At 32.3% G+C, this 63,222-nt stretch overlaps 1 protein-coding gene, 1 long non-coding RNA gene and 1 pseudogene across 12 annotated transcripts; all 3 read left to right on the plus strand.

The window, feature by feature from the left end:
• The first annotated feature begins 23,061 nt into the window (after positions 1 to 23,061).
• Positions 23,062 to 27,579, plus strand: LOC106794644 (uncharacterized). The gene is made up of 3 exons (XR_005891290.1): positions 23,062 to 23,353; positions 23,440 to 23,699; positions 26,588 to 27,579. It is a non-coding gene; the product is annotated as an uncharacterized lncRNA (long non-coding RNA).
• Positions 27,580 to 38,717: 11,138 nt separating this feature from the next.
• ALDH18B1 (delta-1-pyrroline-5-carboxylate synthase) lies at positions 38,718 to 51,857 on the plus strand. Of its 11 annotated transcripts, none has more exons than XM_003516842.4 (20): positions 38,718 to 39,084; positions 44,197 to 44,268; positions 44,571 to 44,674; positions 45,035 to 45,137; positions 45,277 to 45,438; positions 45,718 to 45,995; positions 46,626 to 46,776; positions 47,220 to 47,384; positions 47,557 to 47,634; positions 47,983 to 48,072; positions 48,317 to 48,403; positions 48,540 to 48,626; positions 48,706 to 48,802; positions 48,885 to 48,988; positions 49,143 to 49,218; positions 49,827 to 49,977; positions 50,070 to 50,138; positions 50,863 to 50,929; positions 51,017 to 51,087; positions 51,426 to 51,857. In XM_003516842.4, the coding sequence occupies exons 1-20, from the start codon at positions 38,911 to 38,913 to the stop codon at positions 51,505 to 51,507; spliced, it is 2,268 nt and encodes a 755-aa protein (XP_003516890.1). In that variant the 5' UTR covers positions 38,718 to 38,910; the 3' UTR covers positions 51,508 to 51,857. The 11 variants fall into 11 exon arrangements, with proteins under 11 accessions (XP_003516890.1, XP_014629869.1, XP_006573308.1 ...); XM_014774383.2 differs by having other exon boundaries at positions 38,842 to 39,084; positions 45,706 to 45,995; XM_006573245.3 differs by lacking the exon at positions 38,718 to 39,084 and adding an exon at positions 43,459 to 43,543.
• A 1,133-nt stretch (positions 51,858 to 52,990) lies between these two features.
• Positions 52,991 to 60,170, plus strand: LOC100790843 (L-type lectin-domain containing receptor kinase S.4-like; annotated as a pseudogene).
• Positions 60,171 to 63,222: the final 3,052 nt, after the last annotated feature.

Here is a 63,222-nt window from a genome sequence, read left to right on the forward strand (position 1 = left end):
TCCACCACACACCCCTCAGGTTGAGTCATATATATCTCTTCCTCTAAATCACCAATCAAGACAGTTTTCTTAACATCTATCAGATGAATCACTAACTTATGGACTGCAGCTAAGGCTATCAAAATCCTAATGGAGCAAATCCTTGTAACAGGTGCAAAGACATCAAAAAAATCTATGTTAGGTTTATGAGTAAACCCTTTAGCAACCAACCTTGCCTTTTACTTATCTATAGATCCATTAGGGTTATACTTCCTCTTAAAGATCCATTTACATCCAATAGGATTTGCACCCTCAAGTATATCTACTAAAGTCCATGAATTATTCTTTTTAATAGAATCAATTTCAATCCTAATGGCTTGCTCCCAAAGGTTTGCATCTAAAGAATTAATAGCTTCTAAAAAAATTAAGGGATCATCCTCAATAAGATATGTATAAAAGTCATCTACAAAAGATTTCTTTGTCCAATGTCTTTTACTTCTCCTCAAATCCTCGCTTATAGATTCACTATAGGTTTCAACTAGTTGTTCAAGACTAGAAACGATACTGGAACTAGCACTAGACCTCAAAGGGAAAACGTCCTCAAAGGGAAAACGTCCTCAAAGAATTCGACATTTTTAGTCTCCCCGATGGTGTCACACTCAATCATATCACTCTTAAGAACTAGAAACCTATAGGCAGTACTATGTTCAGCATAACCAATAAACAAGCAATCATAAGTCTTAGATCCTATTTTCCTTTTCTTTGGATTGGGTAACATCACTTTGGCTAGGCACCCTCACACTCTCAGATATTTCAGGTTTGGTTTATATCCTTTCCATAACTCATAAGGGATCAAACCTGTTTTCTTATGTGGAATTCTATTTTGTAAAAAACAAGCATTCAAAAAGGCTTCTCCCTAAAGGTTGTTAGGAGAAGATGAACTAACAAGTAAAGCATTCATCATTTCCTTAAGGGTTTTATTTTTCCTTTTAGCTACTTCATTTGACTCGGGTGAATAAGGTGGGGTTACTTCATGAATTATACATTCATTTTCACAAAAGTCATTAAACAAAGTGTACTCACCACCCATATCGGGTTTTAGCCTTTTGATTTTTCTATTCAATTGATTTTCAACTTTGGCTTTATAAGATAAAAACATATCAAATGCTTTATCTTTGTGTCTAATTAGATAAACTTTAGTATATCTAGAGTAATCATCTATAAAGGTTACAAAATAACTCTTACCTCCTATTTTCATAGTTTGTTTTAAATCAACAAGATCAGAATGAATTAAGCATGACAGTTCAGTTTCACGTTGTACAGAAGGACATGATTTCTTAGTTAATTTTGATTCAACACATATTTCACATTTCTTACTTTATTTATCATGCACATTAATTAAACCTAGTCGTTGCAATTTCATAACATATGTTGGATTAACATGTCCTAATCTAGCTTGCCATATATCATAAGAATCAATCAAGTAAGCAGAAGAAGATGCATTCTCATTAATCACTTTAGAAACATTAAGTACAAAGAGACCCTGATCACAATAACCTATTCCCCACAAATATATTATTCTTAGTCATAACTACCTTATCAAAATCAAAGGATATCTTTACCCTAACCTTTCCCAAAAATGCAAGGTTAATTCTGATAGAGGGAACATGTAGCACATCATTCAAAGCTAGTGTTTTTCTAGACGTGAGCTTGAGAAGAACTTTTCCCTTTTCTTGAACCGGAGTAGTTCTCGAATTACCAAGATAAACTTGTTCTTCCCCATCCCCCATAGCAGTGTAGGAGGTAAACATACTCTTATTAGCACAACTGTGCCTAGTAGCCTTAGAGGCTACCCCCCATTTGTTCACATTGGTGACAAGATTCACTTAAGAAATGACCACAACAATATTGTCATACCCTTCAACCAGGTTATCCCTAGGCTTAGGAGGATTGTCATTTCTCACAACTCTGTACCTACACTGAGGAGAAAAATGTCCTGGCTTCCCATAAACAAAACATGCTACTTTTTTCTTGAAAAAAGGATTAGAAGCAAGAGCACGTGGGATGGGATTAGAAGGAGAAACATGTGGGTTATTATGTTTGTACTTTTTCTTGTTATTGTGATCAGTTTTGTTGACATGCCTCTTATGAAACTGTTTGTCTTGTTCCATGTTTGCCTTGGCAGACATTGCTTTGGTCCTTGCTGCAACACTTTCCTTCCTATTTGTATCTTCAATGATAATGTGGGTGATAAGGTCTAGCAGTGACATCTGTTTGTGCCTGTGCTTTAACTATTGTTTATAGTTTGTCCAGGACTCCAACATCTTCTCAATCAAGAGTTCAGAAACGAACTCGTCAGACAAAGAGATGCTTTCAGTCTTCAGGTCTTCTAGTAGCTTATGGTATTTGATGATTTGTACCTTAGTTCATGATCCAACAATAGTAGTTGGCGATGATGAATCTCTATTTGACCATGTCCTCGACAATGTATTTGAGTATGATAGAGTCCCATATCTCTTTGGATTTCTTGTAAGAGCAGTAGACATCGAAAAGATCATTAGACAAGACACTTAACAAAGTGTGATGACATACCTTATTGGCTTGAACCCATTGTTGAAGTTGACTGGCATCAGCAGCGGCATCAGGTTTGGGAGTGGAAAGAACGAAGACAACTCTATGCATGTCCAACAAGGTATGAGCGTGTTCCTGCCAACGACAAAATTTTTGGCCAGCGAAGACCTCAATTTTTGAGATGTCAGGCAGCGGCTTGGCAAAGGTTGTTTGGGGTTGGAAGCGTCGGCATTGTTGACAAGTTTTGTGGCTTCAACCATGATATAAGCCTTTTAGATTGTTGTTGCTGAAGTCAAAAATCATGAATGCGGCTGAACTTCCTGAGTTGTGGCAGTCATTGACCTAAAAGGTTTATCTACGGTATCCCACGCAAACCTCCTAGGATACAACATGAAAGTCTTAGCGGAGCTAAGGTTACAAAACTCGCAAAGATAAACAACCCAGGAATAAAGAGGGAGAAAATTAATTGAAGCAAAAAGGAGGAGCAAATAATAATAATATAAAAAAATATGATTAGACCAATTTGCTCAAGTATACACCCATATTTTGTTCAGAAACAAAAAATGCCAAAGGAATTATAATTATGTGTATGTAGGAAAGACATATGTATGGTCGGTATATATGTGATCCTTGGCTTTTTGGCAATTAATTCCCTGGAGCATTCACATGCACCTGCATTTATAATCTTTCTTTGTGGAGTACGTGGTGCAATACGTGGCCCAGGTTGTTGTGCTTGGTTGGTGAGTGTTAGTTAGTGAAACAAAAATATATGGTAACATCACAATTAAAAGATATTATCAATTAATTGTTTTAAATGGTCAAAGCAAATATTGTTGGTTAATAAAATTTCCAACGATAAAAAATAAATTATGTTAACTATCAAAATCTCCAACGTTTGAAACAAATTATGTTAGTTATAAATAATTTATAATATTCTTTAATTAAATCTTTTTTTAAAAAAATCTTTTGAAATAAACATTAAAATTACAACTGATCTTTGGGCATGAGAAGAAACAATGTCTTAATGATTGTCTTTGGTTGGCAATTTATATCTTACAAATGACACATTTGCTCTCCTCTTTATCAAGCTTATATTTCTTATTCTAAGATTGTCTTTAGTTGGCAATTTATTGAGCATCATTCTCCACATTAGAAAAACAGCCTTTGGTTGAACTTTCAACCACCAAATATCCTGCATCAAATTTGAATTTTGTGACCCCACCAAATCCAAATGGATTTCTTTGTAAGCCGAGCTAACTGAAAAAAATTCCGGATACCTCCACCTTCCAAATCCAATTGTCTTTATGATTCTTGTATAAGCTAATGTTACCAAATAAAGTACTTAGCTCTTCTAATTGATTTCTCTCCCACTCAAACATACCTCGTCTCCATACAAGACCCTATTCCTAAATCCCTTCCCTCCAATGACCCATTCTCTCAACAAGCTCATTTTGTTGTGTGAAAATATTGTACAATCTAGGGAATTTTTCTACCAAGCCATCTTCCTCACCCAAATTATCTAAGCCAAAACCTTGCTTGGTTTCCCATTCCAATTTTCCAAGTGAGTCTCCTATCAAACCTTCTATTTTGGAAAATTTTTCCCTAATATACAAAAAAATTACCAAAATATATAACTCCCCCCATTATTTACCAAAATATACAACTTTACTATTCACAGTGTAAATTCGGGTTGGGGGACCTGAATTTACATTGTGTCTTTCAAAAAAATTTGCAATTTGGTGTTGAGAATTCAGGTCCCCCAAACCCGAATTCTCAATATGGTTTTCATTTTTTTTAACTTTTTTTAAATTTTTATAGATAAAGGAAATTAATAAAATTTGAGAAAATTATAATATAATTTTTTAGTTACGCTGTAGGTATTTTTTTAAGCTAAATTTATGTGTTGTTGATGATTTTGTTTTGTTATATATGTTAATTAAAAAATGAAAAAATTAGTTAGTGTGGAAGCAATGACTTCCAAGATTATTTTGATGATGCCAAAGAATCAAGAGTTAAGCAAGTTCCAAAGAATCAGGCTTCAAGAATCAAGTCTCAAAGAATCAAGATTCAAGAACAATTAAGTTTCAAGATTCAAGATTCAATAACAATCAAGATCAAGATTCAAGACTCAAGATTCAAGAGAAGTTGATTTCAAGATTCAAGAGAAGAAATCAAGAAGCAACAATCAAGACTTCACAAGGGAAGTATTCTTCAAAAATCCAAACATAGCACAATTTTGTTTTACAAAGAAGTTTTCTAAAAAATTTTCTAAGTTCCCAGAGTATTTACTCTCTGGTAATCGATTACCTGTGACCAAATTTGATTTCAAATTTTTTTAACTAATTTACAACGTTCCAAAATATTTTTCAAATAGTGTAATCGATTACACTATATTGGTAATCGATTACCAGTGTATCTGAACGTTGGAATTCAAATCCAATTGTGAAGAGTCACAACTTTTCATAAAATGCATTGTGTAATCGATTACATGATTACGGTAATCGATTACCAGTGATAACTTTTGAATAAAAGGTCAAAAGTTGTAACTCTTGACATGATTTTCTCAAGGTTATAACTCTTCCAATGGTTTTCTTGACCAGACATGAAGAGTCTATAAAAGTAAGACCTTGACTTGCATTCAATAAGAATTTTTTACAACTCTTTAACAATTTTTGAGAACTTCTAAGAATTCCTTTCTACTCATCTCTCTTCTTGTTCTTCTTTTGCCAAAAATCTTTCTAAGTTTTGTTTTTCCAAACCTTGTTTTTTTGCAAGTGAAAATTCTGCAGAAAACAAAAGTGTGCTATCTTTTCTTCTCTTCTCCCTTTGCCAAATGAATAAAAGGACTAACCGTCATAATTCTTTTGTGTCTCCCTTCTATCTTTCCAAGAGAATTCAAAGGACTAACCGCCTGAGAATTCTTTTGATTCTTCCTTTCCCCTTAAACAAAAGATTTCAAAGGACTAACCGCCTGAGATATCTTTTGTTTTCCCTTACAAAGATTCAAAGGACTAACCGCCTGAGAATTCTTTGTCCTAACACATTGGAGGGTACAACCTTTGTGGCACAAGTAGAGGATACATCTACTTGGGTTGTTATACTGAGAACAAGAGAGGGTACATCTCTTGTGGATCAGTTCAAGTGGAGGGTACATCCAGTTGGTTGTTCAAAGAGAACAAGGGAGGGTACATCCCTTGTTGATCTTTGGCTTGTAAAGGATTTTACAAGGTTGAAAGAAATCTCAAGAACCGTTGGTTCCTTGGGAACTGGATGTAGGCATGGGTTGTTGTCGAACCAGTATAAATCTTGTGTTTGTCTTCTTCTTCCCTACACTCTTTAATTTTCGCTGTGTACTTTTAATTGCCGCTTTTACTTTTGGTTAAATTTATGTTTTTGTTCTTTACTTTCTTAACTTTGTAGTAAAAGCCTAATTAAAACTAGTAACATTAAGAAGGATAAGTTTTTAATTAGTCAAGGCACATTAATAATTAATTCAACCCCCCTTTTTAATTTCGAGGCCACTTGATCCAACAGTTAGTAGTATTAAAACAAATTAAAAAACACTGTGAATAAATAATTGATACATCTTTGTTATATAATAGACATAAAATTAAACAGTGTGGTGACTGAGATGATAGACAACAATAACGAAACATACTAAAAAAATACAATTGCAATGCAAATATGACGAAACTAATGATAGTCTGAAAGATGTTGTGCAGGAGACATGTCTTGTTCCATTTCGGTTACTAGTTTGTTAAAAATAGCTAAAATTTCTATTGGATAGGATCGTTTCTAGTAGTTGGATTCGACTAACACCTTTAGCACGTCTTCATCGTTTTTCAATTATGTTATTTCATATTCAATTAAATTTTCTGAATACTTAACATGACCTGGTTGTCGAAAGAACAATCGTCTGACTACCTGTGATTTATGAATTCCATAAGGGAGAAGCCCCACAAGTGCATCTTGCTTGATTAAATCCTTGAGTTTGTCCATGCTACATCTCGAAGGAATGTCAAATCTTATTGGATTTTTTCCAGTGAAGGAGTAACCCAAAAAGCCACTTTGGCATGGTTAGCCGAAGGGTGTTGTACATTCTACTCTTGAGTGTCTCAAAAGAATAGTCATAAGGAACTCGCATTGGTGTTGGAGTGGGACTTTGAAAATAAACACCAGTTTGGTTGTGAGTGATTGATCCATTTGGAAAAATGAAAGCTAATCTCGAGTTAGCAATGGTCTGACTTCTTATTTCTCCCAAGAATACGAACAAATATGGATGAAAGAGAAAAGGGTCAACCAAAATGGTATTGAATCTACAGGCTAGTTGGTCATTCGAAAAATAGGTGCCCCTACCGTCCCAGAAGTTCAAGTCAAACAATTTTTTTTTTACTATCAATGTATTTCATTTCACATCATTCATAAATTAATAAAACATTTTTCGACTGTACAATTTAATACTAATGTAGATCTTCAAAACAAATTTACACTGTAGTATTTTTAACTAATTTTGTTTAACTTCATAATTTTCTCAAATTTTATTAATTTCCTTTATCTATAAATATTTTTAAAAAATTTTAAAAAAATGAAAACCATGTTGAGAATTTGGGTTTAGGGGATCCGAATTCACAACACCAAATTGCAATTTTTTTTTGAAAAAAAAAGTGTAAATTTGGATCCCTCTAACCCGAATTTACACTGTAAATAGTAAAATTGTATATTTTGGTAAATAATGGGGAGAGTTGTATATTTTGATAATTTTTTGTTACATTATGGAAATTTTTTCTCTATTTTGACATCTCTCTCCACATACCAACTTTAAATCTCGCTACCAAGGTGATGAATGAGATTGAGTGCCTTCCTTCAAAAGACCTCTTCATCCCTCCTAATTAGACTCAAGAACCTCCACCCAAAGAGCTCCTTCCTCTCTATACAAAGCCCATCTCCACTTGTCATCAAAGCAACATCAAATAAATTAGATAATTGTTATATTCACTCCCCTTCTTTGCTTACACACTCCCCTTTTTAATTTGTTTTTCAAACATGTCATTTCTCAAAAAATACACTCCCTATTGACAGTTCCAGAATAATTATCTGGCCCCCAAGAAAACTTCAGTGTTTTGTTACTATAAATCACCATTCTCTCTTTTCTAAACCTTAAGGGACAAACATCAAGTGCTTCAAAATATTTCAACAAAGCCTCTTCCACCTTTCCCAACCTATGTGATTCGCTTGTCGCGAGAGACTCTTTTAACAACACTTTGAGGCAAGTTAAGTAGCTCCATCCAATGGTCAGTATCAAGAAGTCTTTTTGCAGTCCCCTTTGTGAAATTGTTGATAGAGAATTCTACATGTGGGATAATGGTGAGCTTCGTCTGACTCATCCTAGGGCCCCTGGTACTATAAATCAAGATTTTATTTCTTAGGAGATTGACAATTTGGGAACTCCTAATGATGTAATGGTTGATGGGTTTATCAAAACCCTGGAAACTAATGTTGAATAAAGGTTCATTGGAGCTTCCAATGTCAATGTTGGTCTTGAAGGACCTTGAAGAATTGGTGTCTGCCAGTTTTACTTGTACTTGAATACTACTTTTGCTTTGAATATTGGTTTATTTTTATTTCTCGTGAACAATTGTCTTTGTTTATTCTATGATTTTTCTGCTCTCGATCTCTGACCATATATTTTTTGATGATGTTTGTTATTATTCACTATGAAACTACCTCCTGAATTGTAGTTGTCACTCATTAATGGCGCTTTAATTCTCCTTATTTCTGATTGGTTGTTGCAATCATGCCCATCGATTTTTGTTGCGAATTGGCCTATAAATAATTGTCTTTGCTTTATTATTTGTTCGAGCTTTTTCTTGATTCTTTTTCTTCATCAACTATCCAAAATATCTTGAATCATTGTTCTAAAATTCTACCTTTTGTTCTTAATGGTTGAAGATGTTTTGATAGTTGATGAGGCCTTTGAGTCTATCCAAGAATATTTTTTTAGCCTTTTTATTTTGCATTTTTTATCAAGATATTTTACATAGTTGTAAGATATAGGCTTTGTCCCAAATGTTTTTGATTAGTGATTGGAGCATTTCCTTGAGGTTAGTCTTCTAAAGGTACAAGCCCACGACACCTCCGAATGGATTTGGTGATGTGTTGATTTTTGTGGTGTGTGTCCTTCACTTGTGTTCCAACTTGAATGTTGTCTTCTTTAAGTCAGCTTTCCATGCCAAGTTACTTTTCTTCTTTGTTCTATCATCATCAAGATAAGAGTCTTCGCCTTATGTTGTGACTATTGTAACACCTATTCCTTTAAATGTAAACAATCATGAAGTAAAATGAAAATCTATTCATATATTTTAGTCATGTTTTTCGATTTTCTTTACAGGGGTTAATTGTATGTTATTCCTCGTTTGTATATTCTACATAAGTCATAAGCCTATGTGAAATATTTTCATACCTTCATTCTTTATTAACTTTTTACCTTTTTCCTTATGTTGATAGTTGATTCCTTAACTTGGCCCTTCCGTCGCTATAACTTGCATTTATGTTTCGGTTTTCGCTCTGTAGCTTTGCCCAACTTTATATTATTCTAGTTTGGGAACCCATTCCCGAGGTGCCTATAGATTTCGTAGGTCATATTGTTTTACCTTTTAAACTTCCATGTCATTTATTGCGCTAACGTGTTGTTTTGTATTTACCCACACTCTCTCTTTGTTTTCATAACTGGTACGTTTCTTGGTGCCTTTTTTTCATTATTTTCACTCTTTTATTCTTCTATAAATACCATATTCCTTTTGCTTTCTTCATATCAATATTTTCTTCAGAGTTCATTTGGTCATAAACCTTTCTGGATATTTCTCTTTCTTTTTTACATCAGCCTCCCCTTCCATTAGTCACTCTAGCCATTTTGATGCACGTGTTTGTTGCTTTCAAAATGCAAGAGTGGCTAACGTGAGGTTGGAAGTTGTTTGCTTGATTCTTTTCAAAATGGCTTGAGTGACTAAAAATTCAAAAACTAGTAGGTCTCTTGCACTTCTTGGGGTTCTTCTGCACTCACTCCACCTAGATTGCGAAAGGGACAAAGGCATCAGAAGGCTTTCTTCTTCTAGCCCACCCAAATGATCTAGATGATGGCGTGCTTCTATTTTGGCTTACTCTCATCAGGAAAGTTCGTGTGGGCTGAAAGATGCTTTTGGGACATTTTTTCTTTTATAGTCTCTTTTCCCTTTGTGTATTTATTATGAATGCTACCTCTAAATAGGTGTTTTAGTCATCTTCACTGTAAATGTGTAATGATCCAATGTAAGGCTTGTTCTGAAACCATTGTAATTTTGTCAATTTTGAATGAACAAGAAATTTTCCATCATGCGTATTTGTTTTGCCAACTTTAAATATTGTTTTGACCTACACATTTTTCTTTTTTTGCCTTTCGCTTATAGGTGCTAATTCGTTTTATGAATCTCTTTAGAGTGATTTTTGCCAATTTATGAATGTGCTTACTATAGTGTTTTCAGATTTTGTAGGTCATTTTTGTACTTGCGATACTTATACTGGTTTAGCAACCCATTTCCCAGTGTACCAACAAATTTTTTAAAGTAGGACTTTTTAAGATTTTACCTACAGTTTTTGTAGGTTCTTTTTTAGATTTTATCTTAATTTGGGAACTCATTTCCCGGAGTGCCTACATATAGCTGAACAAGTAGGACTTTGTAAGATCTTACCCCGGTTTGGGAACCCGTTTCCCGATGTGCTTACATGTAGCTGAACAAGTAGGACTTTGTAAGATTTTACCCCAGTTTAGGAACCCATTTCCCGAGGTGCCTACATGTAGCTGAACAAGTAGGACTTTATCATGTCATAGCTTTTGAGATGATATTGTGGGAACTTTCTCATTTTATTGATGTCCTTTTTCAAAAGGACTACACGGGCATTGTATGTGTTTCTCGGCTTTCTTGCAAGAATTAGAATATATCTAGGAATATATGTCTTTATGACTTCTTATTCTTGTCAATTTCCTTGTTTAGCTATAGTAGTTACGTAGGTTGTATGTGTTCCAAGTACGTGGAATTCTTTCTCCCATGAGTGTCTCCAAAATATAAGCTTTTTTCTCAGTTTTTGCTCTTACTCTGTAAGGTCCTTTCCAATTTTTAGTGAGTTTTCCCTAGTGATTATTTTTTCCATTGACACCAGCTTTGCGCAAGACAAAGTCTCCTTCTTCAAAGGTGCGTGGGATGACCATTTTGTTATACTTGGCTGCTGTTTTTCTTTTCAATGTCACATCTATTATGCCAGATATTTCTCTTTCTTCAATGAGATCAAACTCAGTTTTGAGATTGCCTTCATTCTGGCTCATATTCAAGTTTGCAATTTTGAAGGTCGGTTCTCCTATTTCCACAACATTGATCGCTTTAGTCTCATACACCATCTTGAATGGTGTTTCTCGTGTGGCAAAATGGGGTGTTGTCTGGTATGCCCACAAGACATATGACAGTTGTTCTACTCAGGTTCCTTTGGTCTTTTCTGTAACGACCCGCCTTGTCACTGCGATATCACTACTCAAAACCGGTTAAATTTTATTTTTTGAATGAAAACCTGTTAATTTGCTTATAAAAAAATGAGAGTAAATTTTTCAAGAAATACATTCACCAAACAATGCACAATTACTTATATATATATATATATATATATATATATATATATATATATATATATATATATATATATATAAAAACTTAGTACACATCATTCACATAATGAAAAGTAAATTAGTTCATACATATAATTAAATTTGTGATTTACATCCTTAATTCAAAAAGAATTATAGAACCAGCTATGGAGGAGTTGACTAATAAAACACAACTCTCTCCCAAAATAATCCCAACCTCATCACGTTATCTTGGCGGCTCTACAAAAGAATCTCACTTCATGTACTCTACTGTTGTCCATCTGATCCCATGAACGAACGTTCGCGATCATCACAGGTACCAACCACACATTAAAAAAATTGAAAGGGTGAGTTTATTATAAAAGAAATCAACACAAAAATCAAATGATCGTGATTAGGAAAAAAAATATTAACAAATACCATAATCATACACAAACATCCATTGGTCCAACATACACTCAACAAGTAGTCATCAGCCTTTCACAAGTCCAATCAATCATGCTTAGTATGATGCATGCACTTGACCTCAACTGTCAAATGCAATGTGGTATCATTCATCAAGAAATAACCTAAGCATGTCCATGCAACACTGTTACTTATGAAAACTAGGCAGCAAGTGTCGAGGTCACCTTGTCGTGCACATGCAACTCCCCATGGTGATCAACCTGAGTCTCAAGGGAGTTTCAAATCGAGTGACATGCCCCTAAGTACAAGTATTCCCCCTTGTGAGAAACTACAAATACTTACTGACAAAGTTTATATTATTTCCATGCAGTATGGAGTATAAGCATGGACACCATCAATGCACTAACCGTGGATAATGAAATATTCTAAGTCATTCCCCTCCAGAGATACTTAAAACTCTTTAACCACTCTATTTCCCCTACTAGGGATATCCATCATGGTCACTACATCCCTCATGTACATACACAACATACATCATCATAATGACATTTTCAACATCAACAACATCTCATCTCAATGTCATTATCAACATCAACATCATCTTGTAGAAGCAAAGATTCATGGTGAATCAAAGGTGATTCAAAGGTGTTTTGATTATAACAATGATGATGACAAAGGTGATGACAAAAAAGCTCAAAGATCAATCAAGAACAGCTCAAGTGAATCTAGAACAATTCAAGAGTTCAAGATAAGAATCAAGAAGAATTCAAGACTCAAGAAGAAAGTCTAGAGACAAGAATCAAGATTCAAGGTTCAAGATCTCAAGAATCAAGATCAAGATTGAAGACTCAAGATTCAAGAATAAAGAGAAGACTCAATCAAGATAAGTATTAAAAAGTTTTTTAAAAAACTTTGAATAGCACATGAATTTTTTACAAAACCTTTTACCAAAGAGTTTTTACTCTCTGGTAATCGATTACCATATTGTTGTAATCGATTACCAGTAGCAAAATGAGTTTAAAAAAGTTTTCAAACTGAATTTACAACGTTCCAATTATTTTCAAAAAGCTATAATCGATTACAATGTTTTGGTAATCGATTACCAGTGCCCTTGAACGTTGAAATTCAAATTCAAATGTGAAGAGTCACATCTTTTCACTCAAAAGCTTTGTGTAATCGATTACACTTATTTGGTAATCGATTACTAGTGACTGTTTATGATAAATCAAAAGATGTAACTCATCAAAAAGGTTTTGACTTTTTCAAATTGGTTTTAAGTTTTTCTAAAAGTTATAACTCTTCTAAATGGTCTTCTTGACCAGACATGAAGAGTTTATAAAAGTAAGGCTTTGTTTTGCATTTCAAGCATCTTGAATACTTTTCCAATCATTTCATTGCAATCCTTTACAAGCCTTGAATCTCTTTGAACTTCTTCTTCTTCTTTGTACCAAAAGCTTTCTGAAGTTTTTTGGTTTTTCAAACCTTGAAAATTTGTGCTATTCATCTTTTCATTCTCTTCTCCCTTTGCCAAAAAGAATTCGCCAAGGACTAACCGCCTGAATTCTTTTTGTGTCTTTCTTCTCCCTTTTCCAAAAGAACAAAGGACTAACCACCTAAATTCTTTTGTGTCTCCCTTCTCCCTTGTCAAAGAATTCGATAAGACACAGTTTGAGAATTCTTTTGATTCTTCCCTTTCCCTAATATAAAAGTTTTCAAAGGACTAACCGCCTGAGAATTCTTTTGTATCCCCATTCACAAAGTATCAAAGGTTTAACAGCCTGAGATCTTTGTCTCAACACATTGGAGGGTACATCCTTTGTGGTACAAGTAGAGGGTACATCTACTTGGGTTTGACTGAGAACAAGAGAGGGTACATCTCTTGTGGATAAGTTCTAGTGGAGGGTACATCCACTAGGTTCAAAGAGAACAAGGGAGGTTACATCCCTTGTGGATCTTTGCTTGTAAAAGGATTTTTACAAGGTTGAAAGAAATCTCAAGGACCGCAGGTCGCTTGGGGACTGGATGTAGGCACGGGTTGTTGTCGAACCAGTATAAAAATTCTTGTGTGTTTGTTTCCTTCTTCCCTACTCTTTTACTTTCCGTTGTGCATTTAATTTCCGCTTTTACTTTCTGTTAAGTTTTCTCTTTTACTCCTCATTCTCTTAACAATTTAGTAAAAGCCTTAAAATAGTAATTTTTTAATTAGTAAAGGTTTAGGAATAATTAATTCAACCCCTCCTTCTTAATTATTTTGAGGCCACTCGATCCAACAAGTGGTATCAGAGCAGGTTTCTTGTAGAATGGCCTCTTTAGATTCTTTGTCTTTAAAAAGTGTTTTCAGGAACAGGTTACTCAAAGATCATGATGAAGACTAAGTCAACTTGTGTCTCATGACAAAATCTGATGAGAATAACAAAGAAGATTCTATATGGAAGAAATGGTACATAGACAGTGGATGTTCCAAGCACATGACCGGTGATGTATCCAAATTCACAACTATTTTCCCCAAGAAAAGTGGACATGTTACATACGACGACAACAACAAGGGCAAAATTATTGGAGTCGGTAAAATAGGTATGAGTTCTTCTACTCCTATTGAAAATGTGTTGCTTGTAGAAGGTTTGAAGCATAGTTTATTAAGTGTTAGTCAATTATGTGATAAAGGATATAAAGTATCTTTTGATTCTGAAAAATGTGTTATTAAGCATGAGCATGACAAAGATATTAAACATATAGGTTTTAGAGAAAATAATGTCTACATGATTGATCTAAAACAAAAATCTGTAAATGATAGATGTTTTTTAAGTAGAGATTGTGATCCATGGTTATGGCATAAAAGAATTGCTCATATTAACATGGATCATCTAAATAGGTTAATTTCAAAAGATCTAGTTATTGGATTGCCTAGATTAAAATTTGAAAAAGATAAGTTATGTGATGCATGCCAAAAAGGTAAACAAACAAAAGTATCCTTTAAATCTAAAAATATTGTTTCTACCACTCAACCATTGCAATTATTACACATGGATTTGTTTGGACCATCTAGGGTCATGAGTTTTGGTGGAAGTTACTATGCATTAGTAATTGTTGATGATTATTCTAGATATACTTGGACTTTATTTCTTACTCATAAGAATGATGTATTTCATGCATTTAGAAGACTTGCCAAAGTCATTCAAAACAAAAAGAATCTCAAAATCATCTCCATCAGAAGTTATCATCGAGGTGAATTTGAAAACAATGATTTTGAAATGTTTTGTGATGAGTATGGCATAGAACACAACTTTTCTGCACCAAGGACACCCCAACAAAATGGAATAGTAGAAAGGAAAAATAGAGCCCTAGAAGAAATTTCTAGAACTCTTTTAAATGACACACCTCTTCCAAAATACTTTTGGGCAGAAGCAGTTAACACCGCATGTTATATTATGAACAGAACCTTAATTAGACCTATTCTTTAGAAAACCCCATATGAACTTTTTAACAATAGAAAACCAAATATTGCACATTTACATGTTTTTGGATGTAAATGTTTTGTTCTAAACAATGGTAAAGAAAGTCTAGGAAAGTTTGATGCCAAGGCAGATGAGGGTATCTTCCTTGGGTATTCCTTACATAGTAAAGCATTTAGAATATACAACAAAAGAACTATGACAATTGAGGAATCAATACATGTTACTTTTGATGAAACTAACATTACCTCCCCGAGAAAGGAGTTTGTTGATGATATTGCAGATACTTTGGAAGATACTCAAAATGAAGAAAGAAATCTGAAAAGAAAGAGAGATGATGAAGACAAGGATGATCAAGATGACACATCACAAGAAAATGATAATCTTCCTAAAGAATGGAAAACTTCAAGAAATCATCCTCTTGATAACATCATCAGTGATATCTCAAAAGGGGTAACAACTAGACACTCTCTTAAAGATTTATGCAATAATATGGCATTTGTTTCATTAATAGAACCTAAAAAATTTAAAGAAGCTATTATAGGTGACCATTGGATAGTAGCTATGCAAGAAGAATTAAATCAATTTGAAAGAAATGATGTATGGGAATTAGTAGAAAAACCTTCAGATTATCCAATCATAGGAACTAAATGGGTATTTAGAAATAAATTGGATGAAAATGGTATAGTAATTAGGAATAAAGCTAGACTTGTAGCAAAAGGATATAACCAAGAAGAAGGTATAGACTATGAAGAAACTTTTGCACCTGTAGCTAGATTAGAAGCCATTAGGATGTTATTAGTATATGCATCTATTATGAATTTTAAACTATATCAAATGGATGTCAAAAATGCTTTCTTAAATGGTCTAATTCTGGAGGTATATGTGGAACAACCTCCTGGGTTTGAAGATTCACAAAAACTAGACCATGTCTATAGATTAAAGAAGGCACTTTATGGCCTAAAACAAGCACCTAGGGCTTGGTATGAAAGATTAAGTAAATTCCTATTAGAAAAGAATTTTACTAGAGAGAAAGTAGATACTACCTTATTCATAAAAAAGAAGGATAATGATATCTTGTTAGTACAAATTTATGTTGATGATATAATTTTTGGATCTACTAATGAATCTTTGTGCAAGGAGTTTTCTATTGATATGCAAAGTGAGTTTGAGATGTCCATGATGGGTGAGTTAAATTACTTTCTTGGACTACAAATCAAACAAACAAATGATGGGATCTTCGTCAATCAAGCAAAATATTACAAAGAACTCATTAAGAGATTTGGAATGGAAAACTCAAAACACTTGGCTACCCCTATGAATACAAGTTGTTATCTTGACAAAGATGAATCCGGTCAACCTGTTGATCCAAAGCAATATAGAGGTATGATTGGATCTCTACTTTACTTATCTGCAAGTAGGCCAGACATTATGTTTAGTGTATGCATGTGTGCAAGATTTCAATCAGATCCAAAGTTTTCACATTTTATGATAGTAAAAAGAATTATAAGATATTTATTAGGAACAGTTAGTTTAGGATTATGGTATCCTAAGAATTCTTTATGAAATCTAGTAGGATACTCAGATTCAGATTTTGCTGGATCAAAAACAGATAGGAAGAGCACTAGTGGTACATGTCAATTTATAGGATCTACACTTGTTTCTTGGAATAGCAAGAAACAAAATAGTGTAACAATATCCACAGCAGAAGCATAATATATTTCTGCTGGTAGTTGTTGCGCACAGATTTTGTGGATGAAGCAACAACTATCTGACTATGGAATAGTATTAGATCACATTCCCATAAAATGTGACAACACAAGTGCCATAAACATATCTAAAAATCCAGTTCTTCACTCTAGAACCAAGCATATAGAAATTACGCATCATTTTATTAGAGATCATGTTTTAAAAGGTGATGGTTTTTTATAGTTTGTAGATACTAAAAATCAACTTGCAGACATCTTTACAAAACCACCAAGTTAACATACCTTCTATAACATTAGAAGAGAATTAGGACTAATAGATGTTAGTGACTTATCAAAATAATTCTCTATATTATTATGGTATTTGAACAATTTACTATTTCCCTATTTGCATGGTATGTTTGAACAAATATTAAGTATGCTATTTGACTATGTGGAGTTTATAATTAATCTATTCATGGTTGTTTGCTTCATGGTTTTCATGGTTCTTTCTTCTTGCTTCATGATTTGGTTGATATTTTTTCATGAACATTGTATGGATGTTTAAATTAAATTTGTTTGATACACACTTTGGCTTTTTGTTGATGCCAAAGGGGGAGAGAAATGGGATTAAATCAAGAATTCACATGAGTAATCAACTTATTTTAAGATAAGCATAAATTCAAAAACAAAGGGGGAGAATTTATGAGAGTGATCGACTAGGAAAAAGTGTGTGTGTGTTTCTTGATTTCAGAAGTTGTCATCATAAAAAAAGGGGAGATTGTAGAAGCAAAGCTTCATGGTGAATCAAAGGTGATTCAAAGGTGTTTTGATGATAACAATAATGATGACAAAGGTGATGACAAAAAAGCTCAAAGATCAATCAAGAACAGCTCAAGTGAATCAAGAACAATTCAAGAGTTCAAGATAAGAATCAAGAAGAATTCAAGACTCAAGAAGAAAGTCTAGAGACAAGAATCAAGATTCAAGGTTCAAGATCTCAAGAATCAAGATCAAGATTGAAGACTCAAGATTCAAGAATAAAGAGAAGACTCAATCAAGATAAGTATTAAAAAGTTTTTTAAAAAACTTTGAATAGCACATGAATTTTTGACAAAACCTTTTACCAAAGAGTTTTTACTCTCTGGTAATCGATTACCATATTGTTGTAATCGATTACCAGTAGCAAAATGAGTTTAAAAATGTTTTCAAACTGAATTTACAACGTTCCAATTATTTTCAAAAAGCTATAATCGATTACAATGTTTTGGTAATCGATTACCAGTGCCCTTGAACGTTGAAATTCAAATTCAAATGTGAAGAGTCACATCCTTTCACTCAAAAGCTTTGTGTAATCGATTACACTTATTTGGTAATCGATTACCAGTGACTGTTTCTAATAAATCAAAAGATGTAACTCTTCAAAAAGGTTTTGACTTTTTCAAATTGGTTTTAAGTTTTTCTAAAAGTTATAACTCTTCTAAATGGTCTTCTTGACCAGACATGAAGAGTCTATAAAAGCAAGGCTTTGTTTTGCATTTCAAGCATCTTGAATACTTTTCCAATCATTTCATTACAATCCTTTACAAGCCTTGAATCTCTTTGAACTTCTTCTTCTTCTTTGTACCAAAAGCTTTCTGAAGTTTTCTGGTTTTTCAAACCTTGAAAACTTGTGCTATTCATCTTTTCATTCTCTTCTCCCTTTTCCAAAAAGAATTTGCTAAGGACTAACCGCCTGAATTCTTTTTGTGTCTCTCTTCTCCCTTTTCCAAAAGAACAAAGGACTAACCGCCTGAATTCTTTTGTGTCTCCCTTCTCCCTTGTCAAAGAATTCAATAAGACACAGTCTGAGAATTCTTTTGATTCTTCTCTTTCCTTAATACAAAAGTGTTCAAAGGACTAACCGCTTGAGAATTCTTTTGTATCCCCATTCACAAAGTATCAAAGGTTTAACAGCCTGAGATCTTTGTCTCAACACATTGGAGGGTACATCCTTTGTGGTACAAGTAGAGGATACATCTACTTGGGTTTGACTGAGAACAAGAGAGGGTACATCTCTTGTGGATCAGTTCTAGTGGAGAGTACATCCACTAGGTTCAAAGAGAACAAGGGAGGGTACATCCCTTGTGGATCTTTGCTTGTAAAATGATTTTTACAAGGTTGAAAGAAATCTCAAGGACCGCAGGTCGCTTGGGAACTGGATGTAGGCACAGGTTGTTGTCGAACCAGTATAAAAATTCTTGTGTGTTTGTTTTCTTCTTCCCTACTATTTTACTTTCCGCTGTGCATTTAATTTCCGCTTTTACTTTCTGTTAAGTTTTCTCTTCTACTCCTCATTCTCTTAACAATTTAGTAAAAGCTTTAAAATAGTAATTTTTTAATTAGTAAAGGTTTAGGAATAATTAATTCAACCCCCCCTTCTTAATTATTCTGAGGCCACTCGATCCAACACATCTCATCTCAATGTCATTCTCAACATCAACATCATCTCATCTCAATGACATTATCAACAACAACAACATCATCTTATATCAACATAATCATCAATAACAACATCATCTCATATCAATATTATCATAAACACTAACATCATCTTGTATCAATTATTATCAATATCTTCTTCAATAACAATGTCATTCTCTATCAACATTATCATAAACATCAACGTCACCTCATATAAATTAATATAATCAATAACAATATCATCAATAAATCACATTCTGCACATACATACATATATAGTTCAAGCTTGAGATTCACACTCTTCAGGTCTTCAGACAACACAAGGCTAACAAAAACAATAATGTCATTTATCAATAACAGACTATCGCATCCCATTAGTAAAAAACATTGTTTTTCTTGAAAACCAACATGCATAGGGACAAACACATTGCCATAATTGGGTTCCTTGACCCTTATGGTATCAAAGCCATACCATAAAATTATAATAAACTCCCATCACCTATTGTGAGCTATCTGTCATTTCCTCCTTGCATCGTTTAAAGACCTCTTTCGTTCACGTTCGTCGGTCCAAATGCAAGTTTCTATATACCAAATTGAAGGGAATTTAGTATAAATTTCAAAAACAAGGTTAATAATAACATTTAGGGTCAATTACCCTTGTCAAAACAAAAAGGGCTAAGGGGTGTTTCGGGTTCTACTACAAGGAGATGTCATTTGGAAATTCTAACCATGCCAATGTGACTAGGGTTCAACAAAGGTCACGAAAACAACATCAATTTTATAAATAGATAACTTTTATAGCATCTCATTTTCAGGGGTTTTTCAAAGGAAGTATAAAAACATCCTATTACAGTACTCAAAACACAAGAGACACTAAGAGAAGCTCAAACTAACTAAGAGAAAGACATAGAAGTCAAGATTACCTTCGAGAAACTATGAAAGAAAGGATTGAGAGCTTGTTCTCCATTGAATTCTTGAGATGGATTATAAGGATTCGGCTTCGATTAAAATGTTCCTCTCCATATGGTGGTTCGATAGCAAGCAATGACGACTCTTGGTGGCCACTGGTGGTCGTGAATGGTGGAGGAGGAGTTTCTAGGGTGATTTGGCAGAGTTTGGAGAGAGAGGGGTGTGAAAATCATTTTTTCATGTTGAAGAACGTATTTATATTCTGTAGATCTCACTTAGCGAACTTGTCTCGCTAAGCGAGAATCTACTTTTGGCGTTAAGCGCAACTTTTCGTGTTGAGCGCAAATCCCTCTCAGGTTGGGATTTGCATTGAGGGTGACAATTCACGCTGAGGGTGACAATTCACGTTGAGCACAATTCCTATTGCGCTGAGCACGACATTTCATGCTGAGCACAATTTTCTCTCAGGTTGAAATTGTGCTTATCGCGCTTCTCAGCCAAGCAAGATGTCAAAAATTGTTATTTTCTAAATCACAATGGTCAAAATAGGAAAGCTTTGGTTGTGAATCTACAATATAAATTTGAAGACGATCCAATGGTTAACGAATATGGGATTATGGTTTTACCAGAACAGGTTTAGGTAAAACTTGAAATCTCATAATTTCAACTTAAGTCAATAAACTCCACATAACTCGACATCTACATCAATCAAATCACACATGGTGTCGCAACCTACCCTTTTATGGGCGAGCGAGGCGAGGCTCACGGGTGTGTCTTCCAAAGGAGGAAAATGCGCGGAGTCGCCACTAACGTTTATTTGTGGAAAACGTTGGAAAAAACTGAAGGAAACCGGTCATGAAGAATATTCCAGATTCGGGAGTTGTATTTACATTTGAGGACGGTATTAGCACCTCTCACGTTTGTCCCAAAGGACAACAGCCATAATTTTAGAATTGTGTACCTAAACTTTTATTTCTTTTTTTATTTTTGAGGTCGACAAAAGCGGGGCTCTTGCTCCTACGTATCCTCCATCGAAGAAGAAATCAGACCTACGTAGTTCTTTCTTAAAGGTGAATCAAGCGATTCTTTTTACTTGGAAGGTGGTCCTTTTAAGGCGTTGGACCTTAAAATGATCCATTTTACTTGGTGAGAAAAACTGAGGTATTGAACCTTAAAATCCTTTTTAGTTGATTTTAGCCTTAGTTTCACTTTAGTTATTAGTCAATTCAATTAAGAAAGAGAAATCCCAAAGAGAAATGTCTGATTGCTTTTTTTTGGTTTATTTTACTCAAAGATATTTTTTTATTATTATATTATTATTTTACCTTTTTTTTTGTTTCCAACGTGGTTACGGTATGACCGAACGGTCGAATTTTATTTTAACAGAAATTAACGGATATTACAAATCAAATGATCGATGGAAATTTATTTTATTTTTTGATTAGGCGAGAAAATGACTTAAGTAAATGACTGAAGCACGTCAAAAAGGGGTACGAAAAGTAAATGAAATGAAAATAAAAGCACGCGAAACAAGTGGGGACCACCAAGGGTACATAGAATGAATTGAAAAGTTCGATTTTGGAAACTTACCGGTTGAAGACCGAAGAACGACGAAGAACGAACGACGAACGATGAAGAACGGTTGAAAATCTTTGTGAAATAACCCACGAAAACGTTACGGAAGCGCCTCAGCTTGGATTTTCTTCACGAAAACAATTTTCCTCACTAATTCTAAGTGATTACAAAATGCCAAGAAGGCTGAACCCTTTCCTTCTTCACTCCTCCCTTTATTTATAGGAAAATAGGGGAGGAGCTTACCACCCAGCTTGCCCAAGCGAGCTCAGCTCGCCCAGGCGAGCCAGGTTGCTTCCTCCAAAAGCAACCGCCTTCTGGAGGAAGAATCTGGAAGGCCCAAGTGGGCCTGGTTGCTATTTGCACCCTTTTTTACTAAATACACCCCCTTTGCTTTTTTTGGTGATTCTTTTTCCGTAACGTTATGAAACTTTACGAATTTCGTAACGATACTTGTTTTATTTTCGTAAGGTTATGGAACCTTACAGATCATGTAATTACTCTTTTTTTTAGCTTTCGAAATGTTACGGAAACTCACGAATTGTGTAACAATACTTCCTTTTGATTTCCGGCATGTCTCGGAACTTCACGTATGGTGTGACAAAGGGTGCCAAGTACCTCGAAGCGGTCAAACAAAGGTTGCATACCATCAAATAATAGTCCCCGGATGAAATTAGGGTATGACACATGGCTAATTCACACAATACCTCAACACATCAAAGTTAATCACATAATCAAATAACACAAGAAATACATTTAAACATCAATTTACAATTAGCAAAATTTTATGGCGTTACATTTTTTACTCTTTTCCTTAATCCTCGTAGAATAATCCAATTTCCTATCTCAACTTCTTTGTTTGTTTGAGGATGCTCTGTAGAAGTGAACATTTGCTTGATGTTCAGACCTAATAACAATTGGCAGAGTTGTCTATTAATGAATTGACTACTAGTTCTGGTTACTATGAGATCAGGGGATCCCGAACTTGCAAATTATTTTTTTGAACACAAAGTTCTCAATACATTTAGCAGTTATGGTGGCAAGTGTTTAGCTTGGACCCATTTGGTGAAATAGTCGATGCCACTTCCAGATATTTGACTTGTCCCAGAGCTTATGGTAAATGCCCTTGTATATCAATCCCCCACCAAAGTAATGGCCATGGAGATGCCAAGTGGTGCAATTCATTTGCTGGTGCATGTTGTATGTCACGACATTTTTGGCACCTTTCACATTTTCGCACATAGTTGGTTGTGTCGGTTTCAATGGTCGGCCAATAGTAGTCGGCTCTCAATATTTTTTTTTTGTAGAGTTTTGTGTCAAATATGTTGGCCACATCATCCTTCATGTATTTCGTCCATGAAAAATTATGCCTTTGTCACTCTTAAGAATTTCAAGAGTGTCCGAGTGAATCCTTTTTTGTAAAGATTGTTATCTATTATACAAAATTTGGTAGCCCATCTTTGCAATTTCTGCCTTTCCTTTTGATCTTTCAGATTAATACAACTTTGTATATATTCCAAGATCGATGTCATTCAACTTTCTAGGCTTTCTATCATCATGACAAGTCTTGGAGCGTGTATTGGCAAATAACATTCCCCATCCCTCTATGCTCCTTGATATTAGACGATTTTGACAATATGTCGGCTCTGGTATTTTCTTCTCTTGGGATATAGGCACATACCAGTTTTTTGAATCTTTCTTTAATTTCCCTGATTTTTTTGACATACCTTTTTAGGATCAATTCTTTAACTCAATATTCTACATTCTATTGGTTGACCATCAACTTGGAGTCGCTAAACACTTTTAGCACTTGGACCTCGATGTCAGCTGCTATTTCTAGACCTGCAAGGTATGCCTCATATTTTGTTTGGTTTTTTGTGAATGGGAATGCTATTGTTAATGCTTGTTCAAGCACAACTCCATGTGCGGATTCTAGCAAGATTCATGCCCCGCATCGTGTCCCATTGGATGATCCATCAAGAAATAGAGCCCAAGGTAATTCCTCTAGCTTCTTCTCATCTTTGGTAGGTGTCATTTCAGCTATGAAGCCTACTAAATATTGGACCTTGAGTGCTTGTCTCGATTGATATTGAAATCCATATTCTGATAACTAAACTGCTCATGTCACCATTCTTCCTACCAAGTCAGGACAATGTAGTATTTGTTTGATCGATTGATCAGTCCTTACTACGATTGGATGTGCTTGAAAATAGGAATGTAATCTCCAAGCTAAAAATACTAGGGTTAGTATGACTTTCTCTATCTCTAGGTACAATGATTCGGTATTCTGAAGTCCTCAACTTACAAAGTATATTGGCTTTTAAACCTTATTGTCATCTTTGATCAATGCGACACTGATTACTTCATCGGCTATTGCCAAGTGTAGGTACAGTGTTTCACCCGGATCTGGCTTTGTCAACATTGTTGGAGCAACTAATGTTTCTTTAATTTTTTTAAAGGCAATTTCACATTCCTCCGTCAAGCTACCTCTTGTAATTTTTTTAGAATTTTGAAGAAAGGCATGGCTCTTTTGACCAACTTGGCCATAAACCTTATCAATGTCTCCAGTCGTTCATTCAACTTTTGAATATCTTTGACTACATTCGGGTTTTGCATTTCTAGTATAGCTTGGCACTTGTCGGGATTTAACTTGATCCTTTTTTCTACTAGCATGAAACCCTAGAACTTTCATACAAACACCCCAAAAGCACATTTTTTTGGATTCAGGCGCTTGTTATACTTTCACAGCTGAGGAAGGGTTTTTTTTCAAATTTGCTATGTGTTGTTCTAGGGTGTTACTTCTGACTATCATGTCATCTACATAGAAGTCCAGGTTTCGACCTATCTGATTTTCAAAGAATTTGTTCATCATCCTTTGGTATGTAGCATCGACATTCTTTAATCCAAAGGACATGAACTTGTAGCAGTAGTTTTCCTTTTCTGTTATGAAGGTCATTTTCTCTGGGTCACCAAAGTGCAATGGTATTTGAATGTACCCTGAATAGGCATCCATGAAACTCAAACATCGATAACCGGAGGATTTGTCCACTAGTTTATCTATGTCGAGAAGCGGGTATGAGTCCTTCATATAATGTTTGTCTAGATTAGTATACTTAACACACATTCTCCATTTTTTGTTCTATTTTTTTTACTAGGATGACGTTGGCTAGCCAAGTTGTGTACCTAATCTCTTTGATGAACCCTGCTTCTTGTAGTTGCTTTACTTGTCTTTTAATCTCTTTTAGTCGCTCGACGACCATTTTTCTCCTTCTCTAGCATAGAAGTTTTACTGATGGATTTCCTCCCAATTTATGATAGAAGAGGTTTGGGTCTATGCCTAGAATATTTGTAGGTTTACATGCAAATGCATTGGTAATTTCTTTGAGAAAAGAGGATAAGGTTTCCATGGTTTCACTATCCAAGTCCGCTCCAATGGACGTTACTTACTTTTCTTCTATTTTTCACTTGGAGATTTTGACAACTCCCTCTTTGTTTCGGCCGAAGTACCCATGTCCCTTTCCTGATATCTTCTCTGCAATCCAATCTAGCGAGCATTACTTTGGATTGAGTTTTGGTTTTGGGCTCATAATCCATTTCTCAGGACTTATCCTTGCTTTTTCGCCTTAGTGACTCTTTGTAACATTCACGGGCTTTATTCTAATCTTCTTTCAATGTTATGACTTGCATTTCATCACTGAGGGATTTCATGGCCAGGTGAACTATTGAAATCACCGCTCTTATTGCAGTTAAGGTCGGCCTGCCTGATATGGCTTTGTAGGATGATTGCAATTTTACCACAATGAACTGATGACAATCGTTCTAGTTACTGGTGTCTTTCCAAAGGTTACCTATAACTTCACGTATCCTATTAGATTTATGTGATAACTAGAGAAACCTATGAGGTCCTCATTGTAAGGAACCATCTCTGATTGTGGGATTCTGAGATTCCTAAAGAAACCATAAAACATTACATTTGCAAAGCTACTTATGCCTACCAATAACCGATGTACCTCCTTATTATTAATAAAGGCTTTAACTAGTAAGGGATCATCATGATTTGGAATGATCAATATGTCCAAGTCATTGTCATCAAAAATCAATAGTAGAGGCTTTCTTTTAACTGACACATAATTTCTTCTACCATGCATGGCAATCAAGATTTCTCTTGCATGCCTTTTTCGAGCATTGTTTGAAGCACCCCTGCTGATGAATCCTCTTTCAATGACATATATCACCTCATGCTCTAAGCTAAGGGGAATTTGTCTTGTCTCAGGAGAATTTGCCTTGTGTCTCAACTTGGATCCATCACGATGTACAGTTTGCACGTGATTTTCCACTTCTCTCTTTGGTGTTCTATGTTGGTAACTCAGATAGTGTTCTTTGGAGCGACCTCTTCTTTGATGTCAATCAAGACTTCTTAATATTTCTTGCTGCTCATCGCAAGGGGTTGATCATATCAAGGTCTGAAGTTACCTTCCCTTCCTTGCACATATTTGTCCAATTTTCCTCAGCAAATGAGGATTTTAATAGCATTTTTCAACTGAAATCAATTATCGGTGTCATGTACAGTTGCTCGATGATAGTGGTCATATTTTGATTGATCTTTTCCACCATTTTCAGCCCTCAATGGTTTAGGAACATTAAAACCAAGATCCTTCAATTACACATTCATGATTTCGTTTAATATTCTTCCTCAATACACGTTCAAGGGAGTGTACTCTTCGTATTTTGACCAGACTTTGTAAGCCGGTTTGTTATCCGACTTAAGCGGTTTGTCACTTTTTGCCTGCGCCGAGCCTTTTTGTGCATTGACTTTTGGCCATTTTTAATTTTCCTGCCTCTAGGGCATTTTCATAGTTGATGTACTTTTCTTCTTTTTTCAGGAACTCCTCCAAGGTATTTGGTAACATTTTTGAAATGGATACAAAGAAAGAAGATCCTTCCCTCACACCATCCTTAGTCGACATCAGTGACTCCCAGTTGTAGGTTGTTTGAGCGGTTCCTCTAGCCCTTTCCTAATTAGTTTTAGGCCGGCCTTTGTCTTTGGTCTTTCTTTACTAGTCGCAAAGGCAGACCTAAATTTCTCCTTCAAATCCCGTCATGAATCAATGGATCTCGGTGGAAGAGATTGAAACCACTTCAGCTCCATAGATTTTAGCAACAACGAGAATGAATGACACATTATTGAAGCTGAAGCTCCTTTATACGACAATGCTAACCCGAATGCTGAGAAATGATTGTTCAGATGATCTGTCATACAATTTCATAGCCAAAATTTGCCTCAACTATTTTGGGATACGGAGCTTCACTAAGCGTTTTGAAACCGACATGTTGAAAGGGATATCTTCATCAGAATCCACCTCTTCCTCCATATTTGTGACGACAATGATCGAAGATCTCTCTTTCTAGACTTCGGTGGAATTTCCGATTTTGATTTGCTCAACTCATTTTCTGCACACTTTTTCTTTACCAGTGGGTCTCCTTCGTCTTCTACTACCTTCAAATGTTCATTTTGTGCATCATCATTTTATGTTCGTAGATTTATGATCAGTTTTTTTATGCTCTTCAAGCATTGTTATATATGATAATTTGCAAACTCATTAGGGTTGATAGGGTTTAAGTAGTTTGTATAAAGTTTTAAGTTTAAACATTGTTATCATTATTGTATATCAAAAGAGGATAAGGTTTCCAGGGTTTCACTATCCAAGTCTGCTCCAATGGACGTCATTTGTTCATCTTCTTTTCTGACTTAGAGATTCAGACAACTACTTCTTGGTTTTAGCCTAGTTACCCATGTCGCTTTCCTGATATCTTCTCTATAATCCAACTCAGTGAGCATTACCTTGGACTGAGTTTTGGTTATGGGCTCATAATCCATTGCACAGGACTTATCTTTGCTTTTTGCCTTAGTGACTCTTTGTAACATTCACGGACTTTCTTCTAATCTTCTTTCAATGTTATGACTTGCATTTCATCATTGAGGTATTCATGGCCAGATGAACCATTGAAAACACCGCTCTTAATGCAGTTAAGGTCGGTCTGCCTAATATTGCTTTGTAGGATGATTGCAGTTTTACCACAATGAACCTAACGACAATCGTTCTAGTTATTGGTGTCTTTCCAAAGGTTACGTGTAACTTCACGTATCCTATTAGGGTTATGTGGTATAAAGAAACCTATGAGGTCCTTGTTGTAAGGAAGCAACTCTGATTGTGGGATTCTAAGATTCCTAAAGAAATCATAAAACATTATATCTGCAGAGCTGCCTATATCTACCATTAGCTAATGTACCTCCTTATTGTTTATAAAGGCTTTAACTAATAGGGGATTATCATGATTTGGAACGACCAACATGTCTGAGTCTTTTTCGTCATTGTTTATAAAGCTTTAAGTTTAAACATTGCTATCATTATTGTATATAAGAAGAAAAGAATGCATGATAATTTATTATTGAATGAAAATATAAAACTTTTTACATTGTTGATGTGTTTTTGTTAAATCCTTAGTTCTTTAAATTAATATTATGTAATTGTCATTTTAATTTGACAATATTTTATTATTAAATTAATTTATTAAAGATTCAATATTTGAAACAAAAATGAAGAAATTAACTTAATTATCAAAATAAAAAATATATGATGATGTAAATAAATTCGGAGCTTCAAAATTAGAGTGTACTATGAAAGAAAGCATAAGGATAGGCAAAAAAAAGACTTGTGGAGGAAACTATTTAACCCCCTTCCCCACGGAAATTGAAAATGGTCTGTCTTACCTATCATGGAAGTTAACAAATTTTAAAGAAAAATTCTTAAACGGTGGTCACACAGTTGAATCTGGTCGCATTATTTTCCTCCCTTGTTGTGTTTTGTCTTCTTTGTTTTTGCTTATTTTGTTGGTTCATGAATTGCAAAATATCTTACCCCTATTATCTTTGGTGGATATAAATGCTGAAGATTTTGGAAGATCCATTTGACTATGTGCACAGCCTTGGCAAATTAAGTAACTGTTTAGATGAAAGTTGGGAGAGTTCAAAACAAGTTTTTCTTTTTTATTTTATGCATTAAAATACACAATATTGTATTTGAGTTCACAAAATTATTTGTGTATCTTTAAATCAATGTTATTAAAATCGGATTGATCTCATTGGTCAAACTAGCTTGACCGGAAATCAGAGTTCTAGCCCTGTCGATTTATTATTTGAATCGTTTATGTAATTATTGGTCCAGTAAAAATTGGTTAACCCTCTATCAAATCGGTAAAACCAGTGAATTAACATGCAAATATTTGAATTATTTGCATTTTTTTATTCAGGATTTAATTGTTATGATAAAAAAATTTATATATAATGACATTTTTAAAGTATGTTTGTACACTCCTTGTATGCAATTGATTTTGTTATATATAACTTATTTTGAAAAGTTAGAACGTAATTTTTGTTCCGTTGTTTTTTAAAATATTTGTGATTTTAGTTTTTTTTATTTTTTAATTGAGATATCTCATTTCTCACTTTAAAAAAATTATGATTTTAGTCCTCATGACTAATGTCAAACATTAACTTGTACTTTTTAATCCTTTTTTTATAAATTAAGTTTATCAATAATTAAGTAATATAAAAAAAATCTATCATGTGACTTAAAATTGTTGATATTTTAAAAGTGAATGATAAAATATTTCAATTAAAAGATGGGAGAATAAAATAGTGAATTTTTTAAAAATGAATGAACAAATGTCTCAATTAAAAAAATAGAAAACTAAAATCACAAATTTAAAAAAATAGAGGGACAACAACAATTACATTTAACCTATTTTAAATTACTCAAATAGTATATATACCTCTTGTGATTTGTGCAAAATGTATTTCTTAAATAATTTTATTGTTTAAATATTATATATTTCATTTATCTTTAACCATTTATATATACTTATATCTAAAAAATGTTCAAAAAAAATTAATAATAAAGTTATTCCATTCTAAATGTATTTACTTCTTAAAAACTATTTTCTCTTTAATCCAGTAATGCTATATAATTAAACGATTTTTTTATAATAGCAAACATATAATATGTATGAAATCATAAAAAAGTTTGACTGATATAAAAAAAAGTCACGTATAATAACAAACACATAATATATATTAATGTATATCCCGTGTGTACCAATATTGTAAGTGATAATGGAATATATCATATGAATGTATAAATAATAAATTTAATAGTAAAATAATAATTATACATGATTGATAAGTATTAATTAAATTTAGAGAAATAATTATTTTTAAATTTTTTCTTAAAATTAAAAGCAAGGTAATAATTATTTTTCTAAAATAAATTAAAATAGGTTTTTTTTTTTTTAGATACATAATGTTTTTACATATTCAGTTCATTTTAAATTATTCATGAGATCATATGATTTCTTTAAAAGGGTGTTCGATGGATTATAATCAGGTCCGATTCAAAGAAAATTCTTCAATCCGCTTCTAGATCGAGGGGTGAACCAGACGATGGAGCACAAGGCGATGAATGCTTATCACAATGGCATTAGGGTGCTTACATAGACTCCACAATTCAAGTTAGTAGCGGACGAGTAAGAGAGTTATGCATTAGAGTTAGCTTAGAATCATACCAAAAACCTATTTATATACTAGCATTTGGGCGAGAAAATTAGTTATATAGTTGTAACCACACAGATTGCGTGAGGCGTCACATGGACTACATGACCAGGCTCTAGTCAGACTTCCTGCATGTACATCTTTTAAGTCCTACGCTCTTGAACTTAACGGCTTGATTGGCCATGTCATTCTAAAGTATCGTGGTTTAAACCATATCAAGACAACTCTCCTAAGTCTCGGTATGGGACAAAGATCACGTGTCTTATGTGTGTCCCTTGTCAGTGTGGTGTGCATTAATTCCTCACCGATTTCAATCAAGAACATGGTATATGTAGGTCCAAGAGGTATTGAAGATTTTATACCATAATAGTTGCTCCCAAGTCAACAACTTCTTTGGAGAAGTAGTTAAGACTTGAAAATATCTCAGTCAACGTGATGTCAAGATGTTATAATAGAACAAGTAATTTTTATTAGAATATATATATTGAAGATGATTAAAAGATCAAGCTAAATCAATCAATTTAATTATCATTTTTTTAATTCCATAAATGTAACTTAATTGACAATACACACTTAGGTTGTGAGGAAAGAAAGACCTAGGTTTGATTCCCCTAAATACATCCTTAGAGAGGGACAAAAAATTCTAATTGTTACTAAATCTCAAGATGCATAATCAACTCAAAGAATTACATCCAAAGAATTAAAATTTGTAAGAATACCAAAAGATTCCATTGGAAAATAAAAGATCTTAATTAAAGTGGTGGTTAAAAAAAATTCTCCTTTTTTACTTTCTATGTGTTATTTGGGACCAATCTTGATCTAGGTGCACACAAATAGTCAATGAAGTATAATAAAGATTCAAATCATGTTTAGTTATTTTGTGAGAAATTAATTCATTAAATATTATTAATTTTAAAAAAATATATATATACTATTTTAATAAATTAAACAAGTTTCATATAAAATCTCATTTATACATTCTTTCCTCTGTTCCCCCCTCCCCCCAAAAAAAGTCATCAACACAACACAATTGTAGTGCCAAAAAAATTCTTTCCAAACTAATCAAACAAATATTTAATCAATCCATTTAATTGCCAAAATACACTTTTAATTAAGTAAGCATTAAATGAAAAGATTTTGTTGGGGAAATTCGTAAAGTCAAAGCAAATCAATCTCAATCTAAAAAGATCGATCTTTGATTCATTTGAAAAAATTTCTAGGAACCATTCACTATACTTTCAAGTTCTAGCCAGTCTCTAACTCCAACAACATTGCATTACATGTGGATTTGTTTCACATGCGAGGAAGAGTCGTGGAATCCTTTGCTTCTGAAAAAGGGTCAATTTGTAACGCAAAACCAATCATAGAAACATTATCAAATCAGAGCCCACTTCGTGTTGCATAGAGATGCGGTGTGCTACGGGAAAACTGAAAACGACACACTCTTCACGTAACGACACACTTCGTGAATACGACACACACACGACAACGACAACGACATCCTCGACCACGTGGCTTCGGGAATGTGACATGAAACGCAAAACAACAAAGGGAGCGTACACATGGGTTGTGCATGTGTACATGCGAACCAGATTTGCTGAAAAACTTATACGCCGTTGGATTGGTGTACTCACGTTGATGTACTTGTGACGTGGCAAAAACCTAACGGAGTGGTGGTTGTTGAAACGTTGCCGTTTGATGTACCAGATGTGGTTATGGAAAGCCAACATATTTTTATTCCTATAAATGATGCTCTCTTGGTGTTTGTCGTTTTGCTCAGAAACTAGGAGACGTGGCAAATCCTCACCTCATTTAGTGATGATAAATTTTATGAATTTAGCTGACATAATAACGTGTTTGGTGCATAAAAAAATCGGTTGATTACAGCCAAGTTATTTTCCTAAAGTGAATAATAATAATAATAATAATAATAATAATAATAATAATAATAATAATAAATTTTCGGATTTTGTCATATGAAGAAAGTCTGAATTATATGAAAATTGAACTCATTAGACTATTTATTCAAAGAGTGTGTTTAATGAGTAACTTTAATACTCCTTCCTTCCTTATCAAAATAATTATAATCCCATATTATTTTAGACATCAATAAAAAGTAATAAATATATGAAAAAAATAATATTTTTACAAAATTAATCTTACATCATCATCATTCATTTTTAGATTTTGTAATTCATGATTAATATATAATTAATATATAAGGAATATAAGTCAATAAATTAATTAATGTTACACTAAAAAAACTAAAATGATAATTATATTAAAATAAAAAATATTTTCTTATACAGTATTTCTTTATTCCTAATTATAGGATTATTTTCATAAATTTGATGGTAGATAATTTTTTTAATTTTTAGATTTATTGATTATTTTTCCATATATATTTTTAATTAATTTTTTTTTTTTTAAATATTAACAAGAAAAAATTAAGTAAATAGAAGAAAAAATAATAATTTTATAATGATAATATAAATAATTAATATATTTAATGTGATTAATTAAATTAATTAATTATTTTTTTAAGGATGTGAATTAATTAAATAAGTTCTATAATAGGGACAAAACCATTAATTATGATGTAAAGGAGGGAGGGAGTAATTTTTAAGTTGGTTTTACCGGTACACTTATTATTTTGTCATCTCAAAATCTTGTTTCTTATTTGTAATACTCATCCATCATTGTTAATTAAATCTATACATTTTAAAATTGATAGTTAAGTTGTATGAGTTGGTAGTTATTGTTATATGTTTGATTTAATTTAATGTAATTTATATATATAGAGTCTGGATGGGAATTGTCGTTTTACTCAGAAATGAAGAGACGTGGCGAATCGGCACCTCATTTTCTAAAGAGTAATAATATTCACTTAATAAAAATGTTAAAGAAGGAATGCCATTTATATTACTTGGGAACGTCAACCTCATTAAAAATTTACACAGAAATAAGTTTTTTTTTTAATTATAAAATTGGTTCGAAGTAGTCTCTCCTCAGCAAGGTTTTAGGTGAGTATTTTCTTTTCAATACAATCTACTTGTATCAATCGTTGTTCGTTATACCGAAATAAGTTGAGAAAAACTTTTTTTTTTTTAAAAAAAGAAGAAGTTGTTTTTATGAATCTAGAAATTTATAATTTATGATTATTTTTTAATAGTTTTTTTTTCAGTTGTTTTTATACTCTTTTACTATATCTTCAAACAATTTTTTAGTAAACTTATTAAAACAAAAACTCTTTTCTAATTAAAATTGATTATAACTGATTATACATGCATATAATTTATTGTTTTTTTCTAGAGGACATATAATTTATTGCTAAAATTATTCTATTTTCAACACTATTTCAAACACACCTTAGAAGAAATATGATAATAGAAGGGGGGGAAAAAAATCAAAAAGTGACATTAGCTAATAGAAGGAAAACACACCTTTTATTTAGAAAAGAAAACAATTCTAAATAAAAGTGTACTACGCAATACTAATGTTTAATAAAAAAAAAAAAAGTTAATCATTAAACTCTATGGGATTAGATTTGGGAAAACTTCATTTTATCATGAAGATGAATTATATTGTACTAATGTTAAGTAAACCTCTAGCTTTGAAGGCTAATCCGTAATGCTAATTTGATAACTCTTTATTTGTTTTCTTCAGTGTACTTTTCATTACTATAGTTTATTTGTTTTCTTAGTTCCTATAAAAAAAAATTTAAACATATTTTTGCAATTTATTATTTTTTTTGTCATTGATCATTGTTGTTAAAAATTTATAACGACAATCGATATGACTAATGATTGTTGAGATCAACAAGTATCATGTTAACATATAATATTGTTAGCAAGTCACACATAACAAAAAATGTAACGAATATCAAGTCCAGGTAGGGTATAAGAAAGAATATAACTTATAGAAACTAAAAAAAAAGGAGTAATATATTTAGTACATGTTTAGATTACAATTTATAAACTTAAGTTTGCAAGCTGGGTTTATAAAAGTAACTCAAGTCTTCCTTTTGCAAAATTGGGTTTCAAGACAATTTTCATTGTAAATTCACTTTTGGGGGTAGCCAAACATAATACCAAAATGAGTTTACTCTCCAAAAGTACATTCAACATCCAAAAGTTCTTCTTCAACTAATAACCACACATAGCTTTGTCTACTTGAAAAAAGTATATAGTCTTGCATTAAGACTTGGCCTAAACTATTTGAAGGTGTGACCAGCTTGAAAGCCTACATAGAGCATCTTAAATGCATAATTATTTAAATGAGTTATTTATCTTCAATTAAATTCATAGGCCTTACAATGCCACATAGATTTAAGAATTTTACACAAAAATTTGTTATACAATATTGTTTAACTTTAAGCAACTCATGTAAGCATTAACGTTGAAGATGCTTTTATATGACATCCTATTTAAAGGTCTAGCCCTTGGCAGATTGTCTAATAAATTAAGCTAGGCTTTAAAAATGATCATGTAAGCTTAAAAAGTAGTTCATGATAGACACTAGACAGTCCTTGACCTTACATTTTTCAAATGATGCAAACTTATTTAAGCCAAATGTAGTTCGATGAAAGGCAATGTGGTCATGACACTATGCTTTTTTGAGTGATTGTCATAGGTGATGGTTTAAGGATTAAATCATGGATTAGCTCTACATAAACAATTTTGAGAAATAACATATCATGAGACCACCATCTTAGAGCTTTCAAATCAAGCAAGTCATATAAGTAAGATATTAGACTAGGCCAAACCTTCAATCTAGAAAATTAGGCCTTAAATATTAGCCTATAACATGAAAACAACGGAGCTATTTTTTTTTTTGTAATTATGAAAATATGCTATTACGTATTTAAGTATTTTTTGTATATTAATATTTAAATTTTTTGGTCTTACAGATATGTGACTATTTTGTTTTTTATCCCTATAAATTATATATATTATTTTATTAGATTTTGTTTTACTTTTGTTTTCAGTTCATGCCATGAAATCTATGACATGGCATAGCAGTGGCAAATGTTAGTAATCATAAGTCGTTGATAGTAATTTTTTACAGCAAAGAACAACAACAACAAAAGAATAAAAAATTTCATGAACCTTCTTATAAAAATAAATAGTACGATCTAAAGTAAAAAACAAACTCATAGGGATGAAAAATACATTTAAGTCTTACTGATGCAACAGGAGTTACTTTCTCCATATTGTAATCTGTGACCGATTTAGGGGACAACCAAGAACCCCCCCCCCCCCCCTTCTCCTCTTGGTACTTCTTATATATGTACACATATATCACTCTTTATGATGTCAATATTACACACTCATTTTATTACACACTCATTTTTCCTCTTACATTACTATGACATGCATAGAGTATAATAATCATGTCTAGAGTTGTAATAATCCTATTAAGTTGGCTCTTATCTTGTTAGAAAGATAAGACAGTTATCGTAACTTCTATGTTGACCTCAAAATATCTTTTACTCATAAAAATTACAATGTCTAGAGTTATATAAATCCTTTTTGAGTGATATCAAATCCCTTAACTAGATAACATCTAAGTCTACAACTATTATGAAGAATACAAAGTCTAATTCTATCATTTAAGTACACATTTTGGTGTTCTAATTTAACATTTTCTATCTGAAAATCAGCAATTTGCATCCAACATCAATTATCAAATTCAATTTCAAGAACATCAAAATGACAAAACATCAAAACATACAACAATCAAATTCACCCAAATCATAACAAAACAAATAGTTTCAGTGTATTCACAACCCATCCAAGAAAATAAACTTGTTATAATCTTAAACCTAAGATCATGCCATTTACTTGTGGCTCATTACTACTCATACAAAAAAAAAGAAGAGAACCCACTCCCCATAACCTCAAATGAAGCAATTCCTCAATAAGGAAAAGGAAGTCAAGATCACTCCTAAGAATGCATTGATCCAATGGCTTTGCCCACCATGATTTTCACGAGAACTCTTACTATGACAAAAATTTGGTTGTGATTTAAAACACAATCTCAAGCCGTCTAAATTCCCTAAGATTGAAAAGTCAAATGGAAATATGAAAATATTGACTGAGGGGCTCTACACCTAATGTTAAGCCCACTTAATTCTTTAGTGCATATAAGACTTGGTCTCCTCTATATATAGGAGAAGAAAGAGGTTCATGAGGTTATTTTGTCTATTGTGGGATCTAAAGCATTTTTCATGATCAAGTGACTTACTTTGGAGTTAATTTTCTCTGAGATGGAAGCTGATTTTGGTTTTTAAAGTGTATGAATGAATTGTAACTTTTTCAGCAAGTTTTCCAACAACGCAAAAAATTCCTCAAATAGACAACTATAACTCAAGATATGATGTAGTCTATCTAGGATTGTCATCATAAAATTAACATAAAACTTTGACAACTTTTCAAGCATTTTAATTATAAGAAGTTATTCTAATACTCTTATAACACCAAATATAATATAATATAGTAAAGACAACAACAACAATAATGATAATAATATACACAAAATATACATGTGTATAAGAACACACACACTATCACAACACAAGTATATGCTTAGGACAAAATCAATAATATATAAATAATAATAACAAATATTTATTAAAAATATAACAAAAATATCCTAATAAGAGTTCTGCTTATGGTATATTCCTAATACTCAAAACATGGGATATTACATTTGTTGTTAGTATGATAATGGCTAAGATTGTTATCATTTAAAATAAAAATTTATTTCAATTTTATGTCTAACAATAAAGTTACATATTTAAAAATTTACAAAGGAAGAAAAAAAATTTAGTCCCCCTCTAATAGATTTTTGGATTCATCCGTAATTGTAATGAGCTTTTTTTTTTCCTTCCTCTTATATACAAGAAAAGGAATAAAATATACTAATAAGTCATATTGGTCCAAGTGAATTTGAGCCCAATCCCTTTAACTAAGATTTCAAATTTAAATATTATAGATGAAATAATATAGTTGGGAGATGAGACCCACTAAAAATGACCAACAATAAAAAATACATTGTAAGCATTTTTCTTCTCATATGCAAAGGGAGTGGGGGAGCTACAAGGTTTCACCAAGGTTTTTAAACTTTCATAGTATTATGTATAAAATTATTTTATGGTCCCCTCTTTTTTTTTCCTCTAAGTTCTCTTTAATTTTTTTTTTACTAACAATGTTTAATCTAAAAGTCAAAATTCTCTTCATTTTTTACTTTCTTCTATTTGTAAATTATATTTAATTTCTTGTATACTCTTTCGACTTCTTATATACTATTTTGGCTCTGGCAAGATCACAAGTTTTTTTCATTGTTGTTGTTCTTCCTACTTTGTGCTATGACTTTCTTTTACTACTAAAATTTTTCATCCTGTATTTTTTTTCCTTACATGTTATTTTTTTAATTGGGTCTTATAAATAAGAATGCAAGAACAAATGAAGTATTTAAAATAATTCTGTACCTTTTATAAAATTATTAACATATAGAAAAACTAACTTCGAACAAATAAAAAAATTGGTTTCTTTTAGTAATATTTTATTAGATTTATAGTTTCTATTTTTGTTAATGATACATCTATACTTAACTAATTTCTCTAAGCATTTATCATGTTTTATTCATTTAATCAAGTATTTTTTAAGAATTTTTCATGTATTACTCAAATATTTATTTTTGAAATATTTGAATAACATGCTTTGACTAATAAAATTTTCTTTTCACTTAAATGAAAAATTTATATTTTCTTCTTTTGCTATCAGTTGTTGAACGCTTATGTATTAGTTATACTTGTAGATTAATATCTCATGCTCAACACAATTTATATATTTTTTTTTGCTCATAAAAGTATTAGCTATATATTAATTTTTTGTAAATGTCATGTATGCACGCTTATTAAATTTGAATATTTTTTTAAGTCATGATCTTTTTATATTGGTTACCTTATCTAAAATTCCTACTCATATGTCTTTCGAAGACAATCTCTTATAAGTTACCATCAAACACTAACAACATATTTCAAAACACAGTAATTAAAAAAAATCACATTCAAAATGTAAAAATAATAATTATTAATTTCTAAAAATTATATATATTTTAATTTATAAAAATCAAAGACAATAAAAAATTTATAATATTTATACGACATTTTAATAAATTGAGGTAAACCCATTTAATTCCAAACACCACATCTAAAACATAAAACCAAACATACTTTAAATATACACGAACATCTCTCCAAATAAATTTTTCATTAGAGCCAACCACCTCAGTATCCTTTTTCATTAGAGCCAACCTCCTTAATATATATATATATATATATATATATATATATATATATATATATATATATTAATTAAGGACTGTGCTCAAACTCCAAAGTCATTGCAGATGCCGTACTACTAAAAAATTCTGGTGATTATTAAACGCAGAAAAAAAATTAAAAACTAAAAATAAAAACCCTCAAAACACTGTGCATGCCTTTAAAAGCCCTTGTCATTTGAACAGAACTTCACACCAGTGGCTTCTTCATTCCTTTATTCATTCATCTCACTTCTGAACACAAGAGAAACAATGGAACTTTTGCAAAATGGCCACAAAAATTTCGTCAGCATCAAACCCTCCGAGTTACCCCTCACGAATGGGGCAGCGTTAACTCTCCTCAACTCGCTCTCCAAAACTCAGTACTTGGGCAACATAGATCCTTCCAGAGTTTTTGTCACCAAAGTTAAGCGTATCATTGTAAAGGTACTGCTTTTAATTTATCACTACTTTTATTTTATTTGTAGAAATCAAACTCAAGTAGGTTGAGTTTATAACAATTTATCATGGTTTCTCAAAACGATTTTTTTTTTTGTTTAATTGAGGAAATTATACAAAATGAGAGTACTAAGAGTTTGCTTACTTGGATTTTCATTTTTAATCTGTTTTTTATTTATAAAAGAAATAGTTTTTTTTCTGTATAAATATTTGAAAATAAGAAATAAATTGAAAATAAGATGATAATTTTGTCCATTAAACATAAAAACAGACATAAATAGGCCTTAATTTTCAAAAGCAAAAATTAGAATTTCTTTCTCTCTTTAATTTAATTTTCAATGTTTTCCAAATTTCTAGTTTTCTCTTCTCTGCATCAAAATGAAATAAGGGAGACGAGGCCTTTCTGTGTTTCCTTTTTCAAACCTTTTTTCATATCCATATCGCGATTCTCCTCAACAATCAAAATGTCATCATTTTTTTTTCAACACCTCTACTGGCATAAAGTAAACGGGTGTAGTAATTTTGTTTTACTCGATTTTCGAGTGAATTTCCCTATTTATTTCTGAATTTCTTTTTTACGAACATGACAGTTTTTAGAAAGGTGAAGATTTAATTTTAGTACCAGGCATTTATAAATGTTTATTAAGTTAATTATTTTTGTGTGAGTGGTGATATGATTGTTTAATGTTTTTATATGTTTTTTTTAAAAACAAGGTATTATTAAAAAATATAACGAGTGTTATTACTAAATTTTTCGAATATGAGGCTGTAATTTTAGTTTATATTTATTTACTATTGTAATAACTTGTTTTTTTTTCTTAATTTCGTTTTATTGCCCTAAAAGCAAAAGTTTGGGTTTCACATGTCTCTGTATATTTTTTAATGTTTTATTTCAATGAGTTGAAATTGAGAGGAAAAAAATAAAGAAAAAAGGAAAGGGACAAGAAAGAAATATAAGTAAAATTTAGATGAAATTTTAAGTTGTTTGGATGGATAAAATTAATAAAGAATAGTTCCTTTTCATTTATTTGGTTATGTTCAAAAATAAAGGAAAACAATAAAAAAATTTGCAAAATCATATAATTTTATCACCAATGAAATAAAGCATGACATGATTCAAAAACTCAAACTCAAAATATTCATATAAAGGTAGAATAGAAATATTAATATATTGACACAAGTGATTTGAGACTTAAATTTCTTAATTAAGATATGAGATTTGATTTTTAGGTAGAACATGAAATTATAAATAAATGTATCATTTTATTTTAAGATAAATCTATCCAATGAAAACTAATTAATTGAGTGTCAAATAAAATATTTCATATTTCGTAGTTTAAAAAAACATATTGCTTAATAAAAAAAAAAGAAACACTTAACATATTTATGCTATCCAGCCAAAAGAAACATTAACATATCTATGCTTTGCAATTGCATCTTCCACTTTATTCCTTTTGGCAAATCTTCTCTATATTTCATATCATCTAAAATGTGGAATAAATGCATTTCTACTCTTCTTTCATCCTTCCAATTTCATTCTTTTCCATTTCTTCTCAAAGAAACAAAGACTAATAGTGCTATAAAGATATTATAAAGATATTAACAAGCTTATATTATTTTTATATTGATTGTAATTGTAATTAGTACTCAACAACTTTTTACTTGGACTAAAAAATTATTCTCTCTATTTAACACCAGTCCATCACAAAGAGTAAACATACATTTTTATCTAATTAAAAAAATGATTAAATATGTTTTTTTATATCTAAAAGATATATTATTTTTAAGTTAATACATACTTTTGGTCAATTATTAATTATTAAATACCTGAAAAAAATTTATTTTAACATAGGACCTGTATTACTCTTACTCTGTTATTCCGATGTTCCGTAGCTATTTCTTAATCATAATCGTTCATCCTCTTTGCAACCCAGCTTCTACCCTTTCGTTCCTCTTTGCAATCCAGCTTCTACCCTTTCTTTGATACAGCGACCTCGTTGAAAACCTATATTACATGAGGCTATGAAGCACGGATACCCAAGTCTCTTGTCGTGTTCGGTGTTCGACACTAGTTCGTGTCACTGTCCAACACCGACCCAACACCCGTGCTACGTTTTATATTTTAGACATTACAGATGTTTACGTGTTCGTGTCGGTGCTTCATAGACTTGAGGATGCCACTGCCGCCGGATCCCCCTCTGTGCTACCGAAGGCCACCAAGGAGGCCCTCCTCCGGATCCCCAGCGTGATCCTCAACCTCATCCTTGAAAAAAAAAAACCCTTTTATCTCTCGGACGTTCTATTGTTCCCAGAATCCCTTTTTTTTTCTTTCCCATCAACACGATGTCTTCTTCGTTGCTCTATACATGGGAATCAAGCTCTGCTTCGACAAGAGCTCACCGTGGCAAACGATTTTGGCGAGTCTTCATAGGCTGATGCTTGTGCAGATCTTTGTTTTCTCCATCGATCAGCGATGGCAGCAACAAAAACAAGTTGTATTTTCATGTGATTGGTTTTCATTTTATGGTTTGTTTGGAAAAAAAAAAACTCATGGATGTTGATTTTGAAAAACATGTTCGTCTTTGTGGTTGGATGCCATTTTGCGATATCCTCTTGCGATCTGGTTTCGAGATGTTTGCATCTAACAGAGAAAGGTCAAATAATGTATTAGGAATTTTTATTATTTGTCTTTTTAAAATAAAACATAAAATAAAATTATATAATTATCCTTTAATTTATGTTGCTATAAATAAATGATAAAATGTTTTTTTTCTTCTCAAAAGTGAAAAGGTATAAAGTATTAATATACACCTTCTAAATTTTTAAGTGAGTCCCAAACTTCTTAATTAATATATATATACTAACTCATAGTCATGGTTAAGATTTAAATAATTCAAACGAAGTTATACGTTTTTAAGTAAATCAAATTTGAATTTGACAGAATTAATTTCTAACCGTAGTAAAGGTAATTAAAATGTATATTTAAATACATATTTACTAAAATTTTACATTAATATATATTTTTATTAAAAAACATGAAAATTAATATTCAAATTTATTTTAAAAAGTAAAATATAATCAAGCAAACACACCTTTAAATTTTTTAATTCTTATTTTATAGAATTACTTAAAAAAACAAATAAGAACCGAGTTTAGCAATTTGAAAAACTAAAAAAAAGTTTTAATATGATAAATATCTAATAATTCAAAAATAAATAGAAGATGTATTTGTTGCGAATGAATGGTTAAGGATTAAATAAAAATAAAACCTTATCTTCTAATACGAATGCGAATATTCTAAAGTCTTCTAAATTTTTTTGATAGACATTAATTACTCTCCACATAAACACTTTGATAAAATTATTTGTGGTTTAGGTTTGTGCTGGACTTTTGTCAATCTTTTCAGCGTCCTATTAGCACCCCTACCCTGAATGATTAGATTTAGAGGTTCCCTCCCCCTTTCATTCTTTGGATAAACGGGAACAAAAAAAGTGCAAGGAAATATATTTAATGAAGAGAATTAATTAATTTAAAAGTGAGAAGGGTACTTGACTCTCGTTTAAAATTTGAAAAACAATCAAAAAAAGAAAATTTTAATATTAATAAGCATTATCTGCATAAAGAAAATGAATTTTGAAATTAGTTTGAATTAAGAAAAACTTAGTTTAGGTAGGTCATGTTTAACAAAGATAGCTAATAAGATAATTGAAAGTTGAAAGATGTAATATGAAAATTGAATAAAAAAGTTTTAGTTAAAAATGACACGGAGAAATTTTTTTAAAATAAATAATTTAATTTCAAATAAAGTGATAAGTGATAAATTTTATTAATTTATTGAAGATAAAAATAAAAATAATGATCTAAATTTTATGTTTAAAAACAAATCTTATTAGTTATATATAGAAAGAAACTTTATCATATTTATTGTTTTTTAATTAATTCCTCCTTCAAGAAATATATATATATATATATATATATATATTAGATTAGTAAGATAATATATTTTTGAACGCATTAATAAGATAATATAAGAAGTAGGGTAAAATTATTATATTATATAATATAAAATTAAACAATTGATTACAACGTTATAGAATAATTAATTATCTTATTTTATCTTATTCATGAATCGCTAGGTTTAAATCTAAAAGATACTTTAAAAAAATAGAAAATAAAAGAAAAAAATCCAGGATAATGGAAATTTAGTCGAATAGAGAAGTGGTGTGATTGAGTGATGAAGCAACAGCAGTAACCGTGATTCGTAGGGCCCACAAAGCCATGTCTCTGAACTATGCCACCTATTAAAAGTATTTAGTACTTATTTCTTTTACTTGTACGCATTCTCACGCGCTCGAGCCTCCTATTTAATTCGACTCGGTCCTATTGCATAGACTCCATGGATCCCACTCGAGCTTTCGTCAATTCTGTCAAGCGTGTTGTTGTCAAGGTCCCACCTTGTTTTCATTGTTTCGTAATTCATAAGTACTATTATAATTATTATGATTGTTATTTACAACATGCATGCATTCTCTTGTCTATTGGATAGAGATGGTTCTTTATTTGTTATGGAAAAGATGTCACGTATTTTCTAGATGAAAAATTGGGCATGGTTTTTGTTCCTTATAGTTTGATGGTATTTTTTAATGTTGTGTGATGTATGGGTGACTATATATATATATCAAGATGTTCTATCTCATCTAAGCTGATTAAATAGAATATGTGAATTATTCCTGTACCTATCTTTAATTTTATTGATAAAAAAATTATATGCATCATGTATGTATCGCTGCCATATTGCATTATTTTCTGATGTAACGTAATGATACAAAAAGGGAAAGAAAGTTTTTAATCTAGACTCTAGAGGGTTTTAAATGGTACATTAAGTTCTAATTAGTTCACCCGAGTATTTTACTCGTTTTACTCTAACATTTACCATTCTTTGGGTTTCTTTTTATTTTTGTGCATAGTTTACTTCTTTTGCGTTGTTGTCGCATTGATTATATGTTAGTGATATTTTTCTTTGGCTGAGTGATACATGCTTTATTTATAATTCTAATTCTACAATTAACACATTTGCTTGTTGGATCATCTTTAATGAAGGTTGGAACAGCTGTTGTTACTCGAAGTGATGGAAGATTAGCATTGGGCAGAATTGGAGCACTATGTGAGCAGGTATTAAAATAAAAGAAATTTCAGGATTATATATCTTCGGCAGATGCTAATAGGTGTTCTAAGGTCGCTGGTTAAACAACTAAGAATAAAAAGTTTTTTATTAGGATACGTAGAATTGCTCTTCCCATGATTTTATTTTTTCCGCTTCCTTATAATTTTCAGAGTAAAAATTTTCTCCTTTTGATTCCTTAACCAGTACCCTAAGGGCATCAAAACCCTATATCTTGTATATTCCTTACTTTTCATGTATTTGTGTGTGTATATGTGACTAAAAGTTGTGCTTCCTTTGAAAATTGTTGCAGCTTAAAGAACTAAGCAGTCAAGGGTATGAAGTCATATTGGTAACTTCAGGTGCTGTTGGTCTTGGCAGGCAAAGGCTTAGATATCGCAAATTGGCCAATAGCAGGTTCTTATATCTTTTGCTATGCTAATTGTATATGTTTCCCAACGACATGAATCAAATTTCTTATCAATGATGGCTTTCACACTTCGATACTTCAATTTGAAAAAATTGATAAAAGCTTCGGTTGTAGACTTAGAGGTACTTATGCAGAACTGTCTCAAGCTGAGCTGAAAGTACTTTAATGTTGTATACTCTACTAGCATGTTTCTCTTTAGAATTTTTAGTCCCAATTGTGTGATTAGGATTGAACCCATGTAGGATTGAAGGAGTTAATGCAAATTTGTTTCTTTTCAATTAATTTGAGGTTGAATTTAGGGTGAGAATGACGAGCCTTAAAGACATTGTTTACTTGTTGTGATGCAGCTTTTCTGATCTTCAAAAGCCACAAGAAGAGCTTGATGGAAAAGCATGTGCGGCTGTTGGGCAGAGTAGTCTCATGGCTCTCTATGATACCATGTTCAGCCAGGTTGGCACAAAACTAAGTTGCTTATTTATTATCATCTCAATTCAATATAAGTGTTTTCTCTTCCTTTATTTACTACATTTGCATGTGAATTTGTTTTTTCCTCCATATTGATGTTGATACAAGATTTTTCGTGGTGCAGCTTGATGTGACTTCTTCCCAACTTCTTGTGAATGATGGGTTCTTCAGGGATTCTGGCTTCAGAAAACAACTTTCAGACACAGTGAACTCATTGTTGGATTTAAGGGTTATCCCCATTTTCAATGAAAATGATGCTGTTAGTACTAGGAAGGCACCATATGAGGTAGGCTGGTTTTTCTTCAACTATTTCATTTGAATTATCTCTACTTTTTTTTTTTGTTTTAAAATTGTTTAAATTTTGCTTTTGATTACTATCTTAGTTTGTTGAGATGGTATGATCAAAATGTTTTAGTCAAAACTCTTTTATGTTACACCAACAATATGTTAATTTGATTAACATAAACAAAACAAGCCATGTCCCACTAGGTGGGTTTGGCTACATGGTTGGTGACTTTGTAATATCTAATACGTGGCTATCTTAAATTTTAAGCACTGTGTGCAGGATTCTTCCGGTATTTTCTGGGACAATGATAGTTTGGCTGGTCTATTAGCCCTTGAACTTAAAGCTGACCTCCTTGTTTTATTGAGTGATGTTGAGGGGCTCTATAGTGGTCCTCCAAGTGACCCAAACTCAAGGTTGATCCATACATATATAAAAGAGAAACATCAAGGGGAAATTACTTTTGGAGACAAGTCAAGATTGGGCAGAGGGGGTATGACTGCTAAAGTTAATGCTGCTGTTTGCGCTGCTCATGCTGGCATCCCGGTCATTATAACTAGGTATTTAACATTTTTGTGCTGTGCTAAAATGCTTGCACTGAAGATAACTATTTTTAGTTTCACATTTTATACCATATATATATTGTTCTAATTGAGTCATTTTTGCATTGACTATTGGGGTAGTCACCCTCTCATGCTAAATTTTTAAAACCATGGACAAAACATAAAAAAAAGAGGGTTGAATTAGGTTCTCTTGTGAAATGGTTTCCAAAGGATTGTTCCTTTTTCTTGGTTGTGAAAGTGCATCAATGGGTGTGTTCCTTCCCCACCCTCTTTTTGATACAACACATAGTTTATGGATATCAGACAAGGGAATGCAGATATTCCATTATGTCAGAGTATATATATCTTATGGCCTTAATCAGTTTGAAATAAATGTAATGTGCCATGCTATCTATGGTGGTTCGTGGATCATGTAATTCTAGGGTAAAGAAGAAGACAAAAAAAATTGACCTTTTCTTCTATTTGTAAGTTGCAACCATTGGTATATTATCTTTGAAATAGTTCGAGAGATAAAAAGGATTCTTATTTCTGCTGTGAGCAATAATTTGCATGTAGTGCATAATATCAAGTATACACTTGGATTTTGTACTTTACTGACTTCGTATTATATTTTAACCTCTGTTGAAGTGGCTATGCTACAAACAACATCATACGAGTGCTTCAAGGGGAAAGAATAGGTACTGTCTTTCATAAGGACGCTCATTTATGGACCAATATAAAGGAAGTAAGTGCACGTGAAATGGCAGTTGCAGCACGTGAGGGTTCTAGACGGCTTCAGGTAAATACAGTGACATGTTGAGTGAATTACTAAATTAATCTTCCAAAGATAGCATGTCAGCATATTTGTCTTCTAAAGATTTTTGTCCCCAAATGATTCCATCAAAGACTTAAATTGTTGCTATATCATCCTTATAAAACACTAAAGTGGGACGAACTTCACAACTATATTGCATTTTTGAATTACTAACGTATGTGATGAAAAAAAATCTTTTGAGGAATAATGTGGAGAAATACTAATCTTTGAAGGACCAATTTAAGGCTTTACTTGTTAAATAGTAAATATGTATTACTGTTATAAGTTTTCCTTAGTCCTTACTTTCATTAATATAATTTTTTTAAGTGGTGATTTATGTTATACTACTACTATTACTATTATTATTCTCCACACAATGAACTGAATTAGGGTAGTTATTAGAATTATATTGATGTTTTTGGTGTCAGATCCTCAAATCTGAAGAAAGGAGGAAAATATTGCTGGCAATTGCTGATGCATTGGAGACAAGTGAAAGTATGATAAGGCATGAGAATGAAGCTGATGTTGCTGATGCTGTGGCAACTGGATATGAAAAATCCTTGATGTCACGTTTAATCCTGAAGCAAGAGAAGGCAAGAACTTAATTGGTTGCATACTAGAGTTAAATACTGAAAGATAGCATACACCACTTTTTTTGTTGTTACTGTATAACACTGATTTTTCATGTTCCAAAGTATGGTTTTTTTAAACTTTTTTTTTTATGAGAGCATGTTTTAGTCTGATCTTTATTGTTGTACTTTACAGATCTCTAGTCTTGCAAAGTCTGTGCGCATGCTGGCAGATATGGAAGAACCAATTGGTCAAATTTTAAAAAGGACTGAGGTAAAAAATCCCTTTTCTTTTATCCTCCTAATTCTTTTGTAGTCACTAATTTCTTTGTCTTAATGAGTTTCTTCTTTTATTGAAAATAAAAGGCTTATAAGTAACTTCTGATACTGGTGATGCGACATTGAAATATTTAACATTTTCCTCTTTTAACATGTTTTAAGTATGTAATATGTTTCCAGTATTTGATAAAGTAACAAATTGTAGAGCTGATCCTGTAACTTATGTTCACTAATTTTGGTTATAGTCACTGCTTTTACCAAAAAATGAATAATGTTATTAAACTATACATTTTATTGCTCAACACTCTTTGTGACGGTTCTGATTGTTTTTCTCTTTGTCCAGCTAGTAGATAAACTCATCCTGGAGAAGATATCATGTCCTTTGGGTGTCCTTCTGGTTATATTTGAGTCTCGACCTGATGCCCTTGTTCAGGTTAATTTAAATTCCCATTCCTTATCTGTCTTTCATCTTCAATAAACTGCTTAGAAGGACAAAGATTTGAGCATGATTACAAATTGTCCATTTAGTATAAGTTGATTGTCGTTTCAAATTTCAACATGTCCTATTGGTTTATGCAATCTTCTGACTCTACTTTTATTGATGAAGTGTGTTGTTTGAAATTGTTTAGTTGTTTTGGATATTTATCTTCAAGTTGTTTGGTTAAACGGATTAACAGATAGCTGCATTGGCAATTCGAAGTGGGAATGGTTTACTGCTTAAAGGTGGAAAGGAAGCCCGACGATCAAATGCAATCTTACACAAGGTTGGTACTATCTATTGATTTTAGTTGAGACTGGTGTTTTATGAGATTAATCTGGATCAGATTTGACTGTTGTTTCTTTGCCATCAATTCAGTTATACATATGTTTCTATCTTTCATATTTCTTCTTTTATTGTAGGTCATTACTTCAGTGATGCCGGATACTGTTGGTGACAAACTTATTGGGCTTGTGACTTCAAGAGATGAGATTCTAGACCTACTTAAGGTTGGATATCACTAGTAAAAAATAAATCCTCATAATTATTGTTTTACAATGGTTTGTCACTTATTATACTCTGTCTCAGCTTGATGATGTAATAGATCTAGTGGTCCCTAGAGGCAGTAATAAGCTTGTTTCTCAAATCAAGGAATCAACAAAAATTCCTGTTCTTGGTCATGCTGGTAATGTTCTTCCATATAAATTTCATATTTTGTAGTTAGTATATAGGCTTTATTTTTTGAATTTGTTTTTTTCATTATGCAGATGGAATTTGTCATGTATATGTTGACAAGTCTGCTAATATTGATATGGCAAAGCAGATTGTTAGGGATGCAAAGACCGATTATCCTGCAGCTTGCAATGCGATGGTAATTAGCATTTACACATCCTTTGCAATGCACTAAATAAAACATGTTAATCTGTATCCTCCTCTCCTTTTGGGTTTTACTGAATTGGTAGGTGTGATGTTATTGGAATTTATGGACTATGCTCATCAAAATATTTTTGTTTTTGTATTCTTAGGAAACTCTTCTCGTACACAAGGATCTGTCAAATAATGGTGGACTTCATGAGCTTGTCCTTGAACTCCAACGTGAAGGTACGACTTTACTTGCAAATGGATTGATAAAAACAAACTTTAATTCAAATTGAAGTGTATCTTTTTTAATTTTTATTTTTTAACAATCCCCTTCATGAATGAAAAGAGATTTTGTTGTATTAGTTATGATATATATGGTGTTTTCTGTTTTCCCCCCATTTTATCATTAGATCACATCATGGTATTCTGTGTACAAGTAGTTCCCAACTTTTGAGCAATAATAAGTACAATGTGCAAGTTAAGGGAAGAAAAAGTGACCATAGTGTATAGAAGAATAAAAAAAAAGTTTGATCTTAAAACAAGCTTTTCAAAGGAAAGAAAAATCATCTGTGTGAATAAAACTCACTCAAGTTATTCAAATTTCATATAGCAATGGCAAGAAAAAAAGTTGGACCACTTGCATAACAGAAAAGAATAAGTGGATTTGTTTAATATGAAGCTATCATTTTGGAGTTCACCAAACTGAAATATAATTTCTTTTCTATTTATTTTTGTGTCATGTTTAATTCTCTCAATTTTCTTTTCTTAATGCATGGTGCAAGCAATATGCATCATATTTTCCTTCAAAATCAGAAAAGATAAATAAACAGGGATAAAATGGCTTGCAGGTGTTAAAATGTTTGGTGGACCAAGAGCCAGTGGCTTACTAAACATTGCAGAAACGAACACTTTTCATCATGAGTATAGTTCACTTGCTTGCACAGTTGAAATTGTAGAAGATGTATTTGCTGCCATTGACCACATAAATCAACATGGAAGGCATGTTGGGTTCCTCTAAATAAATTTCATTTTCATTCTCTTAACTTCATCATTATTGAGTTTAAAATTCTCTTACTTTGCTGGTTATGCAGTGCTCATACTGAATGCATTGTTACAGAAGATAGTGAAGTTGCTGAGACTTTCTTAAGTCAAGTTGACAGGTATGTCTAGAAATTTGACTAAATGTTTGTCTTTTTTTGCCTTTATCTGTTAAATTTATTTTCACATTAGTAAGGATATTTTATTCCCACTCAGCCAACTAAGGGTAAATTTTCTTGCCCCAATTTTTTTAGTCTGGTGTCATTCTAACTTGATGACCCCACTTAGCAAGAAAAGGCTTGGTTGTTGTGTCACCATTACTCCATATCTTGTGAGAAAAAGGCTTTTGTTGTTGTCAGTGTTAGTTACTACTTCATTCCTAAACCTCATCACCATAATAATATGTCCCTTTGCAACTAATATGTCTATACTCTTTCAGCTCATGAGATTGAGTTATCAATTGTGGTTTTTGCATTAGTTTGTCTTCAATGAATTGTTCCATTTCATAAACATTATTTTACCCTGTGGAATCTGTAAATTTTACAGAATCGTTGTTGTGCAATCCATCTATTTCTCTCTCCAGAAAATCTTTTGTCATTCACCCCATTCTCTCTCTTCCTATATAGTGCCTCATGTCTAGTCCTAAATGAACAACATTTTGGGATTCAAAATGTTTGTTTCTTAAAATACAGTGAGGATACCAAGTACCAACCATCTTTTATTTGGACAAAATTCAATTTTCAACCTATTTTAGCATCCATTCTTTCATAACTTAGACTATGAATAACTCTTGTTGCTTCATGTCATTGACTGGAATATACGCAACTTTGCCTTGTGTACAAACAGTGCTGCTGTATTCCACAATGCAAGTACACGGTTTTGTGATGGAGCACGCTTTGGGCTTGGCGCAGAGGTAATGCATCTTCCCGAAATCTTATTATCATTAGTAACATTGATTTTATTTCCTCATCTGATCTTGGTACTATTAATTGTTGAACAGGTTGGAATTAGTACAAGTCGAATTCATGCTCGAGGTCCTGTAGGAGTTGAGGGGTTGTTGACAAACAGATGGTATGATATTCTGAGCTCATGTCAAGGCTTTTGTTTTATTTAATGAAGGAAATAATACTTTCAACTAATATATGCACTTGTTGATACTTGTCATGTGGGTCTGTTCTGTGCTTCATTCTATTTTACTTCAACAATATTATTTGTGCAATTTTTTTTCATCATTCTCACAGCACTTCCCTTTTTCAATACCTTGGCAAATAAGGTACAAGAAATTGTGTGGAAAAATGTGCAAGAAACCTATTACTTTTTACCAATCTGTTATTCACATTAAAGGCTTACAGTTATATTATTCAGCACTATGTTTTCGCCAATTTTCACATTTTGTGGATATAATGCAGGATATTGAGAGGGAGTGGGCATGTGGTTGATGGAGATCAAGGGATCAATTACACTTACAAAGAGTTGCCACTAAAAGCATAACTTTGCATGCAGAACTTAGCTCACTTTCAAGCTATAACATGCTCACCTCAACAAAGCAGCATCACTTTTCTGTTCTGTTATGATATGCAGAAGTTGCTGAGATGCTGGCCATGTATAATCGTAACTATCACTTGACCCTTTCCAGGGCCTTTTTCTTACCTGGAGCAAGCTCAAGGGGGGAGGAAATAATCGTAGGAATGCTACTGTTTGATTATACTTTTATAACATATTCCGAGTTTGTAAAACAGCAATGCTGTGACAGTTACAAATATTATTCACTACGTACTAGTGAACTTGAATAATTACGGAGAAGTTATTATTATAGAGAATTCAATTTGTTTTGTGCAGAATTGTTGTTAGTCAAGTGCTGATTCTGCTGCATGTGATTAATTCTGATATATCAGTTGTATTGTAGTTTATTTATTTACTTATTTGGAATGATTAGGTCTGTTAGTCAAACTGAATGTTTGTTTACTTGATCTAGTGTTTCTGCTTTAAATTCTTGATTTGATTGGCCTATTTTGTGTGTTTGGGACCATCACTTTTCTATTGTATTATTCTTTCTCATGGAATAAAAGAACTGAGTCTAGATTAAAACCCTGTTTCTCTCCATGGTACTAGAGCCATTTCCTAACGGCCCTTCGTTGCAATAGAGTCCAATGTTTTCTAAAAAGCTGTTAGTTATAAATTTGATTAGAACACACCAATATTATTATAAAATCTTCACCAAAAAAAAAAGACACCAATATTATAAAAGTTTTTTTTTTACACGAATAACTAATCTTAAATTATCATACCATTAAAAATCGTTGATTTTCTAACGTTTTAAAACTCATTTTATTTTACCATCACCATTTCTACCAAAATCTACCCAAAAGGGATTGAAAATGATCAAATTCAAAACAGAACACATACATCACAGCCACAGGTAGGTTCCGTTCAGTTTTGGGGAAGGATCGCAAAGATATGGGTTCTCCACTTTGATGCATTAATATATATATATATATATATATATATATATGAGAGGGAGAGGCTCTGATACCATAGCTCAGCTCTGAGAAACAATCAGTATTCTTTGAAGTAAATAATTAAAAGAAAGGACTGAAATGGCGGTGGTAATCTGTGCTGAATCAGTAATTAAGCTAAAAAAAAAAACAAATAATTATACCAACAAATATTTGAGGTGTGCTGGAATTCGTTTTATTGGAAAAAATATATATATTATATGCTTTTATTGGACCAATCCAAATCCACAGCTTTAACTTTACTGCTGAGTGATGACTCATGTGGACGCCCACAGCTGGTTCCTGTCTTTGCTTGCTTCGTTCCTGTTCCTACATAGCCACCCATCGAAACACATTTTTCTCCAAACTCTTTAAAAAACATGAGCAAAATGTGACCTTTTATTTATTTATTATATGCCACCTTTTTTACTCACAACAAATCTATTTTATTCATAGCAATTAATATTTTGAAGCCTCAAGGCTCAGGCCCTTGTAAGTTGTAATCATTCAAAGTCCTTGATTTTCCACATCTGGTCTCATGCCCAACCTCAACATGCTCCTCCAGCTCTTGCATGTGTTGTTGTTCCTTCTGATCCTGGTTTCATCTCAGCCTAACCAGATGGATTCTTGGGAAGCAACATCATGACCCTTAGAGGAGTAGCAGAAATGGAGTCAAATGGGATAGTGAAACTCACAGATGATTCGAGTAGAGTAATGGGTCAAGCTTTATACCCAACTGGTTAAAGGTTCAAGAACTCTAGTGATGGTAAAGCTTTGTCCTTTTCTTCTTCTTTTGCTTTGATTATATTCCCTGAGTATGAAAAGTTAGGAGGGCATGGCCATCTGTGACACCTTCTACCCCTCACATATATACTAATAAAGGAATAAAAATTTAAATATTAATTAAAAGTATTTTTAAAACATTTTTAAATACAAACATTTCAAAGGGATAAAAGGCTCACATTCACTTTCTTCTACATCATATTCAAACTTGTCTAAATAAATAATAAAGTCATCTCGGCTCAAACAAGGTCGTCTAAGCTTCATACAATTAATATAGAACTTATATCCTAATGTCACATCCTATCAGAGCGTTGTGTTCCCGTGTCCTCTAGCATGAGGTTCTTCATAGTCATCCACCTATTCATCTGCTCCCCCGAACACAAAGTTCAAGATCATCACAGGATCCAAACACAAACAACAAACCGGGAGTGAGTTATCACATTCCTAACTACTAGAGAGAAACAAGACAACATATAGTAGTCAAATACAATTTACTTAGCATATCTCACATTATTTTATCACTTTGTCATTCAAAATTCATTTTTCAATCATCAATTACAATACACAAGAATCACACACTCCGATCAAGACATAATAACACATCAATTTCATAATAAACAATTAGCAAGCGTATGCAACAGTTATGCTAAGACTCAAGCCTATATGCAATGTAGTACCATGTTAGTGAAAAACCTCGTCGGACGCCTAGGAGTACATGACAAGACAAACCACACACTAGCAAGTCAAGTCACTCTCATTAGGTAATATTATAGGGAGACCAGTCAGGGTCACAGTGTTTTGCGAGAATGCTCCAACCATATGGGATCAACATAGACTTAAAGGAACACTCAAACCGTATGACCCCCAAGGCCTACACTCCGAAAAGTCGGTCAGGGCCTCTCCCTCCTGATTCAGGTCCAACCCAGAAAACATTTTAGCACACAGACTTTATCTATGAACTGTACAAAACACACGACTTCTCAATTGTTCTCAAAATAATTTTAACTCGTCGCCCTTTAAGGGTCTTATCATTAACTCGTCGCCCTTAAAGGGACTTAACATCAACTCGTCGCCCTAAAAGGGACTTAGCATCAACTCATCGCCCTAAAAGGGACTTAGCATTAACTCGTCGCCCTTGAAGGGACTTATGATCGTGTGATTGTACAATTCATAATTCACAACTCAATGCACATAACACTTCAATGCACATATATATCTCAATCATATACATACTCAATTTATCACATACACTTAATCCCAATCACAATAGTATAATCTCAATTTAAAATGTTATCGCACCTCATGAATCATATACATTTTATCTATGAACTATGAAATACACACATTTACTCAATTGTTTTCAAAATCATTTTAACTCGTTGGGTTCCCATAGTGGATCCCATCACAATACTCGTCGCCCTTAAAGGATCTTACAATTGTGTGATTGCACATTTCATAGTTCATAACTCAATACACACATCTCATCTCAATACACATGTATTTCATCATCCGTCACATGTTCAATTTATCACATACTCACAGTTTGAATCATCATTTCATAACCTCAACATAACAATTTATACAAAAGATTTTATCACGACATGGGATGTAAAACCTCTAAAATAGTTTCTCACACTTGTATCAAAATCAATCAATCAAAATCATGGGTTAAACACAAGGACATCAAGAGCACTCAAGTTTATCAATCAATTCTCATCAGGACATCAATTGGTACATAGAACACAATAATATTGCATTCATAATCATAAAGAAAAATTATAATTCAATAAACATCCCAAAATAAATCCAAATTTAGTTCACTAAAGATCCCTACGCATGTTCTCACTAACCCCCAATTGTGAATAACTCATCTCTTACCTCTGAGCGGACTCACGTGTCTTCCGACAGTGATAGCGGCATCTCTAGCGGTTCCCTGAGATTCCTCAAGTTTTTCTTCCGACTACTCTGATAGAATTCTCGAACGTCAGAGAAACGGAGAAGAGACTGAAGCCTCCACTTGTACTGTCTTCATGCGATTCCTTTTTCTCCCGCCATGAATATGATCTCACAAATCCCAACGGTGAAAGTGTGAGCAATTGAATTTCGAACAACATATCCAAATTTCATGAAAATCCAACGGTTTATGAAACTGGGATCGTAGTTTTACCGAGACAGTTTTGGGTTTCTGCGGGAAAATAAAAGGCTGCAATGCGAAGGGTTCTCCTCTAAGATCAGGCATGATTTTGGAATTCCCGACGGTGGTATTTCTCGAAATTGAGTTGCAAACGTGGTACTCAAATTTCACGACAATCCAACGGTGAACGAGTCCGAGATCATCGTTTTTCTGAGACAGGTTGTGTGGGTTGTGGGAAAAAGAAAGGGTTTTGGGGAGGAGAAGAGGGAAAACGAAAATGAGGGAAAGAAAAGGCATCGTCAGTCTAAAACTGACATAACATCGCTATTTATACCTAGGGTACACACAACTTATTATTACTCTATTTATTTATTTTTAATATTTTATAAAAAGAAACTCTATTTTATTCCCTATCGAATGAATAAATCAAATTTTTTTTTCTTCAAACCATTATTTTTCATTATTTATTTCTTTAAAAAACATGATCATTTTTTTTAAACTTTATTTATCTATAAATAAAAATTCTTTTTAAATTAGTTTATGAAAAATGGGATGTTACACCATGCTTTTACAATTGCATCTTTCGAGAATCTCAAGGCTCTTCCAAGTCCGTATCTTGGTCTTCTTAACTCAAGTGGCAATGGGAACTCCTCCAACCACCTATTTGCTATTGAGTTTGACACAACCCAAGATTTTGAGTTGGGGGACACCGATGACAACCATGTTGGAATTGTAACATTCCATTTTTTTAAATAAATTTATTTTTTTTAGTAAAAATAAATAAATAAATATAGAACAAATAATAGGCTGAGTATTCTACGTATAAATAGCTATGTTAAGTCAGATGCTTCCTCTTTGTCTCATTTTCATTTTTCTCTTTTTTTTTCTCAAAATCTTCTCTTTTTCCCGCAGACCACCAAACCTGTTTCAGAAAAATGATGATCTCGGACTCATTCACCGTCGGATCTTTGTGAAATTTAAGCACCAGGTTTGCAACCAAATTCCTAGCATTCTCACTGTTGCGAATTTCCATATCATGCCTGAGCTGAGAGAAATATCCTTTCCACTGTAACTTTCTCTTTTCCCGCAGAAATCCAAAACAGTCTCAGTAAAACTACGATCTCAGTTTCCTTAACCGTTGAATTTTCATGAAATTTGGATATGTTGTTTGAAATTCAATTTCAAACACTTTCACCGTTGTGATTTGCGAGATAATATTCGTGGAGGGAGAAAAATGAATCACATGAAGATAATACAAATGAAGGCTTCGATCCCTTCTTATTCTCTCTAATGTTTGGGAACCCTATCAGAACAATCAGAGGAATCTCAGGAACTTGATAGAGATGTCTCTATCGCTGTCAGAAGACACGTGAGCCCGCTTAGAGGTAAGGAATGAGTTATTCATAAGTGGAGGTTAGTAAGAACATGTGTAGGGATCCTTAGAGGATTAAATTGAGGTTTTATTTTGGGATGTTTATTAAATTGCAATTTTTCCTTTATGATTATAAATAAAATATTGATGTTCTAATGAGAATTACTTGATAAATTGTGCTCTTGATATTTGTATATTTTGACCTATGATTTTGATATAATTGTGTAATATTATTTGAGAGATTATAGTCCCCAGGTTGTGATAGTCTTTTGTATAAACTGTTATATTGAGGATATGAAATGATGATTCAAATTGTGAGTATGTGGTGAATTGAACATGTGATGAATGATGGAATACATGTATATTGAGATGTGTATTGTGTTGTGAGCTATGAATTGTGCAATCACACAACTGTAAGATCCTTTAAGGGCGATGAGTTTTGCGTGACGAGTATTGTGATGGGATCTATTGTGGGAACCCGACGAGTATAATCACAAGCGTGACGAGTTAAAATGATTTTGAAAATAATTGAGTAGTTGTGTGTATTGCATAGTTCATAGGTAAAGTGAATATGATTCATGAGGTGTGATAACATGCTATTTTGAGATTATACCATTGTAATTGAAATCGAGTGTATGTGATAAACTGATCATGCACGTGATTGAGATGTTGTGTGCATTGAGTTGTAAACTGTGGATTGTACAATCACATGACTATAAGACCCTTTAAGGGCGATGAGTTAATGCTAAGTCCCTTTTAGGACGACGAATTATGCCTAGACCCTTTAAGGGTGACGAGTTAATGCTAAAACCCTTAAAGGGCGACGAGTTAAAAATATTTGAGAACAATTGAGGAGTCATGTGTTTTGTACCGTTCATAGATAGAGTCTGTGTGCTAAAATGTTTTTTGGGTTGGACCTGAATCGTGAGGGAGAGGCCCTGACGGACTCTTCGGAGTGTAGGCCTTGGGAGTCACTCGGTTTGAGTGTTCCTTTAAGCCTATGTTGATCCCATATGGTTGAAGCATTCTCGCAAAATATTGTGACCCTGACTGGTCTCCCTATGATCTTACCTAGTGAGAGCGACCTGACTTACTAGTGTGCGGTTTGTCTTGTCATGTACTCCTAGGCGCCCGACGTGGTTTTTCACTGACATGGTACCACATTGCTTATAGGATTGAGTCTTAGTGTATATGTTGCATAACTCTTGTGTATTGATCGATATTAATTGACTTGATGATATTGTATTTTGATCCTTGAGTACGTGAATGTTGTGAAAATAAATGAAATGTGTGGTGTTGCGAGGTAATGTTATGCAACAAAGTGATGAAATAACGTGAGTGATGCTTAAATAAGTTGTATTTTGTTTATATGATATTTATACCTACATGTTATCTTGTTTCTCTCCATTAGTTAGGAATGTGATAACTCACTTCCTGTGTGTTGTTTGTGTTTGGATCCTGTGATGATTTTGAACTTTGTGTTCGGGGGAGCAGATGAATAGATGGATGACTATGAAAAACCTCATGCTAGAGGACACAGGAACACAACGCTCTGATAGGATGTGATATTAGGATATAGGTTCTATATTAATTGTATGAAGCTTAGACGGCCTTGTTTGAGCCGAGATGACTTTATTATTTATTTGGACAAGTTTGAATATGATGTAGAAGGAAGGGAATGTGAGCCTTTTACCCCTTTGAAAGACTTGTATTTAAAAATGTTTTAAAAATACTTTTAATTAATATTTGAATTTTTATTCCTTTATTAGTATATATGTGAGGGGTAGAGGGTGTCACAGGAATTGACATCAATAGCTTGGTATCCATTGCTTCTGCACCTGTAAGTTACTACATTGGGGATGATGATTCAACCAAACAAATCTCGCGTTCAAAAGTGGGAAACCCATTATAGCTTGGGTTGATTACGATGCTGCTCAAAGTGTTAACAATGTTACAATTTCTGCATCTTCTAACAAACCCAAAAGACCACTCTTGTCCTATCATGTGGATCTTTCACCAGTCTTTGAGGATTTAATGTTTGTTGGGTCTCTGCATCACAGGGTTGTTTGCTAGCTCACATTACATCTTGGGTTGGAGCTTCAAAATCAATGGGTCAGCCCCACCCCTTGATCTCTCTTCTCTGCCATAGCTTTCAAGGCCAAAGAAGAAGCACACATCTGTGATAATTGGGGTTTCAGTTTCTGGTTTGCTTGCATTGTGTGCTATCTTATTTGGCATCTACATGTACTGAAGGTACAAGAATGCTGATGTCATAGAAGCTTGGTAGCTTGAGATTGGGCCACACAGATACTCCTACCAAGAGCTCAAGAAAACAACAAAAGGGTTCAAGGACAAAGAGCTACTTGGACAAGGTGGATTTGGTAGTGTTTACAAAGGAACATTGCCAAATTCCAATACCCAAGTTGCTGTTAAAAAGAATTTCACATGACTCCAAACAAGGCCTTAGGAAATTTGTGTCAGAAATAGCCAGCATAGGCCCGCTTCACCACTGGAATTTGGTTCGGTTGCTTGGGTGGTGTCTCCGCCGTGGTGACCTCCTCCTTGTGTATGATTTCATGGAAAATGGGAGCTTAGATAAGCACTTGTTTGATGAGCCAGAAACAATCTTAAGTTGGGAGCAAAGGTTTAAGGTCATCAAGGATGTTGCTTCAGCCCTTTTGTATCTTCACGAGGGCTATGAGCCGGTGGTGATACATAGAGATGTGAAGGCTAACAATGTGCTTCTAGATGGTGAACTCAATGGAGACTAGGAGATTTTGGATTAGCAAGGTTGTATGAACATGGGGCTAACCCAAGTACCACAAGGGTGGTGGGGACCTTTGGCTATATTGCACCTGAGGTACCTAGGACAGGGAAGTCCACTCCTAGCTCAGATGTTTTTGCATTTGGTGCACTTTTACTAGAGGTGGCATGCGGGCTCAGACCAGTTGATCCAAAGGCAATGCCAAAAGACGTGGTTTTGGTTGATTGTGTGTGGGACAAGTACAGACAAGGGAGAATACTTTATGTGGTGGATCCTAAACTAAATGGTGCTTTTAATGAAAGAGTAGAGGTGCTCATGGTGTTGAAATTGGGGATTCTGTGTTCAAATGGTGCACCCACTTTTAGGCCTAGCATGAGACAGGTGGTGAGGTTTTTGGAGGGAGAAGTTGGTTTACCAGACGAGTTGAGAAAGCCAGGAGAGGTAGGTTACCAGGAGGGTTTTGATGAATTCTTGAACTCTCTAGAACCTTCTTCCTTTTATCATATGAGCACAAGTTCCTATGATATAAAGACAGACATGGATGCTAGGTTCCCTTTCATCGATACATCTCTTTATACTCTCCATGCTAGAGGAGAAACAAGGTGATTATCTACATTGTACGTAGAGTTGTACTTTAGATATTTGTTTATTTTATCATCTCATGATGTCTCATAATTGTAGAGAGAAAGTTCTTGTTATGATAAATTCAATCCCAAATACAGGAAGTTTGTATTCTAATTATTTCGTCCACTGGCATTCATTTTCTGGATTCATGTTAAGTTTCCCTTCATTTTGTACAATTTTGCTTCTGTATTTTGTTGTGGCGCCTAAGAATTGTTGGAAACAATTAGCATCCAAGGGTATTGGAGATATTTGAGTTGAGTTTTTTTTTTTTTGACAAATGTGTTGAGTTAGTTAATTACAGGTTGATTAGTCTATTAGATAATTAGTTACAGATTGGTTGGCTTATTAGTATATAAATTTTCATTTGCATATACTTTTTCTCATTATACTATATTAGTTTTTTTATCCGTGTGATGCACAAAATAAAATTTATGTGTATAGTTATAAGTGATTTTGTATTAAGTAATATAGTTATATAAGAAAAAAAATTATTTAAGTTTTTTTATTGAATTATTTGTTTTGACATATAATAAGTTAAATATTAAAAAAATAATTGAATTTAATAAAATTAAGATAACATGGCTATTGAAAATAATTATTGTTGTTACAAAGACTTGTAAATGCATATAAATTATTGAAAAAAATATATAATATATCAATTATTCTTCACATGTCCCAAAAATCTCATAAAAAATACAGATAAAAATAATTTAGTATTATATTAGAAGTATACATGTAACTAAAAATATTTGTTAATATGCAATTTTTTACACGAATTATTCCTCCAACAAAAATCATCACCCCTGTAAAGGATATTGGCACTTTTGAAATGGAGTAAGATATATTATAAAAGAAATATAAGTGATTCCAATGTAGATAAAAAATAGAAATAATATTATGAGATTAGTTGAAAAAGCATGACCAACGTAGATGACTCAATAATAAAAAAAAACAAATCGATGTATATAAAACATGTACTAAATTCATTTGCAAAACACAAACAAAACCAAACCTAACCATTGCAATTGAAAGAAAAAAGAAACTCACATAAATTGCAAATAATGCAATATTTTTTACAAAAACAACTAAAAGAAGAGGAAGAAAGGAAGAAAATGTGAGAAGATAACACATAAAAAACATTAAAATCAAATTTATCAGAATATTATTTACTTCTATCTAAGATTTTGTTAAGGTTGAACTGTATGCTAATGCAAGAGAGAAAAGGAGAAATCAGGAGAGATGGTGCAAAAACCTAACATAAAAGGTTTTTATTAAAAAGGAAATAGTGCAAAAATCAAAAGCTATCATAATTGTTATTTATATTTATATTAGATTACAATGAAAATGCATTAAGTATAATTAGAGAACTGACCATTAATGTTCATTTTCAAAAAATATAAAACAAAAAACAATGCAATGTAGGATAGAAAATTAAAACAAAGTGGGAAAAAAGGGCATTTATTTTACCATTTAAGGATTTTAATTATATCAATGGTTACAAAAATTTATTTTTATGCATAATGATTATTATAATTACTTTTTGAATTTATAAAAAGGACTAAAGTATTGAAAGATGTTTCTTTTTATTTTAAATTTCATTTTTTTCTTTTTTGTTTGATATTTTTAAAAAATGTGCATGATGAGTAGGAATATAATATTAAATTTTATTAATTAATATCAAAATTAATATTTATTTAAATTTATAAAATAAAAAACATGTATATGAATATAAAAAATAATATTTAATTATGAAAATAGAGACTCAAGTATCCATCAATTACTCACGTTATTTCTTTTTGGTAGATACTCACATCACTTTTAAATCATACAATCTAACTTATATTGGTTGTTTATTTATTTAATTATATAAATTTTATTAAATTAAAAAACTGTCCCTAAAATAAATGAATTGAAATAAAGAAAGGATTGTTTTTTTATCCAACATATTTTGGTGGAGGCCGTTAACACACTCCTTTAAATTATATATGTGGATATTATTGTTTGACATATATTTAAAATATTATGTACATAGGTGAAATTATTAATTTTTAATTAAATATTTAGAAGTGTATTAAATATAATTATAGTAAAATTGAGCAAGATGATTAATTGCATTTTAATTAAATAGATATTATCTTAAAAAATATTAAGTCTATTTAAATTTATTATGATTTATTCTTCAAATAATGATGCAATACCTATATCAAAAGTATAAATATAAAGAGAATGTAAATATAATAATTTTTAATATATATAATTATTTTAGTTCGAGTGTTCATTTTTGTAATTATGAATATTATTTTAACGTCTAATAATTTTTGTGTGTTTATAATAAATATTTTTAAATTTATACATCATAAAAATTAAAATGTATTTAAATTTTTTGAAATTGTATAATTTTTTAAAACTATATTTACTTGTTAATTATTTTAAAATGATATTTTTATTTATTTTAAGATAATATTTTTAATTATTGTTGAAATTTTGAGTTAGTTAACTTCATTCTGACATAAATTGTATGATTCCAATCATGCAATAAGATTTGTCTATTTTTAATTTTTTTACTTTAATTTCATTATTTTTACTTTTTAAATTTATTTATCTATAAGAATTATTATATGATTTAGAACTTATATCTTATAATTTAATTATAATAAGGATTATTCTATATAAAAAATATTGGTTACACTTTTTATATTTTACTATTATTTATCTTATTTACTTTGTAGTATTTATTTTTCTATTTTTAGTGAACTCAGAAAAATGATGTGATTAATAATAATAATAATAATAATAATAATAATAAGTAAACTATTATTATATACTCTACAATTATTTTATATTTATGATACTTAATGAGTATTTATTATTGTTTAAGATGTTATATTTATTCTTTAAAATCGCTAAAATTATACAATGTCTTATAATTGAACATTATGAAATGATGTTGCTTTTGTATTATTAGTATTAGTATTATTATTATTATTATTATTATTATTATTTTTATTATTATTATTATTATTATTATTATCTT

The sequence above is a fragment of the Glycine max genome, chromosome 1 (assembly GCF_000004515.6).
Source record: "Glycine max cultivar Williams 82 chromosome 1, Glycine_max_v4.0, whole genome shotgun sequence".
In the NCBI taxonomy this organism is placed as follows: domain Eukaryota; kingdom Viridiplantae; phylum Streptophyta; class Magnoliopsida; order Fabales; family Fabaceae; genus Glycine; species Glycine max.

Bases quoted from the DNA above. Each gene is read 5' to 3' on its own strand.
- ALDH18B1 (XM_014774383.2), top strand. From the start codon at position 38,911: ATGGAACTTTTGCAAAATGGCCACAAAAATTTCGTCAGCATCAAACCC. The intron at 45,439-45,705 runs GTAGGCTGGTTT...TTAAATTTTAAG, and splicing joins CTAGGAAGGCACCATATGAG to CACTGTGTGCAGGATTCTTC. The intron at 50,139-50,862 runs GTATGTCTAGAA...GTGTACAAACAG, and splicing joins TTCTTAAGTCAAGTTGACAG to TGCTGCTGTATTCCACAATG.